Raw genomic sequence first — 72,089 nt, 5'->3', positions numbered from 1 at the left:
ACCATTCCTGGTAGTTATGCAGTTTGGCTGTCTGGAGCCTGGAGAGCTTGATGCGTTTCCAGGGACGTAATAACAAGGGTTTCAGACACATCTTGATGAGATGTTATTGCTCGGGTCATGTCTCTAGCCTGTTGCTGTGTTATGAGAACTACCGCCTTCACCGCTGACAGTTGTGCAATTTCCTTCTGCCTTCTAAAGTTGTTTCCAAGGAATTCCTTTCTTCTGGTAACTGGTAGTGACTTTCCAGGCAACAGTCCTGGTGCTGGTGCCTGTTTCATCTCCTTTTTTATTTTAACGTTAATGACATGATAAAAACAGTCAGACCACGTCTTCCTTTTTCCTTCCAGAACTTTAATATATGAGGTCATCTTTGAATTTAACAGCATGCATACTTGTTAGAAGCAACTGAAAACCAAGAAGAGTCATTTATTGCTCAGTTCTTCCCAAAGGAAAGAAGAAATAGCTGTGGGCTGGAGAAAAAAGATGGAAGTAAAGGCCAGCCCTGCTCTGACCAGGCTGAGAGCAAATCAGTTTGGTAACAGTTTGATTCCCTACATCAAAAAAAAGTTGAAGATTGATCTCCTTAAGAAAGGAGAAAATCTTTCATGTTCACTTGTTCCCCTTATCTCACCCCCCCTCAGATACTTGTGATAGATTTCTTTCAAAAAGAAACAAAGCGTTTGTATTCCTTAAAAGTAGTAATAGTAAATAAAAACTGGAAGCAAAGATAACTTAGGAATACAGGAGCTAGTTGGGAAAAGCAAGGCTTCATCTCCTCTTCCAGTCTCTGGGAGAAGAAAACTGATTTTTCATGTTGCACCCACAAAGACTTTATCCTGAGAGTGGGCATGCCCAGCTGATAGACTGAAAGTGTTTAATCTAATTATTTACTCTAACTGAATCTAATTGTCAGTCACCAGTCTACAGCTGTTAATCAGTCATCAATTTACTGTTTATTGGTTCCTCAGGTTTTGATTAGCTAAACTGATAAATGGTAGTTTCCCTGAGTAGGGTCCTCTCAGGAGGGGAATAGCGGCTCGTACCCGGTGGTCCCCCACCTCCAGATGCCTGGTGGGATGGTGCGGGACGCAGCTGGGAAGGTGCTACTGTCCCAACCTGGATGGAGAGGAGCAGGGACCAGGCGCGAAGGGCCGGAAGAGCAAAGGGATGGGGGAAATATTATGCAGGAGGGCATGGAAATGGGGGGGTGTGGGGGGGTGTGTGTGTCTGTGCCTGTGCCTGGTATGGCTGGGGTGGAGACAGGAGGGTTTCTAAGGCCGGGAGGGACTGAACCGCCCTAACCGAGCCTGCTGCGCACCCGGCACGGCCAGAGCAGGAGCTGCTCCGTCCCTACTCCGCTGCTGCTCCGAGTGCAGTCTGCAGGTGGTGCAATTGCCTCGAGAGACGCATGTCAGGTCGGTTGGGCGATTTTTCTGTGTGGGTTAATCACATTCACGGAAACTTTCACTGAGAGCTGCTGGTTTGATGGCAGAAGAGGTAAAAAGGCTACCCTGATCTTTATTTCATTCTACGTGCTTCCTAACCTCTCGATAAAAGTGGTAAATCCCAGTTCAGAGCGCTGAACGTCAAGCCATTGTTCCTAGAGATGGTGATGCAACTGCTGGTGTTTTCCTTTATCTCATCTCTATTTTAATTAAGGATTTCAGACCCTGCAGCTAGACTTAATCATCAGTACAGACGTTTTGTCTTGTAGATAATGATGAAGTCAATTCAGCCGCAGGGATGCAAGTAAAATAGGCGCACAGATTGATGCAGTATGTTACACAAGCAGCTGAAAGAGGCAAAAATAGCGAAAGAAAAAAATTCATGTCACACAATCTGCTTTCCAAACCTCCTAATCCCCCTGTTTAATGTACTACTATATGACATAAAGTTAATGGATATTTTTTTTCACATTGCTTTGGCGTTTTATAGCTCCTTCTCCAGAATTCCAGGACCGCTTGGGTCTCCTATTATGTTTCACCAGGTATAGCTCTGTGACCACTTGCAGTAAAATTACATTACAAGCATCTATGTCATTAATGGCTACATCAGAGTTGTCTTTCAGTAGCCGAGCAGTTGTTTGGATAGCTCATGAGACATTGCTAAACATCCTAGAGTAAAAGCCTCCTCCCTGACACTTTGAAGTCCATAGGATTTTTGATGTTGACTTTATTAATGGTAGGATGAAGCCTTAATGTTGCCTATGTATGGTATAAGGCTGACCTTTTACTGAATCACTGTGGCTATGAGTGAGTCAATCAGCTGTTTGGTGCATCATCTCCTCTCTGTAAGGTAATTCAAGTAAATGTCATCCCAGGTGCAAGCTGAGGAAATTCCTGAGATAGAAAAGCCACAAGTTCATGGAGTGCAGTTAGCTACCTTTTTTTCAGTCTTCATGCCCCTTCGTATCAATCTTTTCCTATAAGCACTGCTTGTTGTGAAAACACGTTCCCCCATGCTTGTAAAAATCTGAGCAAGTGTTTACTGAAATGAAAATGCGTATTTTAAAAATCTTGTAAAACATGGTAGCAAAATACCATATAGAGTGCAACAAAGTGAAACAATTCTTCCAGCCCCAACAATTGCCTGTTCTTGTAATGCATGGCACTGAGTCACATCACGGGGACCTGTGGGCTAGCAGTCCTCTCTTGTATGTACTATGATCTGCAACGTGGTGGGAGATGCTCTGCTAGGCATCATCCACTCAGTTATTTGGGATAGTAGGTCCTTCCTGAGCCAGAGGTCTGAGTGATGGGTTGAGGTTAGTCTGCCCATCACGTGGACATGGCAGCAGAGGCACCTTTGAGGTCTAAGGATTTATCAGTTCACAGATGGATTACAAGACAGTTGGTCTTTGTGAGCTGCTCTCACAGCAGAAGAGATGGTGGAATTGTTCTGAGTCATAGTCATTAATAAGACAGACTTTGCTTATAATTTAGGTGTAAATTTGCATGATTAGTCCTCATTACTCATGAGAAAACTAATGTGCAGCAATCTTCTCTAGCATTTAGCTTAAAAGCAGGATAGAGAAATAACATAGAAAAGAGTTTCTTTGATGTTCACATGACACTGGCTCCCTAGGATAGAGCAATCTATAAAACCCAAATCTTCTCTCGCCTATATTCGTCTCCTGATGTGACTGGAGAATTGCAGTTTTGTTGTTCTCTGATTCCCTGTGAAATAATATGTTTTACTTTATGTGATAAACAGATTCAAAATCTCAGATATAGCTAGAAAGTTTACTACATGTGATCTTTGGACTCACTTTTGTTTGTCCCTAATATTCTATCTGACATTGGCCTTATTGGCCTATGCATCTGTATATCTACTGTAGTCTTACCATATTAATTATCTTTTTGAATGTAACTGTTCAGAGGAGTGTACCAGCCTTTTGCAAACAGTAGTTAATAGACGTTCATGATGGTTCGCTTTTTTGGTAGCCTTTCATCCAGCACTTCACACACGCATTCAGTGCAGTGAAACAGTCAGCTCAGGCAAGCATTAGGGATAAGAATACTGAAGGCCAAGAATATCAGAAGTGGCTTGAGATTTTTGGACAAGTAGCTGTGTTTGGTGTCCAACATAAGCCACCTGAAGACACCTGATTTTCCAAAGCAGGTGAGATGATACGTGCTTTCTGAAAGTCAGGTCTTTCTAAAAGGTCTCTAACCAGACATCTAAAAAACTGAGTCACTGAAGCTACTTCTGGAAATCCTGACCAGTGTGCTTTGTCTGAAGTCACATAACAAGTTAAAGGCAGGGAAAAATGAGTAACTGACTCTTGCTTTCAACTGACTCGTGGTGTCTCCTTTGCCTACTCATTAGCTTTTTCAATGGCTTTTTTGGGCATCTTGTAATTGCTTACCAAGACATATCATCATTTTCTGCTGGTTGGTCATTAACATTCCTTTTCTGTGCTCCACGAGGAGCAGACCAGTCAATATGGTAGCATGATAATGCTGTTGCAGCAATTAACCTAATTATTTTCTTATATTTCCTCTCTTTATCCTTCTGCTGTGTTTCACATTACCCTTGCACATGAAACTCTGACACAGGAACCATTATTTTTTATTGTACAGCATCTAGAATAATGATGTCTACGTTTATAAATGAAGTTCTTTGGGGCTTACTACACTACTACTAAAGAATTACAGGATTTGCTTGACAGCCATGTTGATTTTTCAATTTAAAGTCAGCTCAGTGCATTGTGAAACAGAGTTCAAGAACCTTAGGCTTTATGCCTTATGTTTGAACATACTGGGGTGGCATAGCTGCTGAAAGTTATTTCCAGTTTTCCGAGTCAAAACTATTAAATCTGTGTATTTTGGTAGGACTGAAGAAGGTCTACTTAGTTTGGAGAAGGACAAAATTTAGCAAATTTTCCCTATACTAAATTGCTATTGCTTTTTGCCTGAGAATACTCTCACATGTCAGAATTGCAAGAGCACTTTGTGTATGAGGCTACGGAGTCGTCTGTGAGATTTATAGTAAAGAACTTTCCAGGCACTGTACGCAACTCTCATCCTTACAATAGACTGGAAGGATGAAGAAGCTGTCTATGTCTAGAACATATTTAATTACAGTAACTCATACAGTTTTCACCGATACATTTAATATTTATGGAACTATCACTTTGTTTTGCTTTGTAATAAACAGAATGTAAAAATTCCCAATACGTTCCCAACTGCTCCAATTCCTGGGCCCAGCTGGAAAGCCATCCCTCCCCACATTTTTCACAACTACTGTCCATGCTCAATGCTGCACTTTGCAGACTCTGTCCTTACTTAAAGCCTGGTTTAATATCCACCACACACAGTAGCTTTTTGTTGTTATTTAATGAAAGTCCTGAGCGAGCAAGTCATAGTCATAAACCTCTCAGGAATTCAGTTTTATTAAACAATTTTCTCGGTCTTAGCAGAATTATATACACACATTAATTAGTCCTTACAACCACCACTTTCAAGAGAGGGACAATGAATGTATTATTGCTCTCACAAGGAAGCAGAGAAGTTAAATCTTATTTAAACCAGACATAATAGCTTCTGGTCTTATTCTTATAGGTATTACAGGTGAAGCTTGTTCATGTGAATGACTGAAGTGCCCATTTGATCTTTTTGCAAAGAAAATGCCTTTGGAAATAATCGTGAGCAAGAATGCTCATGATTTCACGAGCGCATTGACCTGGACCAGTGGGTTAAGTGAGGCACACCAAGCTCACAAGTGCCGGGCACTGAAGCGTTTCATCAGCGTATGTGCTGATGTCACTACAGTGTAAAAATGTGCGATAGGTTCTGTTATTTCCGTTGAGTCCTCATTCAGGTCCAAATTCAGCACAGAAAGATGAACCTGTCTTGTTTTAAGCATGCAGATAGTCTCAATGCTTTATTTTTACTTTTGATTTTTTTTTTTTCTGGTTAAGCTTGAGTGACTGGTTGCTAACTTTGACATCTAGATTTTTTTTAATGTTCTTTACATGTTTCCTGGAACAATTTTATGTCTTTATGGTTTTTTTTAATATCAGAATACCTGCACAAAGGCACGTAGATGGGTTTTTTAAAATTCTTTTCTTAGTTGCTATTTTCCCCTATAATATGAGAATGTGTACTTTGTCAGTATTTCTTCCAATATTCATCTTGCAAACACTTTTTTAATATATTTAGCTCAGTATTGATGTATTTCTTTGCAGGCAGTTTTGTGCTTCTGTCTTCGTGATATCTGAATTAATCTGGATTCACTAATTAAAATGAATTGTCCTCATAACACTCTTCTGAATTCAGGTAGTGTTGTTATCTTTGACCTACAGCTAGGCTCTCTAATCTGGAGATATTAACTGTCAGATGACCATCATTTTGGTTTAATGATTTGGAACATTTTAAAATACGTTTTTTTAACATAAGTGAGCACAGTGTTTTGCATGTTCAAATTCTCTATTTTCTGTAATTGGGATGATTTTATTTCTCCTTTCTGGAATAATTTTCCCCATTCACTAAACATTTTACAATTTTTTCAGCATCTAAGGTAGAGACCCTACTAATTATACTATTATTAACTACCCAGCCCTGGTACATTTCTTCTTACACTAAGGAGGATTATTCACCCAGTGCATTCAATAACACAAGTAAAACCACTATGTTGTCATGCAATTAAATGCTGAATTGTAATGCACTTGCATGCATGCACTTAATGAACTTAATTAATTAAGTTTCATTTCTGTTTCTCAGCTTTGGAGGCCTGGACTTCATAATCTTTGTACTTGTGTAAGCAGTTTAAAAAAATGTAATTATTAAAAAGTATTCTGTCACTCAGATTTTATTCCTAGGTTGTCTCACTGTGAAGTTTATATAGGTGTGTATACCAAATACCACAGAAGAGGCCTTTAATGTTAATGGTAAGAAACATATAGACTCTATATTTTTGGGCTTGTTGCCTGATTTTGGAAGAGTAGATACTCCAGCAGTTGTAGACTCTTCAGACTATTGGAATCTAATGACATTTTTCAGGCCCAGTTCTGAAATTAGTGATGTGACCCATGTTGATGCCAGCCAGATTTCTGCTGGAGATGGCCACAAACTGAAGTCCTTGGTCTTTGCTGCCAAAACCTGTAATTTTAGCACCAACTCTAAACTAGCTTATCAAGTCCTTTCAGACACCATGCGAAGTCTGTTATATCAGCCCTACTTGGGATCTGGGCCTGGCAGGAACCAGTAAGATTAAATTTAGGACTCACTTAAATTGGTTTTTGGATCACAAGGGTGTTTATAATTCAGGATGGGACAAAAAACATGTCCTGGAGTTAAATTTGCCACCCAGACTGACAATCTGAACCAGGTTTGGGTCTAGGAATGGCTGAGGGTGGCTGGGTCTGCTGGAAGAGAGCTAGGCTTAAAGTTTAGGTGATGGAAGATGGCACAGGCAAGAAAGGTCAATGAATTTTATTTAGTTCTGGATCTGTCAAAGGTTGCAAGGTTTGATCACGGTTGTGGCGTCTTTGGTTTTTATGAAGCTGGAAGGGCCCACTGTGTTAAAGTTAAGGAAGGATTTGCACTGGTGTTGCATCCATGCTTCTCTTAGCATCAGCCCTAAATTTAGCAGAGGCTTCTTCTCAGTCCAGTGCTGATCTTTCTTCATCAGCCCCTGCTGGCCTAAACTTTTTCCCAACAAAAATCTTAGAATTAATCTTAACATCTAAATTTCTGCAAGATGAAGACCTAAAATTAGATAGGGATGTCATATGGAACAGGCCACAACATAACCTTAGTAAAGCCTTCTGCATCCACCCTTAACCATACATCATAGCTCTTGTCCATCTGAACCTTAAACCCTCATCTTATCCGAACTGCGACTCTTGCCAGCCCAACTCTTGATCTAGTTATGTGGCTGAAGTCATGGTCTTAAGCTAAGAAGCATTATACAGAGCCAGCACAACTCTAGAGATTTTATTTGCTTGCATTCAGTAATACCGCTTCAAGGCCCAGCTAGATAAATCAAGGTATTTATATCGTACATTGTTGCTCCCTAGGAACTGAGCTCTCCCTGAACATAAGGGAATGTGAGGACACAGAGCCAGCAAGCTCAGGGAGTCCTGTACCAGGTTTAGCTGTTACCCAGAATATACAGATAGCAGGAGGTTTCCATTATGGCAGCAGCTGGTGAAACTCCAGCTGAGAGCCTTTATAGATGAAAAATTCAAAATGAAGAGCTTTAGAAACAGTGGGTCCTATTTCCACTGCCAGAAAAAGTGCTGTTTAATGTGCAAAGACAGGGTTTATTTTTGTGTGTGACACACGTGGACACTTTGGTAGACAGCTCAGATGTGCTTTTTCAAGATAGCACTAATTTTGAGCTGACAATAGGAGGTCTCATTAGAAAATTAGTAAAGTTGCATCATTTTTTTCAAAAGTGAAATGTTCCGTCTGGTAATCCATATAATTCATCAAGAAACATGGCTAAAAATTTTAAAAATATATTGAATAACCAGTTCTCATACTTCCTAACTAGAAGTGACATTCACAGGAATTCGTATTTCTTGGGGACCAAAAAATAACATGCAGGATGTTACAGAAAACAAGAGCAGCTTCAAAAGGAAATGCAAACTCTTTGTGTTTGTGTTGGGTTTGCGTGGCAAGGTTTTGGTAGCGGGGGGGCTACAGGGGTGGCTTCTGTGAGGAGCTGCTAGAAGCTTCCCCTGTGTCTGATAGAGCCAATGCCAGCCGGCTCCAAGACAGACCCGCCGCTGGCCAAGGCCAAGCCAATCAGCGCCTCTGTGATAACATATTTAAGAAAGAGAAAAACAGTTAGAGAGCGCTTTTGCAGCCGGAGAGAAGAGTGAGAAGATGTAAGAAACTCTGCAGACACCAAGGTCAGTGCAGAAGGAGGGGGAGGAGGTGCTCCAGGCGCCGGAGCAGAGATCCCCCTGCAGCCCGTGGTGAAGACCATGGTGAAGCAGGCTGTCCCCCTGCAGCCCATGGAGGGAGGATGAGGGGGTGTAGAGATTCCACCTGCAGCCCGTGGAGGACCCCACACTGGAGCAGGTGGAGGCACCTGAAGGAGGCTGTGACCCCGTGGGAAGCCCACGCTGGAGCAAGCTCCTGGCAGGACCTGTGGACCCGTGGAGAGAGGAGCCCACGCCAGAGCAGGTTTGCTGGCAGGACTTGTGACCCCGTGGGGGACCCACGCTGGAGCAGTCTGCTCCTGAAGGTCTGCACCCCGTGGGAGAGACCCATGCTGGAGCAGTTCGTGAAGGACTGTAGCCCGTGGGAGAGACTCACATTGGAGAAGTTCATGAAGAACTGTCTCCCATGAGAGGGACTCCATGCTGGAGCAGGGGAAGGATGAGAAGAGTCCTCCCCCTGAGGATGAAGAAGCGGCAGAAACACCATGTGATGAACTGACTGTAACCCCCATTCCCCGTCCCCCTGTGCCGCTGAGGGGGGAGGAGGTTGAAGCCAGGAGTGAAGTTGAGCCCGGGCAGATGGGAGGGGTGGGGGGAGGTGTTTTGAGATTTGGTTTTATTTCTCATTCCTCTACTCTGTTTTGCTTAGTAATAAATTAGATTAATTCCCTCTCTAAGTTTGGTCTGTTTTGCTCGTGACAATAATTACAGAATGATCTCTCCCTGTCCTTATCTCGACCCATAAGCTTTTCGTTGTACTTTTTTTCCCCTGTCTAATGAAGGAGGGGAGTGACAGAGCGGCTCTGGTGGGCACCTGGCCCTTAGCCAGGGTCAACCCACCAAAGTGTTTCAATAAAATGAAAAAGATAGTGACAGGGATGTGTGGGTTGGTTTTTTTTCTTTTTTTAAAGAGCGAATGAAGACAAAAAACACTCTCAGGATGATAGTGAAACATTGCATTCCCCCAAGAAATCAGTCCTTGTTATCTTGCTGTGAACTTCCCCTGAATCATATTTCACATACAACCAAAGACACTGGAAAAAACCCAACTCTTTTTCTACTACCAGCATGTGGTATAAGACCAGAAGCAATGAGCTGTTTCTGAAGTATCTCCTTACCTGATCTCTGGTGGATCGGAAGAGCTATCATGGGATTCTCCTTTCTGAGGTGCTTAGCTAACACCTCTTGCCAATAGGAGATGCTTCCCCCATGGATACGGAGGACAGCAGATTGCCCCTGCATTTCAGGTGTGCTGGGAGATCGTAAAGCAAGGTCCTGTCGGTGCCTCCCAATGCAATATTGCACTAAGCACAGCTCAGATGGATCAGGTTCTTTAGCTTGCTCTTTTGTGGCAGTTTAGGAAAAGAAGCATTAGATAAAATGACAAAAACATGTAGTTTAGATTAAACACAATTTGGAATGCTGGGGAGAACTGCTGAGGAATCCAACTCATTGAGATGAATGGGATATGCAATGGCCAAAGACATTTTCAAGTTGTCACAAGGGAAGGAATAATTTAAACTATTATTTTATGCCATTAATTCCTATAGTCATTGTCATCACTTACTAATTAACTCCAGATGTAACCCTAGGTTGACAATGGAAAATGCTATCTCAGTGTGGAGCACCAGCCAGAGAAATTACCTAAATCCTTGGATGCATAAAAAAAGTTGAAAAATACAGTGCCACAGTCAAGGGAGTGGCTTCAGCTGGCATGTTCTTTGTAGTTTTACTCATTTATAAAGAATTCAAGATATAAAGCAGGCAATGGAAATGATTAGTCACAAGGGATGGTGTGCATGGGCAAATAGTGCAGAGCAGGTGACATGCCAAATTATCACAATAATGTGTTCTTAGGTTCATGGGCTCATACCTGCCTCAAGATTTCACTGAGGCCAGCAGCGCACCAGGAGTCAGCGCTCAGAATCTGTAATGCTGAGAATAAATGCCATGATATTAGATGGGGGTCGGTTTTTTCAGAGATACACAAATACTTCAGTGCATGAAAGAAGTATCCAGCAATGGAAATGTTACTTATGGTGAAGTTATTTTTTAGTTTTCCATCTGAATGATTTGTTGCACTTTCATCAGCAGTATCTAACGCTGAGCACTGCTAGAGATCTTAGTGGAAAATTCATATTATCTCGTCAGGACATTCCCATATAACTAAATGTATAACTCCTTTGATTTATTATTGAAATGAATAAACTGTCCACTTGCATACCTATTTCCAGGACAGGACCTAACTGTTGTAAAGCACCATCCTGTTATTTGCAATGTCAAACAAGTAGTCAACAGCTAACATGCATGACTGAACTTCCTCATATTAACGCTACTAACCAAGAGCTGGGCTTCTGCTTTATGTGTCTCACTAATCTTCACAGAAAATAGTCTTGGATGACAAGAGGTGTAGGTGGAGTGAGTGATATGAGGAAGGGATGTAGACAGTTTTGTGTACAAAACATTCCCCCTACGCAAATGGTACTCTGGGGGTGGTTGCTAGTTTTAGTCTCAAATTTAAAAGCCACAGGCCAAAAATAAAAGGCTGTTGCTACAAATAATAGAAGTCATGCCAACAGGTCAAATCTGGGCTCTTGCTTTTTTTTTTTTTTTTTTTTGAACAGTGGATGTGCGTGGGCTGTGATGATGATTTGAGCGAGTCACTTTTGAGAATGAAGAACAATATAGGAAACAAATTAAAAATTCTTTAGGTGATGATCATTTCCTTTTTTATAATAACAATCGAATGGAACATATTAGTAAAGCTCACATACTGTACACCTACATTTTATATTTTTTAGAGAGTATGTTGGGTGTTTAATCCAAGATGCCCTAAGAGGATCTAGTGTTTCTTTTGACTTCATTACTTGTTTAAAAATGTGGTTTAGCATGGCACGTATTTTTATGCAGCAAGGACTATTTATGACTGAAAATTAGTGCACAGTAAATTGAGGAGTTAAATGATAATCTGCTCTTTACCCCATGTTCATTCCCCATGAGGACACTTCTACCCTTACACAGAGAGTGAAGTAGCCAGTTCTCTCTGAACTTGTCCTTGCTTACTCCACCATCGTTTCTATGTGTTTAAGTCCCTCCAAAAGTACTAAATGTCTCATTTGTATGTGAAGATGTTAGATGAGGCTCTGTTTGGCCTCACGCTGTGTAACCTTGGGGGCTTAGTCTAAGATCAATTTAGGCACCTTCAAAGCTACTGGGGCTTCAGAGGGAAATTTCACTGAGTGGAACATTTACTGTTAGCTGTGAACAGTGAACTAAACAAACCCCAAACCTGACCCGCAAAGCAGCTTCAATACCATTTTTTTTATACTCTAGCTTGCATTGAACCACTAATTTTATGTTTCTGTTGATTCCTACCAGGAAATGAAAGCCCTGTCAGAGTAACAGCTCAGCAAAGGCTTGTGTTTCCCAGCAGAGCCCCGTTCAGCGCAGGGACAGCTGGCACCTCCCGGGTCCAGCAAAGCCGCTATGTCGCAGTGTCTTCCTCCCTTCTGCCCCCATCTTTCTCTCCCGGTATGACCCACCCCATGCACAGCAGATGTTCCTGCCCCTGCACCATGATGCCGTGCTGCTCCGCAGCCCTTGGCAGGGATCTTTTTGGCCTGGGGATTTTTTTGCACTTGCCTAAGTGAGCTCTGGCTGTACTGCTCCTGGCAGGAGGCTGACTTTCCTGTTGTGGGGGTGAGCGGCTGACTGCTGCTGCCAGCCCTGCCCCTAAAGCCTGCTGAACCCCTCAGCCTCGATTTCCCACTCTCAGTCCCATTGCGTATACGTGCATATGGCTGTAGGTTTATGTTTGTGTAGTCTTCCACCTACATCTGTGTGTGTGTGTGTTCTTATATTGCTATATTGTCTGCATGCAGGCACACATCTACTAGGTGTGGATTGGAATGGTAGGAAAACCCAGCTTCTCTCCTTCAAATCCAAGGAGAAGGTGGAGAGAAGTGGAAATTCTGTGCTAAGACAATCATAGAATGGTTTGGGTTGGAAGGGACCTTTAAAGATCATCTAGTCCAACCCAAATGCCTGGTGTCTGAGCTGAAGGTAGGTTACAAAGATCTTATCACAGGACTTCCCATTTTTAAGACTTACGTGTTTTTTCTGGAAAGCAGTTCAAGGCCACCAAACAATTAGGGATTGTTACTGGCCTCAACTGGAACTGAAACAGCAGTAAGACTAAAAGGTGCTGGTCTGAGTCTCTGGTTCTAAGCGTTCTTGTCTAGAGAAAAATGAGCTGGGAGGAAAGAGGGTTAAAATAAACTTGAATTAATGAGAGAAGAATATAATTTAGATTCTGTTGACTCTCAAGAACTGTTCTGATGTTTGTTTTGTTTGGCCTTTCTATCTGCATCATGATATGAAACCCTATCGCTTGAATTTCAGTGATTTGCCTTTGAAACCAGATAGTGTTTCAATTCTCCGAAGACTGAAGGCTGAACTCCTACCTCAGCTGGGATGGTGGAAATGCGGAAGAACTCCACTGAACTCAGTCTCAGTTGCTCTAAATAATTTTAGGTACATCTTTAGCTAGGCTTTCCTGTCACTCTCTATGTGAGGGGGGTTTATGTTGTTTGTTTGTGGGGTTTTTTCCTTTTGCAATTTTTTTTTCCAATGATAGCAGCGCCTTCTGAAAAGCATTGGACTGACACTCTGGACGTCAAAGCCTCTGCCAACAGAGCACATACTGAAATACTGCCCAGCCAATGTTCTTGAAGCATAACCTGAAGGAATAATTTGTTAAGAGATGAGGATAATTCAGTCTCTAAAGCCACTCAAGCCCTGGCCCTAAGCAGCTAGACCAAAGTTCAGTTTGTCTCCAGACTCCTTCACCTTTCTTTTTTGGTTTTTCCCTCTGTTGAAAGCATTTCCCAATGTCTTGTTCTTTTAGATAATTTGACAATAGACAATTTCCCCTATCTTGGGATAGTAATTCTAGTTATTTCAGGAAAGGTTGCTGTTCATTCAGTCTGGTTGCTTTGAACACCCAACCTGTGGCTCTTAAATCCTGTAAATGATAGGACATTTCATACCTGGTCACCAGGTGGGCTAGTCATGCTTGGTCACCAACATTTAGTCCTGAATTATTTTCTCCCACAGCTTTTCCTCACACTTTTATTCAGGTTTTCTTTCTTTTGATTTCCAAGGGGTCTTGGTTTGCAGGTTACAGCTCCTACGGGCTTTGAGCTGACTGCGTCAGCTCAAAGATCTGAAGATGGCCTCAGCACGCTGCTGGTGTCAGCAGATAGCACACACAGGTCAGGGCAGCAGCTCTCTGCCATGGGAGCTCATTTCACTAACAGCTACAGTGGACACAAAAGGTAGCAGTGATAGAAATATTTCTTGGTTTCTGTCAAGGCAGGTGCTTCCATGCAGGGGACATGCACTTTTCTTGGTATAGCAGCTATGGTATCTCCAGTCTTACTAGAAAACACGGATTTACAACTGCTTATCTCAAAGGTGAGGGAATGTCCTGGCCTCAGTGTATCTTATTTTGTGCTATTTTCAACAGACAGCAAGCTTTGAAAAGCTCCAAGTACTGAACCATTTCTTCTTGATAGAAATATCTCGTTGTGCTTTATCTGCGAGGTTATCTTCTGGGTGAAATCAGAGACCCCTGCATGCAGAGGGTTCTTGCAAAATCCCTCAAAAACAGATTTTGGGGATTGGTTCCCTCTAATGCTTATTGTTGCAGAACAGCAGCTTACCGTCTCACTAAAAAAAGCCAATAATTAGCATGTACTTTAATTCTGTTTATATATTTGTATCATTTCTTAAGTTACACGTATGCATAAAATCTAAGTTTCAGTGGATGAAGTTAATTCATAAACCTCAGGCAAGTAGAGGTACAGAATTACTTATGGACGCGGCGGTGCGTAGTGCAGGGCAAGGGATAAGAGTGGGAAGTCTTTAACTGTTCTGCTGAAAGAGGTGGGTTTAGCCCCAGTTCCACTCCCTTCCCTGCGTGTCCTGCCACCAGGTGTGGAAACCTGACTTCACACTGTCACGGCTGCTGGCAGGAGATGGCACCTCTCTGCCAAAGTCACGCTCGCACCCCCAGCGCAACGCTACTGACAGGCACTTTTTTTTTCAGAGATAAATTGCATGGGAAGGGAGTTCCTGTAAGTGTCTGGGGAAGAGACCGATTGTAACAGATAACCGTTGTTTGTGGTCTCTCCAAGGAATGTATCCTCCAACGTGAAATGTAAAGGACAGCAGAGTTCCCAACCATGGGGGTCAAGGAATATGCACAAGCAATTAAGTGGATACGGGAAGACATTTTTGTTGTTGATTAAGCATTTTTTTCTGTTTTTTTCACAAATATTTTATCAATTTTTTTATTTTCTTGTCTGGCTTGAATGTCGTAAGTATATATTTTTACTTCCTGTTTCTCTATATCTCTTTGGAGAAAAGGGTGGTTTCAAAGTAGCTGCCTGATCTTAATTTTCTGTCTAAAGAGCCTTTACACTGGAACACTCCAAGCAAGTTCTCAGCTTTTCTTATGCTGGTCTGAAATTCCCTGAGGGTAAGAAAATATTGTCTACAGGAACTGCACAGGCCAGTTTGAAAGCTGGTGCTGCAGAGGTCAGCAGAAGCAGCAGCATCTCCCAGTGCCTAATGGCAATGAGGAAGCTCTCTGGCATGTGGCAAGGTGAGGAGAAACATCACCTGAACCTCAGGTGTCCCCGTGAAGAAGTTTGCAGCTTTCAAGGACAGTCTGTGTGATGTTGCAAGTTTGGAAATCTCAGGAAGGATTTGCCAAGGTCAGCCTGAGGCAAAGGATTGTCCGATGCCAGACTGTAGGGAGACATTTTCAGTGGCAGGCTCAGCACCCCTCTGATGGTGAGCGGGAGCAAAGGAGAAGTTCACGGCTCTGGGAGTGCATGAACTGCTCACGTTAGCCAACAGGTGTGTGTCCTGAATTACACTTGGCCTTGGGCACTGCGGTCAGTATTACTGGGACACAATTTCTTCCATGTAGGATATAAATCCGATGGCCGCCTCTGAAATCAGACACCTAGCAGCTTTCATTCCAATATTATCTTTTCCAGTAGTGGTGGTGGCAGTGTTCCCAGTGACACTGTGGGAAATCCAGGTTCAAATCTGGTTTTTTGTGTTTGGCATGATGCAAACCCCTGCTGTATAGCTGCTCATGAGAGGAGACGCTGGGAAGAGGAACTGGCCACCTGGACTCCAGTTTCTGCCCATGGGATTCTCCACGCACTTCACCGTATGACGCTGTGTGTAAAATGCGCCATCCTCCTGCAGCAGGAACCCAAGCCTCCATGCTGTATTCCCCCCAATACAAGGGTTTATCTTCGTAATCACTCTGTACCTTATGGAGACTTGATGTGCAGCAGTAAATCTGTGCCTTTGCGGCACAACAGATTTGCAAGCAGCACTATCAGAGCTGGCTCTGAGAGCAAGCTGAGTAACAAACCACATGAAGAGTTGTAGAGCTGTGTGCCGGCTGATTTAGCCTGTCTATTAGCTGGACTAATTAGCCCAGATGGAAAGCAATACTAATGCAGTCACTCTGCTTCTGCTTTCTGAGCCAGTTTGTTCAGGGCCAGCTCTGATATTTCTACACAGTAGAGCATTGTCTGTGTAAATATATTCTCCATGCCGCAAATCAAATCACTTTGTAACACCCTTAGTGACTGCATATGCCGTTGCTGACTCGTATCTTTATATGTCCTGGGGACCCCTTGTATGGGATCTACAAGTGAAAAAGGCACCATTTCCCCCACATTATTTACTGGTACAGTTTGTGTTTCCTACCCCAGATGATCTAGATCACATCTAATTTTTAATGACTTTTAATATGAAAATTCCTTAATGCTGCTGTGAAATTACTTCTATTTTGCAACATCAGCATATTTTATTCATTATTTCTAGGGTAGCTGTCAGTGTTGGCAAGCATATATTCCAGTGAAGATTAAACAGTCTACACAGCAGTGTACAAAGCAGACTAAGAAGTACACTAAAAGACAGATATTTCTAAGTGGGTCATCTTCACATGGATATAAAACATAGAGGGAAGAAAATGAAATACTGTTCGTTAAAGCTATGATCAATTATGTAAGGGTTGAACAAGGATAGCTGCTTACTAATACTTTTCCTTCTTTTGACTTCTAGCTGTCCTTTAAAAACATAAACTACAATTTAGAAAGAGATTATGGAGCACTGGAGTGAAAATGGATAGGAAAGTCTCGGGAAAAGAATAAAGTATACCAAATTGTCCTGAAATCTATACAAAAAACTGTAATAAATGTCAGTGAACTCGAAACCTAAAGGAGTGCGGGTGGAGAAACTGAATCTGTACCACAGTCGTCAAAGAAGAGGCACCAGATGTCCCTCTGCCATCAGGGAGAAAGGATGCCTTTGCAGAAAATTGGGGATGTGTCCTTTTGGCCATTTACTTGCCAAGGGTGCGGTACCCTCCCAGACGTGAGGATGCTGTAGGACTGTGCCGACCAGCAGAGTGTTCACCAGATGGAAGCATTAGAGTCAGCTACGGCGGTGAAAAGGACACGCAGGTGCCAAAGCCTTGTTTCCATGACACCTAATCTGGCTTAGAGAAATCTCTAGGAATTTGTAGAAAATTGCCTGAGAGGTGATAATGAATTTAGATTTAGACAAGGAAATTCTCCAAGAAATTTCTCAAAGCCTCAGGTGCCACACGCAGCATAACAAATATTGGAGGGCAGATAAGAAAACATGTTCTAGGGAAGTTACTCTGAGTTTTCAATCATAGCTGTAATTCTGTGCAAATGTTTGTGTAGATGTCAGCCCTCAGTTGGGAAGGTGGGTAAGCAATAACTTGTATTTGTTTAAATGATAATTGGTGCTAGCAAAGAGTGGAGCATATTTTGTACTTACCTGAGGCAACCTTACCAGAAAGGCAACTGGTCTTAATCTTCTGATTTCAACAGAAGGAAAATTTGCTTCCTTAGCTAGTTTGTTCCACTCTGTCCATATTAGTGCTCCATACCATTAATATGAATATCTTGGGCTCAGCTTTATTTAAGACTCCCATCTTTGTGTCATCTGCAGATTTATCCACGGTAATGTTCTTTTTAATTCCATGTCAACGATGGAAATATTCAGTAGTGTTAGTCCAGCATAAAACCCTGCTAGAAACACACCATTTGATGATGATCCCCACTGAGGACATGCTGAAATCTTTCAGCCAGTTCTGAATCTGGGCACTGTTTAGTTTATTGGTATTTTATAATGCCATATTTGTATCAGGATGTCAAGGTTTAAACGCTGAATACATACGTATGCTTTCATTTAATTCTTTATCTGTTTTCCATTATTTTACCTGAAACTGGCAAACCTAAATCCCTTCTTGCACAGATCTCCACCACAATGTGTTTGCTTGGTTTTAATGTTGCCGCAGCAGTTGCACTCTTCCAGTCTTTTGGAATTTCACTCTAGTTGCATTTGATATTGTTAATGCCATAATATATCAAGAAATATCGGTAGGCCAGAGGTACTCCATAGCCTGCTTTTTTACAATTCCTGGGTGCAAATAACATGGGCTGGTTGATGTTACAGTATTTATCCCAAGAGATGCATTTTACCATCATCTGACTTATTTGCTAATTTGACTGCAGTTCATCATCTTCATGTGATGTGGATACATCATATCCCTTCCTCCAAATGTAAACTAAAACCCTGATGTACTTCTGCTTTTTCTGAATCATTATTGACAGTTCTATCATTTCCTTTGAGTAATAGGACTTCTACGACAGCCAGGGCTTATTTTCTTCCTAATGCATGTATAAAATTTCTTCTTGCTATCTTAATTTCACTCCCAACTGCTTCATAACTTTAGTCTCTTTTAACAGTTTTCTACCATACTCTAGCAGTTGCCCACTCCAAGGCAACCTGTTATGAAAACCTGTCTCTGGTGGGCTATAAAACAATCCTCTTATGAACATGCTTCCTGGAGAAAAGGCCGCTCACACATAGCAGGACCTGAGTCACCTGCAACCCAGAAGACATAAAGCCTTGGTAATTGTTTGCTGAGACCATCCATACCTGTATGTAGGGTTTTAGCTGTGGGGAACAAACATTTCTATGACAAGCAGTGCCCATTTGAGCTCAAGGAATTTAGTATGTTATGTATTCATCTGAGTGAGCTGCCTGTGGGTGCTGCTGGGTATACTGACTGATCCCATGATAAGCTTAAGATGTCTTCAGTGAGGAAGTAACCAAGCCTTTGATGTTCCAGAAAGCCTTGAGGTCAGGGTGTGATTTTTCATGAACCTGCCAGACGCTGAGAACATGACCTTCACCTCAGTGTCTCTGACTACTGCGGCAGTGGAGGATGCAGTGAAGGGCCCATTTGCACAAGCCACAGAGATTAAAAAAAAAAAAAAGAGAGGAAATGGCTAACACATCGCACCTTCAGCACAGTAGCAGAACCTAGGCTTGATGTGGTTCTCGTAAACTGACTATATTGATTTGTAGTAGAGGGGAAAGGAGAGAGAGCGCAGAGACATATGGAACTTCCATAAGTCAGAGCAACTAACGTCATCTGCCTGGACTTGTACAAAGCATTTGACACTGTTCCACATGACATCCTTGTCTCTAAATTGGAGAGACATGGATTTGACAGATGGACCACTCAGTGGTCACACTCAGACGTTGTGGTCAATGGAAACCTCATGGAGTTCAACAAGGCCAAGTGCAAGGTCCTGCACATGGGTCGGGACAATCCCAAGCACAGCTACAGGCTGGGCAGAGAATGGATTGAAAGCAGCCCTCAGGAGAAGGACTCAGGGGTGTTGGTGGATGAGAAGCTCAACATGAGCCAGCAAGGTGTACTTGCAGCCCAGAAAGGCGTCCTGGCCTGCATCAAAAGAAGTGTGGCCAGCAGGTCAAAGGAGGTGATTCTGCCCCTCTATTCCGCTCTCGTGAGACCCCACCTGGAGTACTGCGTCCAGCTCTGGGGTCCCCAGTACAAGACAGACATGGAGCTGTTGGAGTGAGTTCAGAGGAGGGCCACAAAGATGATCGGAGGGCATGGAGCACTCTGGAGGCTCCAGGGAGACCTTACAGCAGCCTTCCAGTACCTAAAGGGGCCTACAGGAAAGCTGGAGAGGGACTGTTTACAAGGGCATGGAGTGACAGGACAAGGGGTAATGGCCTTAAGCTGAAGAAGGGGAGATTTAGATTAGGTATTAGGAAGAAATTCTTTACTATGAGGGTGGTGAGGCACTGGCACAGGTTGCCCAGAGAAGCTGTGGATGCCCCATCCCTGGGAGTGTTCAAGGCCAGGTTGGATGGGGCTTTGGGCAACCTGGTCTAGTGAAGGGTGTCCCTGCCCATGGCAGGGGTGTTGGAACTGGATGATCTTGAAGGTCCCTTCCATCCCAAATCGTTCTAGGATTCTATGATTCTGGTTGCCTAAATGTGAGCACCAATTGCCATTTGAGGCTGTAGGGCCATGTCTCCAGCTGCAGCTCCAAGGACATGGGTATCTCGTAGCTCCTATGTCACACCTGGCAGCTCCGTGTGAAAGTTCAGGATACCTTAAGGCACCTCCAATGGCAAAAAAATGCAAATGTTTGGCATCTGAATTAAGCCCATTGAGTGAGAGTCAGATTAATACACCTTAATTGAGGTAGCTAAGTGGAGGTATCTTATTTGCAAATAAAGCTTCCTTCATAACCAGTGGAAATCTAGTGAATGGACTCTAGTAATTAGATGAAGAATAGGGGGATACATTTGGATAAGCTCAGTAGCTCTTCAGAAATACCGACTAGGGATAGGTCGCTATTGCCTCAACAGGGGCACGTCGTGGCTTGTTAGATGCCTGGGGTATCTCCCCTGGCTGCTGCTCCTGGGGTGCAGGCCCTGTGTCATAGCTACCCTCCCTGTGCAAATGTCATAGATACTGTAGAGCATCTTAAATAACATTAGCCATTTATGCGTGGGCAACAGGAAAGCTATAATCAAGCCCTAGAATTCCCCTGGCTGCAAGGGAACATTACCCAGCTAGCTGACATATAGATGTTTAAATTTCTGTGTCTTAGTCTGGAGCTGAATCTCACTTGCTGTGTTTGATACAGGACTCACATAGATTAAAATAATTGTTATTTATAAGCCTAATGTTGTGCTTAGTTTGGCTCAAAATATCATATCTAGATTGCACGTCAAAATGTAGCTACTGTAGGGAATACTTTGTGGGGTTTATTTTTTTAACCTATTGTCCTGGTTTTGGCTGAGATAGATAGAGTTAATTTTCTTTGTAGTAGCTGGTATAGTGTCATGGTTTGGATTAAGTATGAGAATATTGTGGACAACGTGCCGATGTGTTTAGTTGTTGCTAGGTAGTTGTAGTGCCTACACTAAGTCAGGGACTTTTCAGCTTCCCAGGCCGTGCCAGGTACACAAGAAGCTGGGAGAGCACAGCCAGGACAGCTGACCCAGGCTGGCCAGAGGGATGTTCCATACCATAGCACGTCATGCTCTGTATAGAACTGGGGAAGCTAGCTGGGAGGTGGGATTGCTGCTCAGAAACAGGCTGGGCATCGGATATTTTTTTTCCTTTTGCATGTTGTCAGTAATTGCATTTGTACATCACTTGTTTTTTGTTTGGGGTTTTTTTGTTGTTTGTGGGGTTTTTTGGGTTTTTTGGGTTTCTTTTACTATTAGTTACTATTACTATTCTCTCCCTTTGTTATCCTACTAAACTATCTTTATCTCAACCCACAAGTTTTTTTTTTTCCATTCTCCTCTCCATCCCCTTGGGGGAGTGGTGAGCAAGTGGCTGCGTGGTGCTGAGTTACCTGCTGGGGTTAAACCCCAACAGGATATGTCATAGGCTCCAATGCTCTATTTGTAGAAGCAGAATTTACCAGCAGTTTTCTGTCCTTCACGCCACTGAGACCTGCAGTTTCTCAAGTATTTATGCACAGTAGTGAGGACAGGGAGGGGAGAGTATTAGCATACCTAGCAGTGTACACCTATGGCATGAAGCGAAGGAGGCACGTTAAAATTATGTGAGGAAGAAGCTGCAAGGCTATATGATTGGCCCTTATAATATAAATAACAGCTTCTGTCACCTCAGTTTTGCTGTCCTTTATTCCTAACACAAAGTGATGTTTTGCGATAAAAGAGGATATTGCAAAGACTTTTCCAGGCACCAGTCTGTTCGCAGCAGAGACAGAGTCTTTCCACTTCTGCAGACAAATCAGTTCTGATCAAGGCAAAATTCTTACCACTTTCCTGGAGGGAAAAATCACTGGAAATGTTTTGTGGCATCAGTGAGTTTTGTGGGAGCAGAAACAGAGGAGAAATGCCTCTTGTTTCTGAGTCATTCCATATGTCACCAGATAACTCTGCCCTGACGCACTGGAGAAGATTTAGCATTGAATGGGGATGTCAGAAGTTAATGAATAATTACTTGGATACATTATATCTTTCAGGAGAAGATTTAAAATTGCATTACAAACAGTAAGAAAATAAGCTTCATAACACTTGGTGATGTAAAGCAAGGTGAAGGAAAATTCATTTCATACTGAAAATATGTGGTTGGAAAAATAAGCAAGCTCCCTTATCATTGTACCAAGAACAGAAATAATAATAATGATATTTTAAAAAATCAACTATGGAGAAACAAAATGAGCACTGACTGTTTACAAATTAGTTTGAGAGTTTGAACAGCTCAAACCCTTCAGATTTTTGGCAGTAGGAATGAAACCTTGCAGGCAATGACAATTTTATTCTGCACTGAAACTTTTGTTACCTTGTTTCACCGGCAGTTTGGTAGCCTACATGTTTTCTAAAAGTTTTCCTATAGACTTTCAGTTGTTCAAGTAACTGTATGTTTTGTGGCTACCATTTTTTCTTACCATTATTGTTATCTGTTCTCAATATGCAGACAAATATTATAATAGAGATGACTGATAGGCTTCAAAGACCAGACTGGCGTAATTCCTCCTATATTCTTACTTCATGTTGCGGTGTTTCACAACCCATGGTCCTAGCATCAGCTCTGTTCTGTAACTCCACAGCATCCCTTGTACTTGTTTATAGTGATCCATCCTATACTGTATCTGTTTCAGCCTTAAGACTGTGTGGGGCATGGATATAATTTATCATTTAAATAACTTTGTCTCTTGTAAAGTGTTATGCTCACTTATGAATAGTAAAATTGTCTTCAAGTGATGAGTCATAGAAAATGCCAACCCATGTCTCTCTTGCTTCTTTATTCCTGGTTCAAGGCTCACATAGTTTCATCAGGACTGTTGTTTGGTGTGTAAACTTGCGTTGAAAACGCTGCATTTCAAATACAGTCTTCAATCTAAAGTGGGCTATCGGGGTTTGTAGTCATCTGTATTGTGTCTGTCACAGAGTATGTGCTCTTCAGAGCTAGACTGCACGGTACCAGACAGCTTCCCCAGGAGACAACACTCCTTTGTTCATTTCTGGCTCTGTTTTTTGCTTATTAGTTGAATTCTTGGCACAATTGCTGGACAGATGTCCACAGCAGTCACAATCGCAAGACTGTTTTGGGGCTTCGGGTTGTTAGGTTTGGTTTCTAAGGAGCGTTCGGCTCCCTTTTTATTGTCTGTGCCCTTCTGAGATATAGCTGTCCCCTCCACCACCTTTCCAAAGGGCGAGGCAATTTTCTACATAATTCTGAGTATAGAACTTTCTCATCCTGATAGTGCTGCTATGTCACAATATTTCAGTTATTGTATCCTGTCCACAGATATTTCTAATTCAAGACTTGAAGCTGTATATGAAAAGGACAAAAAAATAAATCAGAGGTGCACATCTGCACAGCTTTTACTGTTTGTAGTAGCTTCACCTGGATCTTACAGAAAGTCCCAGTAAAATTCATGCTGAACGTAGCAGGCAATGGATTGAGCCTGATGAAAGACAACATGATGGCTCAGGTGTTAAGAACCCATCTGCTGGTACAGTTTATCAGGTGGCTGCAGAAATATCAGCTGAGGCATTCTCACAGTGACAAGAGAACAATTTATATTATATATTTTGAGAGCAGCGATGATAATGTAAGAATACTTGTGCTCGTCATAGGAAAGCTCCATCTAGCCCAGTATTTTATTTCCAACATCTAGAAAGGAGTGAACTTTCTGGAGGAAGAAGTGGTATGTTTTTTTAACAACTGATGATGAGTTTTGCTGCTTTAGGTATGTCCAGGCTCACTTGCAACCCGTCTGAACTCCTGGCATCCACAGCATCCTGAGGCAAGGAGATCTGCAGCCTAATCGCCCAACTACCACCTTTTGTGGTATTTGTCTAGACTGTTTTTGCAATGGGGAAACTAGCACTGCACACAGTTTCCAGGCTGTGAGGCTTGAAGGATTTACGCTGTGGCATAAGGCTGTTCTCCGCTTTGTTCTTGGTTCCTTTCCTAATAATTGCTAATGTTCTGTTTGCTGTTTTACTCTTGCTAAGCATTGAACCAGCTTTTTGGAACTATTACAGCCCAAGCAAGCACTCATTCCTCAGTGGTAATAACCAGCTCAGGACCCATCATTTTATTTGCTAAGTTAGGAAGATTTTTGCAATTATTTGCACTGTGTTGCAGCTTGCTCTGTGGCTCAGGATTATTAAGTCCTTCCTTACAGTCAGCACTTATCTTTACTACCCCAAATAAGTAGATATCAGCACATTTTATCACCTCCCTTCTCACAGTAAGTTTTGCATTACAGTACTTTTATCATATCGTGTATGACTATGTTGAGCAGCTTTATTTCCATGCCAGTTCCCAAGGAAGGAAGCTGCCTTCCCTCACGGTGAAAATTCTGTTTAACTCCTGCCTTCTTTTCCCTATCTTTTAGCCTTTTTTTTTTTTTTTTTTTTTTTTTGCCATTGGTGCTCAGCTGCTTGAAAAACCTTTGACAAGTAACTGCACTGAAGGTGTTTTAGAAATCTGTATAGGCTGTATCAGCCAGACCTCCCTTTTCACATGCCTAGTGACTCCTTTAGGGAACCTCACTTGTGAGGTGTAAGTCCTCTTTCCAAGAGCTATGCTGACTCCTCCTTAACATGTTATCTTTATTGACTCTCCTAATTCTTTTATTACACTGTTTATTAATTCACCCTGGTTCAGATACCATCTCTGTAGATCCCTGACTCTCTCTTGGAACCATTAAAAAAAAATCATAAACACATTTATTACTTTTCTCTTTTCAGATAAAATACTGATTTTAAGCAAGAGGTTATGCACCATAGTTTAACCTATATTCACTTAAAACTTTTGAGAGAATACAGTCTTGTTCTGGTGATTATCTCTTTATCATGTGCATTTAAACCATAGCCTTTCCTACTGATCCTTCAATGTGTCACTGATCTCCAATAACTCTTCCATAAAGAAAGGGTCTTGCATGGAAATTTCCCTAACTCTTTTCGAGCAGACATTTATTCAGCTTTTCTGTAATGCTCTGCTATGATCTTATCTTCTCTGAGGCTACCTTTAAACGTTAATCACATATTGACTCTACTGATTCTCTGGTTTTCTTCCTGCTTGTGATACATTTGGAAAAGGATTTACTGTTGGTTTTTATACTTTTCTGCAAATTGCTCTTGAACAACAGTTCTAGCTTATTTTATTGTGCTTTTAAGCTTTTTTTTATTTTTTTATTTTCTTCATTTGGATATCCATCAGTTTTAAAGGATGCTGTATTCATCCTTGCAGGATGAATAAGCAATAAAAACCCTACAGTTTTGCTCAGTTCAAAAGGACGATTACAGTGAGGATTCTTGCCAGAAAGAAGCTCAAAGCTCCTCAAAGTTAAGAGGTAAATAGTCTTCATGCTGTTTAACAAGGATTTAAAGATAACTATGGGATAAACAGAACAAACATAGCCTACATATGAAGAAAGATTTGAGGAGGGGCATAAGGATGTCAGCACAAAGGGCAGTCAGTGACTCAGGTTGTTAGGGAGCAAAGCTGGAAACTGCTCTGGTTTCCCTAGCGATACTTGCCACCCACACCAGCAACTTCAGCTCTCTCCACCAGGCAGACGTAGGCAAGAGCTCCACACTTCCTCACACTAGAAGGGTTTTGACGCTGCTGCCGCCTTCCACTCTGGGCTGTTCCCTCCTTTCGTTGTGCCTAAAATCAGCCCCGCTCCCAAGAGATGCCTGCTTCCCCATTCTTCTAATGATGATTTCGTACCTAAATCTTCCTAAGTGATAATGAAACCATTAGCCACCAAGTTTTCTAGTGTTCATACCTACAAAAGCATGTCTGGAGCTGACCAGCTCTGAAAGATTTTATTCCTGTGTAGGATTTTATGTCTTGCCCTTCACTCTTTTTGGTATGAGCCATCATAAAAAACACTGTAGTTATGTGAGTAGTAATTTCCTGCTGGAAACTTCACAACCATGTAAGTTATATCACTTTGACAAGATGAAAATAATTTTACTCACTAGTAGCAGACTGGAATTGTTCTGATGATTTCCGTTACCGTGCAGTTTGCTGTAAGAGACTGGAAAGAGTAGGAGGAGATCACAGTGTGGTGCACTCAAATCACGAATCGTATGTTGGAGGTTTAGCAGCGTGTTATTTGGGATTCTCTGCCCCTGCAGCTACGGTTAGATTTCATTTACTCAGTTTCAAAAGCAAAAAAAAAGAGCACTTTGTCTGGAGACAAGTTTCACTGTCACTATAAATTTGGAGTTTACTGTCACTCATGTGCTTAGTGTGAAACTGATTACTGCATTCTGGATTGTAAGGAAATATTCCTTTGGCATACAATGGAAACTGATGTTTCTCACCTATCTTGTCAGAACACAGGTTAGCAGATGAGGTCACGTGGGAAAACTTCACCCTTTCTGCTAATAACAGCAGGCAAGTTAAGGAAAATGTACTCTTCTAATCTCAATAATGGCCTTCGCCTCACTTAAGTATAATCATGCAGGCTGAAAATCCCAGCTTTCCAGAGTGTGGCTATTTCCTCTGAAGACCAGCTGCGTGACTGATTACTTTCTTGGAATTTTTATGAATCACTGTTTTTCAAATGCTTTTCATGTTTTTCCTAGATATTGCATGCAACTGCAAAACATGTTAATCACATGTCATATTTGCCATGACAGAACTCAGTAATGCAGAGGCCAAACCAAAATTATAGCTGCTTCCACACAAACACACAGAAAACCAGGCAGAAAAGATTGTTGTCTTCTGTAGTGAAGAATGATACAATTTGATTGCAAATGCAGTGCAGCAAAAAAGAAAGGGAATAATCTCTGTTGCCAGCAACAGTAATGACCACAGACAGATCACTTTCCTCTTGTCCTCCGCATCAGCAAGACTGTAATATTGAAGACAAGGAGGGAAGTATTAGCTGTCAGCCAAATACGTTGGAGAAGTATTAGTGAGTTTATTTCCTTAAAGCTTCAGCCGGAAAGCGTGACAGAAATAGGCAAAATGCCTTCACGAACCCTTGCTTTTTCTGGCATACTTCCTCCATCCATAATGAATTGTTCTGTCTCTGCAGGGATGCAGTTGGGCCCTGGAATGGGTTATGTAACTTAAATTAATTGCAGTATTTGTCAGCATTAAAAAACAACAACATAAAAAGCCAAAACAGAGGCTTTGTTTTTACCAAAGGCTTGGTAAGAGTCCGATAAACACAACAGAGAATGCCATTAATGAAAACATTTGGTCTTTTTTAGATCTCTGTCGTTGGAATTCAAATATTTTTCACGTTTCTCTGGCACTTCTAACAAAGATAAGTACCCTTTTTGCACCTAAATATATTGTTGGTTTAATGTGTGCCCTTTGGAGAGAACAATCAGAATTCTGGTACCTCTCGGAGCAAATGTTATTACTGATGTGTACTGCGGTGCTATGGAGTGGCCCCCGTCAGGGCCCCTTGTGATAGCGTCTCTGGGGCCTGCCTCCTGTGCTTCCAGTCTGCATTCTGGGATAGCAACTCAAAGGCAGCAAGCAGAATCAAACACGGCCATGATTCTGGGATAGAACAATAGATTGAGAAATACCTGAGCATATTTAAACCATTAGCTGTGTTGCATATTTAAATAGGTAACCCAGGCCTGAATCCCATAGTCAGAAATCTTGCTAGTATCTCAGTACCGGCTCTTAATCTGGTACTTCTCTATTTTTGTAGTTATACAATTCTCTGATGCTTTTCAAGCAGAATACAAGTTCCTGAAATTTGACACAAATGCTTTTGTTCCTTGGGACTGAGCATGTTTTAGCACATGTTTTACAGGGTAATTGTTAGAATTACAAATAAACAAAACTAAAAACTAAGCAACCCTCCCACCCCACTCTTACCCCCACCCCAGGTTTGCGTTTTGGATGACGCTCAGTTTGGTGCAGACAGCTTACACTGGGCTCTTCACAGCTTCTGTGCCACGTAGCTGCATGAAAAACGAGGAAAGAAACTTTTACAGGGCGGCTGGAGCTCAAAGTGTGTAGTGAGCCATCACAAGTGGGAAATCCAGTATAAGCAGGGATTCTGCAAGAAACAGAAAGAAAGACTGACCAGCAAAGGTAAATCATGTCTTGAGATCAGGAAATGAGACTTGCCAAAAGCCCAGCTAAATTAGAAATGCAAAGACATTTATAATAGACCAAGGGTTTGCAGGCACATTAAATAAATAATTAAAAAAAAAAAAAGAGAACAAGGAAAGAGGAAGCAGGGCCACAATGCAGCGAGGAACAGCATCTTTCTCAGAATTCTGGGTGAGATGGCTAATGAAATCACAAATAAATACTTTGATAAGTCTGTTAGGTTGGTATCTTGTCCAGCTTAAAAGCACATACTATTTTTCATAATGAGGCTTATGCAAATTATGTATTTAAGAAGAATGGAGGTGAAAGCAGCATCACAGCCTTAGTCCCTTCAGTCTGATTTGTTAAATGCAAATTTGAAGAAAAAAAAAATAATTAAGGATGTAGAGGTAAATGGGATCCCCAAAGTAGACCATACCAGACTAGTATGACCATTATCTTTGCTAAGAGCATGGATTTTTTAGATGAAGGTAATGTTACACTTACTGATAAAATGAAGTTGGAATGTTTCCTCACTACAGAAGATTATTGCAATTCAAAATAACTGGGTGGCTTCAATGAGTAGAATAATGCAAGTTCAACAGTGCATAATACAGTCGTGAGTTGGTAAAAGCTTTAGATACAAGTAACAAGTTCATCAGTTTGAGACAACTGAGAAAGAGCAAGCTCATAAAATAACTATGATTTCCTGACGTTACACAAATGTGATCCTAAAAGGTCCTGGGCACAGTGTTTCCAGGAGGAATAAGCAAGTGTTTGAATCCTCTCAGCTGGATCACTGCGTGCAATTTAGGTCACACAGAAAGCTTAGCTTGTACAAAAGGAAAACTCAGCTCAGGAGTGAGATGGAGACGGACCTGTTACCCTGTAATACAGTTTGTTTAAAGGCTTGTCAGTTGAGCCTTCACTTTGGGGGTGGGTAACCTTTTCCTTGCTAAGAACCAAATATGCCTTTCCAACACATTTGGCAGACTGCACGTTAACGTGCTTTGCTATCCAGTAATAACACACAGGCTAATTTTTAATCATGGGCTGTACCCTATAAAATGAAGTCACAGGGCATATTCAGCCAACAAAACAAAGGTTTCCCCACACCTGCTTCAGCTTAATGCTGCCAGTGCACTAATCTGTCTTCTCTGGAGACTGAAAGTTCTGGGTTTAGTCAGGCAGGAAAATAAACGCTGTAATTTCCACCAGCAAAGTCAGGATGTTCTGACACAGAAGTCGCACTGAAATCAGTGGCAGTGCTACACACAAACAGCTCTCCTGCTTGCAGTCTTCGTAAGGTATTTGTGTTACGTAGCCTGCCCACAGTTGTACGCAGCTGGCGGTCAGCAGGCCACGGTAAAGACTGCTCCTGGTTGCAACTGAGATATATATGGTGGGAAAGTTTAAGAAACTTCATTTTCCTTAGGCCCTGTCAGCACAATTACTCCCTTGTACTCAGAAATACTCTTTTTCATTAGATAGAGACTCCTTCAAATCCAATAGTAGGTGTTAACAGTGCTGTGTTTATGTTCTAAATCAATCAAAGCTCATCACTAAACCACATTTCCTAACCAGCTTTTGCTAGTCTCTGTTGTACTTAACACTCAGGGCTTCATTTCACAGACCAAGCACGCTCTCTGTATTGAGACGAGGGATTCTCTTTGCTACTTCATATTATAAATTTCTGTGAGTGACAAAGAAAAATACTAATAAATGGCATTCACAGGAAATATCACACCACCTTATTTTCTGACCACAGAAACTATTCTCATGCTATTGTAAAGGTTAGAGGCTGTAAAACTGAAGTATTAGATGACTAATCACCAAAGGAATCTGCTGCTTTTTATTCAAATGAATCCACAGAATTATGCAAAGATCAATGTTTTAGGAATATTGCTTTATTAAGTGCTCTTTTCCAGTTACCTTCTTGTTACAAAAGTAAACGGAGTTAAAACTGACCACTTTGTACCTCTCACAGTGGAAATACTACTTTGTGTATCATTTTTACAAGACAAAAAATGCATTCTAAATTGCTGAACATTTTTAAATAGCTTTTTGATAGATTTTTTCATATTTTGCTTCTGTGTATTTTTAAATGTCACTTTGTTTTTTCAATTTTCTGCTCATCTGATTTAAAAACCCCACACCACTATTTTACTTTTTTCAGTTAGAGAAAGAAATCTGGGAAGTAAGAAAAGGCAAATGGAGAAACAAACAAAAGCCCAAGAGAATCCAAAATACTGAATGAAATAAAAGCATATCTTAAATTAACATTTAACATGTGAGAATGAACATCTTATCATAAGTCACCTTTTATAACACTTAGAAATACCTTTGCAACCACGCAATGTCTCTTGGGGGGTACAGGTAAGCTTCAGAGTAAGGGGGTCTAGCTACCATGGATACGGGGAAAACCCGGATAAAATGAGAGTTGAATGCAGAGGCAACCCAGCATCCCTGTGCAGCCAGCATGGCTGGCAGGGCCCTAGGCTGTTGCTGTTTCAGGCCCCGGCTAACTGCAGTGCTCCCGGTACCAGAAGCAGGGCCCTGAGCACCCCAGCTGCCTCACGCAGAACCAGCCTGTGCCCACCTGAGCCAGGCTGCAGCTTAGCGCTGCACCATCCCCAGACCTGAGCTGGGCATCCCGGCAGCAGGGCCACGCTGCTGCAGTCCGGCCAGACCCGAATCGGTGCCTCCATCTAGTTCCCCGTGGGGACAGGGCACTCAGAAATCATCTTCACCAGTTGCAGGTATGTTACAACCTGCTTTCTCCCTACCCCTGATGCCTTCCAGGTCAAAGGACCTGTGGCAGACCCTGGTGTCAGATAAAAACTCGATCCTGCCAAGTCACGTCCTCCGGGGCTGCGACTTTTACCCCTGCGTTTGAAAGCCGTGAGACAGCGACCGCCGCTAACAGGGGTCATGAGACCACCGAGAGAGTTTTCAGCACGCACAGCCCTAAAAGGGCCGAGCGGTGGCTACAGCTTTTAAACTGGACCCTGGCAGGGCAAGGCAGCTCCCTCAGGCACAAACGGCCGCTGTTTCGGCACAGTTGTATAGCCCAGCCCACTCCCTGCCCAGCCCTCCCCTTGGCGGCCTCCGCCCCACGCCAGGCCCAGCAGGGACTGCGCGGCCCCGGCTGCCAGCAGCCCGCACCGGCGGCTGTAGGGCGGGTGAGGGAGGCGGGACCGTCCCGGCAGGTGAAGGAAGGGGCGGGCGCTGGGCGCGGCGGCCGCTGCGGGGCCGGGCTGTGGAGCGGGGATGAGCGGCCGGCGTGGCGGCTGCCGCTCGCGGAGCTGAGCTGAGCAGTGGCTGAGGTAAGCGCCCTCTCGTCTCCTCACGGCGCCCTCCTGACAGGATCGGGGGGGTGAGCGGAGGCGTTCCCGTTCCCCCCAACCACCCCGCAAGCGACCTGCCGGCTCCCTCACACGGCCCCCGCGCGCTCCTTTCCCCTCTCGCCCGTGGGGGGGAGTGGGGGCGTGAAGGACCCTCGCACGTGTCCGCGTCCCCCTTCCCCGCTGCCGCAGCGCGGTGCCGAGGGGCGCCGGGAAGCGCCTCGGGTGAGTCATCGGGAGAAACGCCGCCGCCGCCCCGCGGGAGAGCCCTCTTGCCCGGCGTGAGGGCTGCGGCCTCGTGGGGAAAGGCGAGGGGTCGGGCGGCCCCCGGGAGCCGCCAGTTTCCCTCGCTGGGCTTCTGGAACCGTCCCCGGTCTCGGTCGGTGTCCCTCGGCAGCCACGCGTCTCTGGGAATGTGGGTAATTGTCACCGCGGCTCTGGGGAAGGTGCCATTCCCACTGCTGTGAGAGGAGCAGGGGAAAGACGACGTGTGGTGTCTCTCCGTCCCACGTGTTGACACCTTCAGTTCGGTGCCGCTTTGGTTACCTGCAGGTGTAAGGTGGGATGGAGTGAGTTTGGCAGCGTGAGTCCGCCCGCGTGAGAAGGAGAGGCTCTCAGGGGGAAAAAAGTGTAGGTGCTTTCCTTCAGGAAGATATGAAAGAGCTGTAGTGTTTCCCCACCTATACTGAGCTGCAGCTTTGGTGTTGAGTTGTGAGCATCAGCAGTAATTTCCTAGCATGTTTTCAGTGATAATATAAATGTATGTTAAAGGATGAGGTAAGACTTTTTATAGATGAAATATAGAGCACAAATATATTTTTGACAGCGTTTTCTGTAGTTTTATCACCGTCTTCAAGCCCCTTCAATCTTGGAAGTCTCTTCATCCTTATCTAGGTCATGCTGTCACCTCTGTCTAGTTCGAAGTTCCTGTTCATCTGCAGATGCTCTGTGCAAACTGTGTATGTACCTCTCGTATCAATAGAGGACAAGGACACCTGGCATGTGTTTGTTTAACTTGTCAGCTTTTATCCCACAAGTGCCCAGTGCAAATTGTTGGCAACTTAAGCGTACTGATACCCAGAATGAGTTGAGAAGGTGGATAAATGTTTCCCCTCCTACCATTCTGTCTGCTAAGACCTCTTTTCTGTGGGTCTTGATGCTAGCAAAGAACAGGTCAGTAGTGGGACTGAACCAGCCTTGTACCTTGTCTAACTTCATCATTACAGATGGTGTGATGTCGCTAAGTGGATGTCAAAGAGCTTCTCCTGCTGGTATATGCGCTCTGGCTGGCCTGTGGACAGGCAGGACTTCAGTTTCCTGTGTGAAATTAGTTGTATTAAACTGGTATCATTCCTACTGTGAAAAGCAAATTTCCACTTTCACTCTTCGTCTTGGTGTTAGTGTCTTAGGGGTTATTAAACAAATTTGGATCTGAATAATTATACACCTCTTCTGTTTATTTGTAGTTGTAATTGTACAGGAAATGTAGAGCTGGAGTCTCTGCAGTTTATTTCATTCACGTACCTCTTTCATGCTACAGACAAAAGTAGAATTAACTTGCTGTTTTTCTTTTAGGCATAACACATGTTTCTTTCCCTTCCTGTTACTGTATTTTGGAGACATCTTGCTGTTGCAAGAGAGCTGATTAATAGATACCCTTTGCCAATATTCCATTACTGAGGAGTCAGTACTGGGTCAGCTTAGCAGTGGGTTAAATGCTGTTTCCTGTTTGTAATTCTTTTGTTTTAAAATCTCCCAGCTCTCCATGAACTTCTTCACAAAGGTTGACAAACTTCATGCTAAAATGTCCAGAAAATAAAGAGGTTTTTTTGACATTATAAAGGAGGGAGATATAGACACACCAATTCTGGAAAAGGCTTAAAACTTTCAAACCAGTAAGAATGAATACACCAAGATAATTTCCTGCAGGCATCTCGGGTGGGGCTGTCAGAGTGACAATTCCTGTGTTTGAGGCCAATCTGATCAGTTGACAGTGAATCTGAAAGCTTCCATAGGCAGATGAAGCCCCTGTGCTTCTAAGACCAGACTTTCAATCTAATTTTGTTGTTAGAAAACTTAGTTATAACAACCAAAAAAACTGGGGGCGTGAAAAGTTTCCTCCTTCAATTTTTTTATTTAAGTGGACATGGAGCAGTCTCTGACAGAAAACCAAACATGAAAGCCAATTTGGTGATTAATACTAAGTAATACTAATGGAAATGCATTAGGAACTTCACAACACTAAAACACAAACATGGATGACCAAAAGGCACATACATATTTTTCATTTTACCTGTAGGAAAAGTGCCTTTGACACTCAAACCCTGGTGGTTACATAGTTTGCTCTTCACCCCACAGATTGTTAGTACATTTATTGCTATGCATTACAATACAGTAAGACTGCAGTGACAGAGGAGTGTGAGTTTTAACTTGACGACAGTAACTTAGTGGTGGTATATCTCCCAGTCTGTTTGACATGAGATGTTAGACAATGGGTAACTTGTGCTTTCGTCAGATTATCCAGCAGTTTCATAAGTTGTTTGGAATGTGCAGCCCTGCGAGTATTGTGTCAATTAATTGTTGCTGGCTTAAGCACTGATCTTAAAAGTACTTGCAGATGTAAGTAACCCTATTATTTGTAAAACTTTAGTTTGTATTACTGTAGGATTGGGATTTTGGCTTATAACATCTATCAGACCTTCCAGGAAAGTTCATACAAGCTCAGACTCTCAGCAGAATTGATGGATAGCTCTGTAAACAACGGTGAGGACTCATAACAGTTACCAGGGGACTTCCAGAGTATTTCAGTTTTGTTTGGATTTGAAAGTGTTGGATGATACAATGATTCTTCCATAATACGTTTTGTCTTCTGATGGGGATTTCTGAGGGAGGAGAGAAAATAACCTCCTTGATGGCCACTCCTTTCTTGTGTAGCTAAGCATTCTTCTGCCTTTTTTTTTTTTTTTAAGGTAAGCTTATTCCAGGAAGGTATTTCCTGATGACATTGCTTCACATTTGCTTTTGAACCTGTGCTGTAGTGGAACAAACAGTATCTGGAAAGGAGCTGGGAGTCTGGAAATCAGAGGGACAGGCTCAAAGGTAGTCTGCATTTCTGTAAATACAATACTGAATGGAATGTGCATTTTTTTTATACTATTATTACATATACATATCTCACTGTCTTTTCCTCTAATATTTACTGACAGTTGCTAACTCTCTTGTTAATCAACACCTTCTACTCATCTTATGCTAGAATGTCTAGACAAGTTATGCCTTTTGCAATGTGTTGAGGAAAGAATTGAAGGCACTGAAGTTTTGATCAGTATAACTACACTGGGTATTGTTGTAAACTTTAAGGAATTATTTATCATGCTGTATATTGCAAGCATATGTATCGTCAGATTGCTTGCTTAAGATAGATGACTAGACTAGCATATAACAGAATTCTCAGTACACCATGCTTTTTAAGAGCAATATGCTGTCTCCACAGTATTTCTCCAAGATCTGTTTGAAGATTTTTGAAGGTTTTTTCTATCTTGCTTCTTCTCCATGAGCTCCTATGTTGAATTTCTTATTTCTTTGTTAAAAAGAAAGGGGCTTGAAGAGTCCACATTTCATTTAACACATGCAGGAATCTGAAAACTATTTTTCCTGAGCTAAGGGATGAATTTTAAATAGGGCAGTAGTTAGGGGAGAATGCAGAGATGTGACTTCCTGTGGAAACAAAGCTAAATGTTGTTCTCCCCCTATACCAGCAACTGAAATAATCTATTTTACTTGTGTGCCAGCTCGTTTCCAGTAATGACCAAGTTCTTATCTCTTCCAAGGTGGTGTTACTGCAGTGGTTATGCATATCTGAATATCTTTGGCAGCAAGATATTTAAAGATGATGTACAGTGCAGAGAAGGAATTACAATCATTCAGAAATCAGACATAAATATTGCCAAAGTCTTCAGCTCCTGCGAACTCTGTTTTTAGAACCCAAGAAGAGAATAGCTTGTATGACTATTGCATCTTCCTGCTGCAGTCACAGGCTGTTTTAACTAGACTAATTCAGGGACACCTAAGCTGTAGCTAGGGCTCTCCATAAAGTAGTTCTGGCAAATCTTAGCGTCATGGAAAGTGGACATTCTGGATCCGTCTCCTAAAATGGTTGTAAGGAGCTGAGCTAGATAGCTGGTGTGAAATAAGCAAATCTTTGGCTAACTTTAGGAATAGCTGCTTGCTGAATTTTGTTGCTGGATTAATCTTCATAGCTGTGGTTGCCCAGAGGCAGGGAAAGTAGACCTTTACCTGTACCTTTTCCAGAAAGATAAGACTGTAGGAAAGTAAAACTCCAAGAAGGCAAGAGAACTCCTGGTTTAATCCTCTTTCTGTTTGAAAATTCTCACTGTTAACTGATTATGGTTAAAGCGTCCTGAATTTTTATTTTATTTGTGCTAAGTTACAACATTGACAAACTGTACATCATTAATCACTTATGGTCAGGATCACTTCTGTTCTAATGGAACAGTAGGTACATTTGAATCATTAGGTCTGTTCTGTCTTCCAGGGAATGCATATGTCTTTAATCCCTCCCCATGCTTTTCTAGTAGTAGTTTGTCAAAGAAGGAACTTCCCAATTCAAGCTAGTTCTGTATCCTTAAATTTTTAAGATAACCACTTTTGTCATAGTTAAATGCAGCCACCCTACTGTAACTTATAAAAACCTGAGATTTTTTTTTTTTTTGGTCATTGTAGACCATTTCCTTGGATATGTTAGGGCAGGAAGACAGCAGGTTTGGTTCTGTTCTTTGTAGTATGATGGGCTCTAGTTTATGTAGGCAGTGATACTGTACATTGTAGTGTATGAGCACTTAGGCATGACTGGTGATTCCTGCTAATTCCAAATGGATTTAGGTGCCTATGGAGACTTTTACAGCATGGAAATGGCTTTCACTCTCTCACAGAACATTTAGAAAACTAATACATGCACATAGATTTCAGGTCACTTTACAAAAACTTTACAGTGGTCCATGTAAACAGATTATGATTGTTGTTGCTTGATGTAGCAGACATTGCAACTGAATTTTATTTACATGTACAACATCATTGCCTCTTGACACATGCGTGCACAAAGGACTTGTGTATATCACTGTAAAACACTTCATTGATATTCTTGATTGTTTCATTGCAGGGAATATATTACAACCCCAAAGAGGAAAGTTACTGTACACATTTAACCAAGGCTTTTATTTTATTATCCCTTCAGCTTTACCATAAATGAGAGCACTAGGAGAAACTCGCATTTATGCCTTTAATCATGAACTCACCTGTAAGGGCTCTTCAAACAGGAAATCTTTCATTCCAGATGGCTTTCTCAAAATATGAAAATGGAATTTTCATTGGAACTGATATGGGAGCAACAACTGAGCAAAGCATCAGCCTTAAAAGTTGTTTTTTTTTTTAAAATCTGGTGGCCATGCTGAGTATTATGTAACTTTCTGTGAGCACCAAAACCCCAAAGCTTTAGAATTCTCTTCTTTTTGGCACCATTATGCGAAGGTCATGAATGAGGTCCCTAAGAAAGAGGAGTTGTATATATTTTAAGCAAGCATTTATTATTCACTTTTTCAGGGTGCATGTACTGTATGTTTTGAGCCTTTCCACCAATTGGAAGGATAACATGCCATTTTAAAAACCCAGAAACTAAAATCCTTCAGCATAGTAGCTGGAGCCTCAAAAGAAGCAAGACTCAAATTTAGTAGTACATTCACTAATATTTAAGGATGTCTTTCCAAGGCTGTGAACACTTTTGCAGAGTTGACAGTTCATCAAATTATTTCAGCTCTCAGAGTTTGAATTCAGTTATGAATTTCTGTACAGATGGAGCATCATTTTGCCCGGTAAAGGAGGTAACTTTTACAGACCGGAGCAGCTGCCTTCTGTCACACGGGTGTAGTCATTCTTTCTTTAGCATATTTACCTTCTTTTGTTTGTTCACCTTCTATGCCCCTTTCCCCTATCTAACTGTATCGCTGTCTTTTTCTCTTTTCAGCATACCTATGAGACTGGTAACAGTCTGTGGCTTGAGTCTTCAGGCAGAGATGGTTTTTTTCTTTTTCTCCTTTCTTTGTCAAAATCAATGGTGTGAACAGAAAGACTGGAGGTGGATCAGCTATTTATCTTAGCAGTTATTTTTAACTGTGCTGTGCAGCAATACCACAATATGCCTTTTGCATATACGGAGCAGTATTGCAGTGATGCTAGAATTCAGGCACTGTATTAGTTTCAGTATAGTTTCAGTGAGTTTAAAATAAGAAACCCCACACTGACTGACTAGTGCTTCTAGACAGTAGCTGCTCACACCTAGAGCAGAGGAGGATCAGAAATTTACTAAAGGACCTTGTTCTTAGCATTGGCTATTTGTCTTTCATGTTACAGTTCACCTCCTGTTTTACAGCTAATTTGTAAATTACCAGCACCTTGACTTAACACTGGTTACCAAATTCCAATTAAATGATTGGTTCTAACTTGCTGTAGAAAAACAGCCTGCATTTAGGAGTTGGAATTATTTTCCTCATTCTTGCTTCTGGCAGTACTTGGCAAGAAAAGGCTGGGAGAGTCCAATGGCACCAGTGTGCGTGTCTCGAACTGTTGCTACCTCTGAGATCTTTGTCTAAGTGTTGAATAGAGGCGGAGATGATCGGAAGCATGCTGCAAGACTCATCATGAAAGGTGATTTACGCATAACAGAGACATGACTAAAAGCAAAAGATTTCTCAGGAGTTTGAAGTGTATCCAAATAAACAAGGAGAGAGAGAATAGTGGAAGGAAGTAGGAAGATTTAGGGTTCCTAGGCTTAGTACTTGTGTGGTTAAAAAAATATAAATAAAACATACTGAATGATGGAAATGTAGTCTGCATGTGTGGGTTGTCTCTCTATTAGGACAAGAATGTGAATTTAGATTGGGCTTCAGTGACCTGAATCCATTGTTACTGAGTGTAAATGTACTTTTTCATTGTTCAAGATAGCCAACCTGGAACTGCTAGCTGAACTGCATCTTTTGGTGTTATTCTCCTTCAACAGATGGAAATAAGGTCAGGTCTAGTTTAGCTGGCAATCTTCCTATTTAGATGAACCATGAACTTGTGCTGTGCAATTTAATTATTAATCCTTAAACAAAAGCAAGACTTAATTCTAAATGTTCTTGAGATGACTTCAAATAACTCCAGCTTCATCTTGTATTAGCGTTGAGTTTTTCATTTAAAGATAAGCAAAATAAAAACCAAGAACCCTTGGAGGAGGGAAATCTTGCTTAACACATCAGTTTCCACTTCAATGTTCAGTTCATTTCCAGAGAAGTAAGCTTCCTACTCTCCAGCAGAGCTTTACTTTGCTGAAATCAGTTGCTGAGATGTCTTTACCTTTATTTATGCAGCACTTCAGGGCAGCATGTCAGATCCTGAAACAGATTCTAGTAAGTTTAAAAGCATGTGTTACTCATTTTCATTTTTTCATGTAATAGCTGTTTAGTAACAAAAAAGGAAGAAAAGAGACGGAAGTAGATAATGTTGTGAATACCTCAGTCTTCTCTGGTGAAATATGGCTTGTAAGATGAGAAAAAAAAAAGTGGTTTGGTAGGAAGCTTTGTTTCCTTGTTCTATTTTTAACTTCAGCTGCTGTAATGATAGACATTAATCATCATTCTGGAAACAGTCCTTTTTATAAATATTTGCATAGTTTCCTATTAAATAAATGGTAGTCTGTTGAGGTGGGGAAAAACCCCTCACTTTGAGTTTCAAAGTCTCATGAACTATGATTTTTGGGATTATACCCTGTTGAACCTGCAATTTCCTTTCAATGTATGCATGTAAATCTTATTCCAAGTTAAAATTTCTTTGAAATAGTCCTTCATCTCATGTTTTATTAGCTCTCATATTGTTTTACAAGACTTGCTGTACTTTTTAAAATTCTGATATGAGTGAGGGACAATCTCTGTTGGTGTATTTGTAAAACTTGTTAAAACTCTTTTCTAAAGTTTTGGTTTAAATGCCACATCCTTACAAATTTCACCTCGAAGTCTACCTAGTTCTCCTTAATTTCAGCAGAAGTTACTTGCATCCATCTAAGTGCTGAGGTTGGCATTCAAGCCAGAATGTGGTTAACCTTAAGAGCTAGTTCCTACAACCAAGCAGCAGAGGCTTAAATTATTAGTCTCTAATCTTGTGACAACTCTACTAAAAAGAGTAAATCATTACCTTGATGTTGCTTAACAGTAATTCTGTTACAACATGTCACATAATTGTCTGTTTCTCGTAGACCAGGCTGGAACTTGTTAGACACTCTGAAGAGACCAAGTTCAATATATTACAATTGGAAGACAGTTACTTCCTCAGGTGAGAGCATCTCTTATCTCAGAGCGCTGTGGTATGATCTTATTGCAGAGATGGCATAGGCTGTTACTGAGTGTTGTTCTTTCATTACATGCACTCTTAAACATTTTACACAAATCTAGCAATTGCACTTTTTTGACCAAGGCTATGTACTGAAGTCAGCTTCTGGTTTTTCTTTATACTAATAAAACTGTACACTTTAGATACATAGGCTTGTGTAAGAGCTAGTCTTCCTTTTTGTTGTTTTCTGTACCTTCCTGTATTCCTGGAAGGATTAGCATTTTTTTCTGCTTTATGTCCTGATAATAATGTAGAGAGAAATCTAGCACAAAGAAACCTAGACTATGAGTGTACAGGTCTTATTGACAGATGAAAGGCTTACAATGAGCTAATTCAAGACTGATCTGATCTGTAAACTTGACTAATCAAAATGAGGCACTTTGAGGTATGTTTGGGCAAAAGTGACCTGACTTACACAGCATCTGCAGCTGTTAATCGCATTTGGTCAGTCAGGCTTAAACATTCAAGCTTTCCGCTGTAATTTTTTCAGTCAGTTAATCAGACTCCACTGTCATGCCAGGTAGGTATGTTTCCAAAGCACTGTGCAGTTTTAAGTGAGTGGAGTGGGACTTGTGTATACAGACTTTTGTGTGGAGAAATATGCTTTCCGTTGTCAAAGTGGGCGTACCACCTGTAGGACCGTGGGATAATCAATCCTGTGTAGTCTCTGTGGTTTGGTATCTAGGAAAAGGTACTTACCTTTGATTTTTAACTGGAGACTTGCATTAGGACTGTAAATAGGTAAATATGCTCAACAGAACACTAACTAGAAAGAGTTTTCTGAGAAGACAAAATACTCATTGCAGCAGGGGCAAATGCGTCCTGCTGTAAGATTAGTAGTTCTCTTCCCTGGACATAGAAAACTACCTTGAAGAATACCGATGGGATTATATGCAACAGAATTGTGATCCTGGATTTAGGAGAACCCAAACAAATAAGATGATGATGAATAGTCTGGCCCAAATTTATTCTAGTCCCACCATCAATAAGCTTGTGTGGGTACTCTTACTCAGAAGTAAATTAAGGATGGCTGACTGGAATTCCATGACTGGAATTATGCTAGCTAAATACTTGATGTGTGACTGTGTGGTGGGGGAGGGAGGGAAATTTGGAAGGGAAAGAGGAATATTTTAAATGTACTTTTAATATTTAAATTAGGAGAACAGAGTTAGATAACCTAACTGTTCTCTAGCCACTTAGAGGAAACTATTCTATTGAGTGCACCCTCAGTAAGTTCGCAGATGACACCAAGTTGGGCAGGAGTGTTGATCTGCTGGAGGGCAGGAGGGCTCTACAGAGGGATCTTGTCAGGCTGGATCGATGGGCCAAGGCCAATTATATAAGATTCAACAAGGCTCAGTGCCTGATCCTGCACTTGGGTCACAACAACCCTAAGCAATGCTACAGGCTTGGGGAAGAGTGGCTGGAAAGCTGCCCGGCAGAAAAGGACCTAGGGGTGTTGGTCAACAGCCGGCTGAATATGAGCCAGCAGTGTGCCCAGGTGGCCAAGAAGACCAACAGCATCCTGGCCTGGATCAGAAATAGTGTGGCCAGCAGGAGTAGGGGAATGATCTTCCCCCTGTACTCAGTGCTAGTGAGGCCACACCTCCAGTACTGTGTTCAGTTTTGGGCCCCTCACTACAAGAAGGACATTGAGGTGCTGGAGTGTGTCCAAAGAAAGGCAACAAAGCTGGTGAAGGGTCTGGAGCACAGGTGTTATGAGGAGCAGCTGAGGGAACTGGGGTTGTTTAGCCTGGAGAAAAGGAGGCTGAGGGGAGACCTTCTCACTCTCTACAACTACCTGAAAGGAGGTTGTAACCAGGTGGGTGTTGGTCTCTTCTCCCAAGTAACAAGTGGTAGGACAAGAAGAAATGGCCTCAGGTTATGTCAGGGGAGGTTTAGATTATTATTTATATTTAGATTATTATTAGGAAAAATTTCTTCACCGAAAGGGTTGTCAATCATTGGAACAGGCTGCCCAGGGAAGTGGTTGAGTCACCATCCCTGGAGGTCTTTAAAAAGATGTGTAGATGTGGTGCTTAGGGACATGATTTGGTGGTGAACTTGGCAGTGCTAGGTTAACAGTTGGACTCAGTCATCTTAAAGGTCTTTTCCAACCAAAATGATTCTGTGATTCTGTTTGTGGGAAGCTGTTATGGGAAGAAGTCGCAGTGAAATTCTTTTTTCCCCTCTGAACGCAAAGCCTCAGTGAGTCATTTCTCCCCTCTTCTTTCCCCTTCCCTCTCCCTGCCCTGGCCCTTATTTCTGTCCCTGGGCAAATATCGCAGCTGTTGTGAAGATGATTGTAATTCGGAAAGCCACTGATTTGAGTGTCTGAAGAGGCAAACTGAAGCATTGTCAGAGGAATGCGTGAATTTGCTGAATCTCACCTCTTTTGCTGTGAGGTGCAGATAACCTTTCTAATAATGATGGAAACAATGGTGATAAGAGGGAATACTGTAGTTCCCAATGTACACAGTACTAAATGATATCAAAGTGATTAAGTCTGGAAACTATCTGTCATATTGGCACTTTGCCTGCTGCGCCTCTGCTGCCAGACTGTTTCTCCACAGCTGCATGGCATCCCTACTCCTGCACTGGATAGCAGTTGTGTTTCTCCTCCTCTCTGCTGCCTGGCAGCTCTTCTGCTTAACTGAGCTGGCTGATGCTGTGGCTCATTGTCCCTAGAGGAATGGGAGGACTGCCAGGGGTAGAAGGGTATCTTGGTAGAAGAGAAGGGTCTCACAGTGTTGCTGATGCCACTTGTGCACTTGCAGCTTGCTCCCCAGCAAAATTGGGTTGGCAGGTGGCAAGGGATTAGTGACAAATCTGTTAATTACTAAAGATGTACTAACCTCTGATCTAATGGGCTGCAACAGTATTGTGCTGCTTAATAATTAGTGGGTAGTAGGCAGCTCACTGCTGGGCTGTTGAACTGGGAGCTAGGTCTCTTTGTCCAGAGTTGGAGATCTTACTCCAAGGAGTGTGGCACTTGGTTGATGGGCTTTGTTTACTGAGAGAGTGCCAAGCAGAAGGGATTTGCAGCAGTGTCTTTGCTATGAAATGTGGCAAGTGGAAGTCTTTTTGCTTGAAACTCTCTTCTTTTGCCAACTTTATACAATTCCTTTCTGTCCTGGAGTGTTCTTTTCCATTTTAGATAGCAAGGAGTAAACAAATGAGATGAATGGATTTATGCTTATGCCATTTCTACCATTTTGGCCAATGTGTTAAGTCTGCCATGTGTTACTCATTCCCTGTCATTTTTGTAGCCCTAAGGAGATGACGAAAAGTGCGTGGTCTGGTGGTCTGGTAGGATTTTACTCTAAATGTGTTTGCTAGTGTGTGTTAATTGAGAAGGTGTGTGGAAGAAATGCACCTTGCACGTGAATTGGGAGTTGTGAAGTGTCATTCGTGCCTTTCTATGGAAATAGAAGTTGTGAGAAAGCTCTGTCTCCCACACAGTCTTTACCAGTCGCAGCAATGATGTTGGCCAGTCTTCCTTTTTTTTTTTCTTTTTTTTTAGTTTCTTGCTGTTGAGTTTTTAAGTTTTTGACCAGCTCACAGGTAAAGACAAAATATTAACTTGGCCTGATATTCAGGCATGAGTCCACGTAAAAAGCAAATACAAACCTGATCTATTCCTAATAATCCTGTACTAAGAAGAAGATAAACTATATCACCATTCACTAGTTAACTGTTGTGTCCTAAGGTCTGATGGTTTTATGTTGCGTATTTTGGCAACATCACCTAGAAAAAGAAGAGGGAGCTGGTAGTAGAACGAAAATCATTGAGGATAGTGTTCTGTAGAACAGCCAAAATATCAAAAGGAATGGTGAGTCTTGGAGAGTAGATTCCTTGTGACTTCTAACTGAACAGTTACATCTCTAACAAAGTGGAATGAAAAATGATAAAGAAAAAATATGTAGCGTTCCAAACGAGCAAAAAATTAAAGTTTTAAGACTTCAAGGTTTACAGTTGTCCTAGTTTCAGCTGGGATACAGTTAATTTTCTTCATAGTAGCTAGTATGGAGCTATGTTTTGGATTTGTGCTGAACAGTGTTGATGATATAGAGATTATTTTGTTATCGCTGAGCAGTGCTTACACAGAGCCAAAGGCTTTTCTGCTTCTCGCACCGCCCTACCAGCAGGATGACTGGGGATGCACAAGAAGTTGGGAGGGGACACAGACAGGACAACTGACCCCAACTGATCAAAGGGATATTCCATACCATATGATGTCATGCTCAGCTTGGGGAAGATGAAGGAAGGGGGAGTGGTGGTGTTTGGAGTGATGGTGTTTGTCTTCCCAAGTCACCGTTACACATGATGGAGCCCTGCTTTCCTGGAGATGGCTGAACACCTGCCTGCCCATGGGAAGTGGTGGATTAATTGCTTGTCTTGCTTTGTTTGCATGTGTGGCTTTTGCTTTACCTATTAAACCATCTTTATCTCAGCCCATGAGTTTTCTCACTTTCACTCTTTGATTCTCTCCCCCCATCCTGACAGGGGGGAGTGAGTGAGCAGCAGTGTGGGACTTAGCTGATGGCTGGGGTAAAACCACAACAACAGTACGTAGCAAGCACTCTTTCAAGATCAATTGTGTATACTTTAGTCTTAATACTTTCTAGCATTCTCTCCATCCTTTCTGACTTAAGGCTTATTTTTTCACATTCAGTTAAACTGTATTGCAGTCCTTGCATGCATTATTTTTGATTGTGCCATGCCAGCTGCTGGTTCTCTGGTAGACTGCACAGGAGAGGAAGTGGCACTGGAGCAATGAAAGTGAAGTGCAATGGTTTTGTTCTTACTTTCCTACGGCTCATTTCCAAAAAAAAAAAAAAAATTATAGTTGTAATAACAGTTAGTAATGTCTTATCTAGACTTAAAAGGTAAACAAGTCTTTTTATGTCTTGTGAACAATTTGAATTAGTTGTTTTTAAAATAGGTCAACTGAAGATTATTGAATCTGCAAGTTAATGCTTTTGCTACTCTTTTTTTTTTTCTTGTGGAGAGAATCCATGCAAGAGATCTTTGGAAGGGGAACAACTACTTCTCTGATATCTTAATATTTGTTCTTGCTTAGATGCAAATTAAAATGGATGTACTTGTTTGTACAGTTAGAAAAATTTAACACCATGTTATAGCTGGCATAATTTAACCACCATCTGTTATGGTTCTTCCAAGAAACCAAAATAGCAATAAATTAAAGATTAGCATATGTATATAAACCTGCACAGATACAGATGGAATATAACCTGAATAATGGGAGGTGGAAAGAGTCTACAGTTTTACTTGAAACAAGCTATTTTCCAGAATGTGCCTTTGATAACCATAATGATGCTTTTATTTCTCTGGTATGAGAAGACTTTTGAACAATCAAACTGCTTCTTGTAATTTTTGTTTTCTTAAACTGATTCTTTGGAGCAAAAATTCTACTTAATCTATCAGTGGTGTATCTCCATTGGTTTATCATGTAAACTGTATGTGCTTTTGTGATTGTATCAACATCTTTGCTAACCTGTGATGTGCTAAATTTAGAAATATTTTATACAATTCTAGAGACAATTTTTTTTTCAAGTATGTAATGAGATAATTTAAGTTTGAACCATTGGGGTTGTTAGGTTTTGATGCACTGGAGATGTACATGACAGAAATTGAAAATGAACTCCATTATAACCCAGAAATGTTTTTCATTAAAAATAATGGCTTACTCGTTAACATTAAATGACTAGAATGTGTGAAAGATTGTCTGATATTTTTTGGAGGAAGGGGAGGCTTTTTGGACAGAGTGCACTTCTGACACCTTCTAGCACGTCTCTCAGCTTTAGAGTTCTTTTTTGTGGCTGTAGATACAAACATGTTTCTAATGCATGTCTATGCTTTCAGGTAGTTAATAAGTGCAGGGTTTTTTAGAGGATGTTAAATGTATCAGTCTGTATGGTTTTAAATGCTATATAAAAAGTCACAAATACCATTGAATAGTTAAAAAGTGTGTAGAAACAGCAGTTTTTCCTTGTAGTTCAGCTTCTGTAGATCTCTTATTTTGTGGTGCCAGTAACACACACAGCTGAGTCAATGCATCTGTGATACATATGATCTGTCGTTTGGTTTGGGTCTGCGCAAACTGTTGTTGTATTTACTGTATGAAGATGTCAGGTTTGATTAGTTAGGTTGAAACAGGACTAATTCCATTGACCCAAATTCCTCAATTTCCTTTGTGCAGCTCTCCATTGTGTACAAGTGACTTGTATTTAGAATGCCTTAAGAATATCTAGGATGTGTATAGCAGGAAGATAATCTATAAATATTGTAAAAGCTTCTTCTGGAAGTGGTGTTTGCTCCATATGTAAGAGTAAACTTGAATTTTATGGAGTACGAAAAATGAAAGAATCCTATACAGGCTTCCTGGAGATAATGGCTGTTATTTCTAGGCAGTGCACAAAGCATAAGCTTTTGAAGGTCATAAAGAAGAATGCCCTTATATCATAACCAGCTCATGTCTGTAAGGAGTCTGACTATACTGTTCTGAAAGAGTTTTTAAAAAAAACAACATTGCATTTGTGCAGTGTTCTTTCTTAAAAGTATTCCTCGTAGTTTATCTTGCTAAGAAGATTAGTAGGGTTGTTGGAGTTTATAACATACACCATTTCTTTAAGAACTGTATAGATATGATTTTTTTAATGTATATATATTTATTTATAGTGTATGTATTAAATAAAAGTTAGCTTTGGAGGTGAAAAGTCAATCAGGCCAGGAGTCAGCCAAATGTTCTTTGGACCAGCTTTGAGGTGACCATAAGAATGGAAAAAACAGACAATGTTATTAGATGTTTCAGAAAGAGAACTTGCTTCTTTCCAAATCCTAAGGTAGGATAGGTTAATGTGATGGCAGGAAGCATCTTCAAATTAAAATGGGCAGGAGGGAGGGAAATAATCTAACTGGACTATAAGACTGTATATATAAAAAAAAATTCCAGGCTTCTGCTAGGTTCAAACTTTGGCTGGAATAAGTCCTTAGGTCTTAATTTATAAAAGAAGACTTGATGGGAAGGAAATGGAAATATCTTTTAAAGTGAATGTTCCCATTTACAGACTTTTTTTTGAGCACTTGATGGGACAATAGGATTGTCTGTATGGAGTTAGATCTGAGGAGTTCTTATGGAAGAGTGTAAGAACTGGACAAAGATATAGAATATTCTTCCAGCGTAAGAATTTGCAGCTCAGGGACTTGCTGGTGTCATTTTAAGTGCCAAAGACTGAGATCTTGGAATCTGAGATGGATTTCTGTATTCCCAGCTTCTCAGTCACTGTGCACTAGGCTAGATGCATTACAGATTTTTTCTTTTGCTTAGTTGTTTTGGGATTTTTCCCTCCTCTGAAATATTAATGATCACAACTCTAGGAAGGGTTTTTACATGTGTAGTACCAACAAATCCATTCCCATTATCTTTAGTTTTCTGAAGTCTTTTTCCCAGTGTGAAAGCCTTTGTAAAGGTTATGTCTTGACTTTCAAGACAGGTCAGAAAAGGAGATGATTTGAAGAAAAGAGTTAAGTGACATCAAGATCAGATGCAAAGCAAGGATCTAGAACTTGTATTTTAGCTCCTTGGCTTTAACCTATCATACTGTGAGGTGTTTGTTTCACTAATAGTATGTTGTGGGCTTTCTGTGAAATCTTTCTGCAGACTTTGGCACTATGCCAATAATATATTTTATTAGGCAAACTGTAATCTGTGTTATGAACAACAACATTGTTATTTCATGTCCTATGAAGTATTCCATATGTATGTCTTCTGTACTTGAAAATAGACCTGCATGAACTCACTTTTTGAATGCAACTCTACAGCTTTGGAGGCGTAGGTCGATGTTGGGCTAACCCTTGCTGTTGGAGTTCATTTAAACAGGATTTAAAGGGGAATAATTTTTTTCCTTTTGGTCATATTTCTGAAGCAAGTAGTGGTTTCCATAAAAGAAATTATATTATAAAATGGCATTGTCCAACTTGTCTTGTAGAAGAAACCCATTGCATTTGATTATACATTTTTAGGGTTACATGACATGGAATGACTGTTCCCTCTCATGTCTTCCAAATTAAAATTGTTTACTGCAGTCTTTCTGGCGCAGCCTTGCAGTACATTTGTTTTAATTTTAAAATCTTGACCTAAAATTCCAACTACATGTGATCTGGTGGTTACAATTAAATTCAGGTTTTGTAGAAGTAAGCATGAGCTTGCAGAAATTCTTCTTTTCAGTACATGATAAAAGAAAAAGAAAAAAAGAGGGAAATACTACATCTTTTTTTAAGTGATGAAATATATGGTAGCCTTAAATCCTGGTTATTGTCATCCATGCTGCTCCCTGTTTCAGTGTTTCGAGTGGTTGGAAGTGGGAGTGGCAAAATGCTTACGCCTTACAACATCCTTTAGAGAAGTCCCTATCGTGATTTAAAAGGGAACAGTCGTTGGAATCTGAATAAAGAAACTGTTTCTGGTGCACCTACTTGCTTGTAAGAGGTTTTGAGCAACAAGGAGCTTCAAAACTGTTGGAGATGGGGACCGCTCATTAGCAATACAGCCCAGTTGGGCCTTCTAATTCTATAAATTACATTTTCATGCTTATTAGTTTATTTTGAGATTCTGGTTCCTAGTCAGAGTTTCCAAGTATGAGAAGAGCAAACTCTGAGATGCTTCACTGCATCGCTACTTAAAAGCCAGCACCATCTACTGTGTTGTACAGCACTACAGTATAGAACGAGTCTTTGCAGTTATGCTTTGTCTTTAAATTGTATCACATAGTCTCTTTACAAGCAAAATAAAAATAGGAAATGTTTATCTCGTTTTGTTTTCCCAGGGTCTGACAGAAGTTGAACTTCCTCTCTGGTGCTGGCTGCAGCCGTTTGCCTGCAGAGGTATATTTCCTTCAATAGAAGGTTAGTGCAGTCCACCAGAAGAGACATGCAAGCTTGAAGGGCTCATGGATGACATCACCAAATGCTTCCTCTATACCAGGGCTTGCTGAATTTCTTTAGTATTCCATTAGTAGCTTCTTATTGGGGTCAGCAATAGAGTTTATAAATTTACTCATTGCAGGTTTTTTTACTGATAGATGTTCAAAAGGATTTTCTCCATAAGCTTGATGTGTTTTTGTTGTTTTTTACATATCCTGCTGCAGGAATGTTTTTAAATTGCTTATACTTAGTACTTCTGTTGACTTGCATGTACACTCACATGAAATACTCTCCTTAACTGGCAGTAGTAGTCTTGGATATAAGTTTTGGTAGTCTTGTACAAGCACAGTGTACAATGAACTGATAGATGTTGTATGTGTTGCCAAAGTGCTTCAATATCAGAAGTGGTAGAAAATGGTGAACACAAGTATAGGCCTCTCAGGTGGGTTTTTTGCCTTTCTTTTCCTTTGGACTCTTGATGTTCTTTAAATTGATTTAAGTAAAATTCTAAGAAAACAGAAAAAAATATTTCCTAACAACAGGCTTAACTGTATATGGCAAGACGTCTGCTGGTTAAATGTACCAATCAGATATGCTTTATAATCAGTAATGGATATTTGACTCCCTCTTGTCAATTCCTAAAAGCCTTTATTTAGATGTTGCTTTTACTAAAGTTTAGTGGTTTACCAGCTTAAATGCTTAAAGGTGTTTTGACATGTAAGCAGAAATTTTGTGGCCCAAGAGTGCCTCCTGAATTATCAACTATGAGTACATTAGTGATAAATTGTTTGCAGTACATCACAAACCAGCCTAGCAGTAAAATTGTTTCAACTGTAATATCTTAAATTTAAAAACTTCTGCCAAGGAAATAAATAATTTGTGGAAACTCCCACTTTAAGTGTCTTCGTGTATTTGGGGAAACTCCCTTTGCAGCTGTCCGCAGCACAACTGCGGGAATAGGACTTTGGCAATCATGTTTGTACTGCTGCTCAGTTACGTGATTTTTTTTAAAGTATGGTCTAGTTTAAATTGTTCTACAAGTACCGATGAAAGATATCAGTTAATCATAGCATTTACAGTCCTTTTTACAAGAATGTATATACGTAACAGTTAAAAGGAACAAAGAACCTGTCCATCTGGTTTGAATAGTAAATGAGAATCGAAGACTTGCCTTGATGATGTATCTTTGAATTTATTCTAAAGAAACATGATAAGCAGCAAAAATTTTTAAGAACTTGCCTTCTATTTTAAGTGTTTCTTATACCAAGTGTTTGTTACTGGTGCGATTGGTCTGGCATAGACTTGACATCCAGCTAACTTGCTGAGTGAATGCTCCTATGCAGTTTTGAGGGGCCTTTCAATTCAGTGGAAATCCCTTAAACTTAACTCAAAAAGCTAGTCATAATAAAATTGCCAGCAGAAAATTATGCTAAGATAGCTGTACTGTTGATTTGAATTCAACCCTTATTTATATCAGTATGAAGTCTTAAGTTATTTTTCAAGGCTAGCTGATGCAAAGGAATCTGTTAAATGATAATGTTCTTATATTGAGAGTTTGCAGAAGGTTCTTCTCTTCCAGCTGCACAGTGTAATTTTGTTTTTTACAAGCTATGTGTATACCGCGGTTGTACTTTTGGTGTACAGATGTTTGAGCAGTATATGACATTAACCATATCCCAAAAACAAAGTCAGTATATCATCTTCTAGGACTTGTGCCAAGCTGTTTGGTGAAACAACTAAGAAAAGTTACAACTTTGTTTTAAAATTGATGTGCTCTTTCTCCTAAGTACGGCTTATTTATTGCACACCACTGCTGGCTGGCTTTTTTGAAGTTCCAAGCCAACAATATGTCCATAGATGTTCAGAGCTTAAAAGCAGTGGGGTATAAATAAAAACTCAGAAGCTTTTTGACCTGAAGTGTTTCTCACTTTTCGATTGAATATATATTATCAAGGCTTCAGCTACTTTTTAAAATATGTATAAGTAAATATATTATTAAGGCTTCTTCAGCTCTTCCTAAGTAAGCTGAATGAGGGAGTGATAATCCAGAGGAGGGCCACAAAGCTGGAGCACCTCTCCTGTGAGGACAGGCTGAGAGAGTTGGGGTTGTTCAGCCTGGAGAAAAGGCGGCTCCGGGGAGATCTAATTGCGGCTTACCAGTACCTGAAGGGGCCTACAGGAAAGATGGTGAGGGACTGTTTGTCAGGGAGTGGAGTGACAGGACAAGGGGGAATGGGTTCAAGCTGAAGGAGGGTCGATTTAGATTAGAAGTTAGGAAGAAGTTCTTCACTGTTAGAGTGGTGAGGCACTGGCACAGGTTGCCCAGAGAGGTTGTGGATGCCCCATCCCTGGAAGTCTTTAAGACCAGGTTGGATGGGGCTTTGGGCAACGTGGTCTAGTGGAGGGTGTCCCTGCCCATGGCAGGGGGGTTGAAACTAGATGATCTTTAAGGTCCCTTCCAACCCAAACCACTCTATGATTCAATGATAGTTGAAGTTTAAAGAATAGGAATTCTTTCACATCCGAAGGATTTTTGGAAGTTCTGGCCTAATTTCTCCCCTTTGTTGCTGTTTTGTTTGGGTTTTTTATTGTTATTATTGTTGTGCTGGAGGTCACCCAGCAGAAGTAATTCTGATGCATGGTTATTCATATTTTTCACAGGACTGCCTTACCTAGCAGATGAAGGATTCAGGCAAGTAATTTACACTTGTTCTTCTACAATCTGCAGTTGTGGAGTATACAGTTGACAGATATATCATCTCTCAGCATAGTGGATGTGTTTCCACTATGATCTAGAAACTTGGGATTAAACTAGTTTGGTAGAATTAATAAAATAATAGAACTCAGAATAATCTACTCCTGATTCAAGCTCATTAAAGTCAGTAAAACATTAACAGAATGTGGCCTTTAATGCCTTACTATACTGTAGGCTTTTATGGAAATATATAATATATGAACTCTTATATTTCTGACTGGAATGTGACTACTGAGCTGACTACTTGCTGCAGCTGAAGGAAAGTAGTTTCTATGGTTGGGGTTTTTTTGTCGCTTTGTTAATTTTTCTGCCTCACCTCTTGCTGTGCTCTTCTCATACTGCTTTTATTTACAGTCCATTCTTGCAGTTTCCTGTAAATTGGTCAGCAAGAGGAAGCTCTGTTGCTGCAGAGACAAGTCAACCCGTCATCTAGACTAGTGAAATTATACTGGCAAGGACAGCATAGTGCCAGATGTATGTTTTATTGCTTTTGCTTTCCATTGACTAAAGATAAATAGGACTGCTTTTGACTAGGAGCAAGAACTGTTTCTAACCATGGCAGGTATGATTGGCTGACTTCCTCAGACAGTGGCCCTGCTGGAACTAAATCCAAATGAAATTCTCCCTAGGTTACCTTGGTGCAAAGCTGTTCTCACCACTGATTTTGTGGAGATAAATGAAAATTAGTGGTCTGAAAACCATATACTAGAGTTATTTGCAAAACTGAATTTTGCATTGTGAAGAAGGATAAATTAAATATTCTTTCACTTCCCTGACAGACATGTTAATTAAATCCATAAAGATTTCTTGTCTCTTCAGACTCTTTATTTGCAATTTTGAAATACCACCCTTCTGATTAATGTTTGGTCTAGAAAGTTAAGCTGAATTTTTCATTCATCCAAACCTGTGAAACATGTAAATTTTTTTTATATGTTCCTCTGTGGAACACCAGCTTGTGTGTGTGCATTTATGAAATGGCTTCTGTTCTAACTCTGTGACCATCTTGACAGTGTTGGAAATCACCAGAAAAATCAAAAGAGGATCTTGGAACTTGAAATAAAAAATTTTGTATTTCTGAGTGCTTAAGTGAAGAATGGGAGAGAACAGCATCAGAAAGGTTAGAATGGAAAAGCAGTACTTCAGGAACATGTGTCAGATAAGTAAGACCTAATTAGAATGAGACTCTGGAGGCCAAAGAGCATGGTACTATAGTTGCAGAGTTTGGAGGGGAAAACCAAGACTTAGGAGTGTCAGACCAGAAAGAGGAAAGAACCACTGAGTATTTTAATTCTTTTTTCCCCCCACTGTTACATGTACTCAACTGCTGTCATTTTGATTGTAGCTTTTTTTACTGAGGTAGAGATAAAGGTTGCAAAGATGGTAATGCAAACTTAGAGTATGCTTAGAAAGCAGAGAACTAGGGGAGGAAAGATTGCTTTAAAGCATTGTGTATTAATGCTTAAAGTCTAAATTGGTAACTGATATTGTAGCAGATACAGCAAGTGAATTTAATTCATAAACTGCTGAGGTGTACTCCTCTTTACGTCTTTTCTGTGTGAAAAATCTGTTAAGCCACTGACCCAACTGGGTATTGATTTTTATTAAATAGCATCAGGATTTTGTGTTGATATGCTGATCCTTTAGGTAACAACAGGTGTGTGATATTTATGGTTTGCTTCCCCTGCCTATATAGCCTGGCTATGGAAGGAGTGTGAATGGGCGCCCTATGGTGAAGACTGAGAATTGCTTTTCTAGCCAATACAGCCATGTCCACTATCTGAAATGTTATTTTCTTCTGCGCTTTGACTGTTGGGTAGTTTACAAAAAGAAAAGACATTATAAAGAAACTTCTTCCCTGTATTTTGGAGTACAGATTTGTGTCAATTTCAAAAAAAATATGTGAAGTAAGATTTACTTGGCATATTCATGTTTTGTCCATTATTCTGAAACTTGCTAGTTGTTATTGTCTTATTTGAACTTTCTAGCCTAGGGTGTTGGTTAATTCTGGACAAAGTCAGTGAAACACTTGAATCCTTTTAAGAGCTGTATATGAAAACAAGTGTAAAACAATGGCATTTGTTCATCATCAGCTGGTGATACTTGTCCTGTAGAATTGTTGCCCTTTCACTGTGAGCCTCTTGGATTTGAATTTTATTGCCTTTTGTGGTTTGTGTAGCATCAAACATACAGGCAAGACTTGCTCTAAAGCAGGTATATGCTGCATGATCTTTCAAAATGGCTAGTTTTAATTTCTTGGGTTGAGAAGGGAAGGACAAACGCCAGCTACAGGAGAGAAAAGAGAGATTAAATACTTACCATAGTTCTGTGGTGCAGTGCCAGTACCTGAAGCTCTTCAGAAGCACAGGCAGCATTTCTGAGCTGTGCCTCTGCTGGTGTGAGAGCCTGAGTACACTGTAAGAAAAAAAAAAGGGCTACTTTCTTTTTCTTCCAAGGGAAAGTAGATGATTGAAAGGTGAGTAGGAAACAAGTGAGCACTGGAAAATCCCCTCTGCTTTCTGGCTCACCAACTGACAGAGGTCGGAGGTATGCAGGGTTTGATTTATAACCTCTCTGGGAAGTTGGGAAATCTGACAAAGATAGTGCTGCCCACTAACATTGGGGGAAACAGGAAGTAACAAAGGAAACAAGTCATTGCCTAGGCGTCCCTTTTGGCCGCAGTGCAATGCAGATGCACAAGCAGTTGGGGCAGGGTTTCTTTTCCTTTCGTGCGTTGAGCATACAGCAGCTACCGCAGTCACTTTCAACTGTAAATTACACAAAACGAGGAGAAGTGCAGAGATGTTCCTGTCATGCCTGAGAGGGGTCATAAGTTATTAATGGCTTTGTCATCACAAAGGAATCAATCGTTTGGTGAATCTATCAGCAGAAAAACTATGTGTCGATCAGGCACGGTCACCAGGTTAGTGCATGTTTGTGCTTGTATTTCTGTTGTCTTTTCTCTTTTAGGTAGAGAGCAGACTAATACTAAGAGTAGGATATTGTACCTGGGGTAAAATACTTTTAGCTCATGCAGAAAATTCAAGGGTAAAGAACTGAAGGGGGAAGAGATGAGGCGAGTGTTGGTTGGTAACATTTGCTACAAAAGAAAAGCAAGTTGAAGCAAGTTAAACTGAGTAAACTTACTTAGAACAGTGTATCTCAGTTGGGCTTAGTTCTCTGTTCTCTTTGTCCTGTAAGATTTATTTGACTGCACACAGTTTGTACTGTGCTATTAATCCTTCTGAGACACTATTGTGAAAGGGGCTGTTAGTAGTATTAAGAAATGGAATGTGTAACCAAAAAAGTAGGAGAGATATGGAAGAGTATTTTAGAAATACTGGAAAATGGTTAATAAAGGGAAGAGACCTGAAAATTTTGCAGAAAGAAGTTTTAAGAAAAGATGGTAAATGTTTAGATGGTTGAATCGGAGAACTAGTTTTTGTTCAGAATTGCTGAGAGCACATTGGGGAAGCTTTTATTTTACAGTTTTGCTGTACGTAATGCTGTTTACTTCTGGTTAAGCCTTTTGTAGAGACTGAAACTTCAGTCTCCCTCTGCATTATGAGAGGAACACATTCATTTCTGTAAGTTATATGTTATATATGTAATGTTATATATTCAGAAGGAAACTAGCATCTTGCTTTACTAGGTTTTACTTTCAAAATAGAATTTAAAGACTAGAAGTTATGAGATTATGGAGTTTAAAAAGTTCTCAGGCATACTTGGTGTAGAGGTTCTTGTAACAAATTCAGATTCAAATTCAGATTCATTTTTGTACTGCATCTTTGGAGGCTGGTTCTTATTTGTTTTCAGCATGACTAAACTGGGCTCAAGAACAGACCATAAATATTATTATTACAAGTGAGAACTTTTAATACAGCTTTTGGCAGCTGTAGTTTCAGAGATGAGGGTAATGTGTTTTTACGCCTATATACTGGAAGATGTGGACATGATCACATCTACCACATGTTCTGCTGAAGTTAAGCAGGAACTGAGTTTTTATGGCTCTTCCAGGATGCAATCCTTAGTTGAATCAGCTTGTATTTACTTTAATTGGGCTGAATGCCAATAGCTCTTAACGCCAAAAGGGGTAAGTGTTCTTCTGTAATGTAATCCAGATTTTTAATGTGGCAGAACTTCATTTTTACTCATGGAGGGACTTCTAGCCTGTAAAGTTATGCCCCAGCCTCCTATCTAGCTATTCTACATACGCTGACTAAGTGAATAGGTTAAAATTCCTTCACAGATGTATACATTTGCATACTACACAATAACAGAAGTCTACTCTTCATTTGGAGTTTGAGCTTGGTAACAGTATTGTTATGATTCAGAAGAAACTTCTGTATCAAACTGGCATTATCTAGGTTACACAAGTGTGTAATTTCACATTTTTTCATGCTGTTGTGACTTTCATGGTACTTTAAAATAAAAACCAGCCGATTGTGGTAGTGCTTGAGAAAAGTATCCTCATGTCATAGACTTGGACTGATTTTATTGATACATTAACAATACACTGCAAATTGGCTCAGTTTTCAGTCTGGCAGACCAGTTTATATATATGAAGTAATTACAATAGTAATTGTATAAGCTCTGTCATGCTCCAGAGTGCTAACTGCACTGTTCTGTCTTTCCAAAAGCACTGCTGAATGATGAAGCAAATCCTATAAACTGCTGTTCCACCATTTCTACTACTACACTCTAAGGCCTATCATCTCCCTCATAGACATAGAATTATCATGGGGATCATCTGAGAAATTGTGATGCAAGGCCTTTCACTATCTGCTGCCATCCTCTTCTGGTTCAGAAGGTTCAGTTCAGTGCTGTTCCAGTGGGGGAGAAGGTTGATTCAATAGCCGCTTATAATGGGGTTTGGGCCTTAATTGAAAACTTAATTTAAAAATATGCCTTTAGTCCCTTGGTGAGTGGGAAGAATAGTGTGTAGCTATTACTAGGAGCTTGCACAGAACGATCCATGAGTAACGTCACCTTCTGTTTGTAACGTAGGATCGGCATCAGAAAGAGAGCATGGCTTGGCTCTGATTGCACTTGGTGGGCCCTTTCTGTTAACTTCTCTGTCAGCTCTATGGGAGAGACTCTGCTTGTGCACCTGGGGTGAAAATCCATAGTGGGGTCTCTGACTTGTAGTGCAAGAATGTAACTGCATAAGAAACAACTTGGAAATAGCTCTCTGTTCTTAATGATCACAGAGCTAACAGGCTCTACAGTGACTTCAGTACATGCTATTGATCTGTTTTTCATGTAATGGTTTAAAAAGGAATATCAAGAGTGAAAGGAACCATTTCAGTGAACTAAAGGCAACCATATAGCAGATGCTAAGACCAGAAAAATCTTTAAGAGCATCCATTTTTCCTTCCTCCCACCCCTACAATAAAGATCCTGTGGTTACATTGTTTTGACAGCTTTCTCCTAGCAGCTTGATGCAAAATAGCATCTCATGTCATTCCAGGATTGTTTTGTACTGTCAAGAAAAGAAGAAAATCTGCTTGGGACTAGATTCAAAGTACTTAAATGGATTTTAGAAACCTAACTCAAACATTTCAATTCAGAATGCCAAAGTTCTCCCTATGTGTCTGCAAATGAAAGTGCTTGAGGAGCATACAGATGTGATGGGGAGTGCTATAAGCCACAGTGAGATCCAGAAAATAGGCATAGCAGCCTCTAAATCTATTGAAAAGCGTGGTATATTAGGTGGGCTCTTTAGCTCACATAAAGTATACTTGGTTGTGTGGAGTTCAGCCACATCTCCTTTTGTTCACTTAGCTGGGATGAGGAAGTTCTGAGGTTTAGTCTCTGTTCTCAGGACTGTTTTATAGTGAGTAGTCAAAAGTAAGAAATGATTATGAATAGAGGAAGCAGAACCATCCTTCCCCCTCAGTTAAATCCTGTAGTCATCACACTGTAGAACTGGAATTTTATTTTTTTTCCCCTGCTTGCTCATCTGCTTCCATGATTGATCTTTTTTTTTTTTTTTTTTTTGTCTGCCTGATATTTGGGCTTTTCAGGTGCCCCATCCAGGCATGCTTTAGTGAGTAGTCTAACTAATTTATTCCTGCACAGGCCAACATGACCTAGTCAAATATTTCTGTTTTCTGTATTGACTTAGGGTGGGAAACTCTTGTCCCCAGTGTTTGTCATTGGCTTCTTAGAAATCTCAGCTTACTGGTTGTTTTGGATAACCTCTCTGAGACATTTAACTCTGCCTCTTCTGATGTTTTCAACACAAGTGCATATCACAGGAACAGTTTCACACCAAAGACTGGGTGCTTAAGTCCTTTCTTGTTCCATTCTCTGTAGTAAAAGCACACAGGATTTGAAGACCCATGATAAACTTGAAACCGCTGGATGGCATTGAGACTAATGTTAAAGTTAGATCAAGAAAACTGAGATCAGAGTATATTTGAATAGAAAGGTTCCATTTTTACTTAATCTTTTTTTTAATGTAACTAGAAACAGACTGAAATAACTTAGCCATAGATGAATTTATAATGTTTGAATGTTGATGTGCCTGTTCTTAAAAGAAAAATTTAGCCCAGGACTTGCCTTTGCATTCCTCATTTCAAGGAAATCACTCCTAGCAGTACTGCCGTGTGGTTTGGCGTCAGCAGCCAGCTGGTTCCATTTCCCTCACTTTGACTTTTCTGCAAGATGTGGGAAATAATTTGAAGGTTGTTTTGTGGTTGTTTTTTTCTAGTTTGGGGAGGGGAGAATAACTTCCGTTACTACTTTTTTAATTCTTAAAAGTTTAAAATATCTGTGTGTAGACCCTTCTTGGACCTGTTAACACATTGCTGTTGCTAGAAATTTTACTGTGGGGGAGGAGGAGGAAGGAACAACTCAGTTTGGAAAGATCTCAATCATATAATAAGAACAAGGAGGAAATAGCAGAAGGAAGGATATAGCTGAATACGTTAAAAGTAACTTACATTTTGGTGAGCAGGAAGGTGCTGGAGGAAAATGGGAATCCATGGTGCCTTACAGTGTCGGCTGTGAGAACCTTTCTAGGCCTTGGATCCTATCTTTTCTGCTTGTGCCTGTTTTAGGGTTTAGTCCCTGGTGTTCTAATATTTGTGATGAAGTTCTCTAGGCTGCCTAGAGAATTTAATTGAGTTTAAACTCTCCTGGTAGTAATTGTGAGGAGGGGTGGAAATTACTAACAAATGCATCATGAGCAAAGGGCGAGCAGTTAGATCTAAATCTGAAGCTGATCCACTGAAAAGATCAACTGACTTGTGTTTCTGTTTTTACTAACACATATACAATGGATATATACTGTTGCAATTAATCCCTCAACAAAACTGTATCACTTGCTTACTCTTTTCAGTATGGATACTTCAAGTTGCCATCTTAGGCTGGAGAAACTGGTGCTCGAGAAGGTGTGTTGTGCTGTAGGCTCTTGGATTCCTGTACCGAGCTGCACTATTGACTTCCATTGCGGCCCCTTTTGGGGAAAGAAGCAGCAAACAGGATCCACTAGATTTCAGTCCTCCACTAAAAGCTTTTCGGTTCTAAACAATCATTCCTTTATCAGAATCTAACTAACTGGAACTTCATTAATTTGCCTCTTACCAGCAAAGGTCTCTAGCCCTTCACCTGAGGATAACAGACCATTTTATGTCTAGGTCAAACTTCCCATTCAGTTCATACATGATTTCTTTTCTCTGTTACACAGTAGGATTTTTAGCCTAGTTTGGTTGCCAGTTGAAAGAAAGATATCATAGTGATATATCAGACAGAAAAACTACTACTAAGAAACTAATTTTTTGGCTAACCTGTTTAAGATGATAGCAGAAAGAGTGGTAACTGCAAAGCTGCTTGATAGAGCATGGTGTTAATAACTGATATATAAATTAAACAGCAGTCTGCAGCAATATGAGATAAACTTCATTTGCACAGGATGCTGTCACATATAACATCCTGTATGGGATTATATGCTAATGCTTTCATTCAGAATAAAACGTGTAAATATAAGGAGTAAGTAGTATTGGATATTGCAGTTACTAAAATATGACTATTGATTCCCTCATTATACAGAAAATTATATTGTATACACGTGTGTAGCAGGGAACTTTGGAGAAGAAACTGATTTTCTTTCTAGTCACCTACCTGATTAAGTCTCACAGTGTTATCTGAGGCATTTTTAAAACATAAATACTTAACATTTACTAAGCACTCTTCCATTGTTTCAACAACTGTCAATCACTTTTGAGAGCTGTATAAAAATAAATCGGGACTTTTTGCAACCATGTTTTTTATATATTACAAACTTCCTGGAATCTATGAACACTTGTCTGTGCTACATACTTGACTGCTGAACCGTGTTAGTTGTTTGGAAAACTTGTTTAAGGAAACAAGCTTTGTTTCTCGGTACTTATTTCTTAAAGTAAAATCTAAGTTTTAAACTGTTTTTAATTATTCTACATTGCAGAACGATGGCCTTGCAGGAGCAGGTCTGGCCAGTCCCAATGAAGGCAATTGGAGCACAAAACCTTTTGACAATGCCTGGAGGAGTGACCAAATCAGGGTATCTTCATAAAAAAGGAGGCACCCAGCTGCAGATCTTGAAGTGTAAGTTGAATGAGTTATTACCTAATGTTTTAAATTAAATGTTTTAAATGCTTGCCTTTGAGGCCATTAACACATTTCATGTTAGCAGACTGTTTAATGAAGCTGTTCTTCCACTTACTTTTATCAGTAATAGATTACAATTTTATTGGAATATATGTATGAAAGACCTATACTGAAAGAATTTCCTTTAATTGTTTTGGAACTGTAAATCTTATGTGATAAATGTTGTGGTTGATTTTCTTTTACTTGGTTAAATCTCTTGTCTAGTCCTTCACAAGTAAGATGTTAAAAACAGGAACAGATTCCCGGGATATGTATCAATTTCAAATATTCTTTTCTGAAATAAATTAGTACTCAGCTTTTTTTCCAGTTGGTTATTCTGTACTGTAAAAATATCCCCATCTACTACTGCTGTTGTGAAATGGAAACATTCTCACTGCCAACATTAGGCTGTACTTAAAAACAGTAATTGCTTCTGGAGTCAGAATCGATTTAAATAGAGAAAACAACATTTGGAGTTTATTTATATGCTCTTCATTTGCTATTTCTTTATAACTAAACTATATTTATATAGTTAAGAACAAAGATTGCTACCTTTGATAAAGGAATGAATATTGGCCCCTTTAAAAAAAGAAAAGAAAATGTTTTATTGGCAGCTTTATGTACTTGAGGTGAAAGAAGAGAGGGAGATACTATCGTGGTTTTGGGATGGACATAAATATGTATTTGTAGTCTGTGGCTGCCTTTCTCCCATTTTGTTTTAGGTTGCATTCTTACAGTAGCTTATTCCTCCAGTACAGGAGCACAGGTGGAGGTCAGACCTGCAGTCTCATAGGCTGCTTTTCAAGTTATCAGATCAGCTGCCCCTCAAATGAGGGAAGCAAATACTACCCTTACTCCAGAAACTCTGTGAATGGAAAGCTTTACAATATGGCTGCTCATCAACAAGCTGTCACTTAACTAGTTTGTGCTTTTTTGTAATGATTAATAAAATTACTAACAATAATTCTACCCAAGTTAAGAGGTTTTAGTTAATGTACTGCCTTTGGATTTATATTCTGCTCACTTTTTTCTTTATCTTTTCAGGGCCGTTGAGATTTGTGATTATCCATGAGGGATGTATTTACTATTTTAAGAGCAGCACATCTGCATCTCCACAGGGTGCATTTTCTTTGAATGGTTACAACAGGTGAGTGCCAAAGAACTTATTTAACACCCAAGCTCCTTTTACTTAATGTAGAGGGCTAGGGCTTTCCTTTCCAACTAAGTTAAACTCAACTACATCTGTTGTTTGGGTTAAGCACTGTTCTCTGATTCCAAGAGATGTATTCCTTTCAGATTGTATATATGACATTTCCTGTGCTTTGCAAGTGTATAGCCTTCATCTTTCGTAATTTAATCAGTAAAGCTGTTAAAACTGCAATGGGCTTACTTTTGTTACTGACTTAATGGAGACTTTGCACATGCAGATACATGTGGGTTCTTTCACACAAACAATCTTTGTTCTCTAGTGATTTCAATGATCCTCACAAAACCAGAAGGGAATCAGAAAGGAATTTTTATGGAGTTACTGATTCATTAACACTAATTAGCGTTAAAATTGAATCAACTACAAGAGTGAAAAATGAGAGAATGCATTTGCAAAATGTCTGGCTCATTTTGCTACACATTATAAATCTTAATATTTGCTTTTTAAGTCGAAGACAAAAATAATGACTTTTAAGTTAACTAGCACTATCAGAATCTGACTGAGTGCAGCTACATACAAGGCCTACTAATAGAAGTCCAACCTAACTTTGGGAAATTGCTGTTGTAATTGATGAGAATTTGGAGAAATACCACATTATTGATCCTAACCACTGCAATTTTATTGTATTTGTAAACATGTATGTTATTCTTGTACTGCATAATGTTCTCAGACTTTTGGAATAAGGAAATATCTGTTGTTAGAACATGAGAGCTTCCTAACTGACCACAACAATGCTGTATTTTATAGGAATGCTTACAACAGGCCCTACTGAAAAGTTTGTCCCCATCTTTCTTATAAGCCCCCTTTAAGTATTGAAAGGCCAAAACAATGTCATCTTGATTAGGTACCTAACCAAATGTCTCTGACAATCTTTTCTTCCTATGTTTACAAACCACCTTCCCTAAATATTAAGGACTTATGGAAATACTGTATAAGAATGACAGTAAAAACTTTAATCAGATTTCTCTGTGGCTCATGCTGAATAAATCTTAAAATTACTTTTAGATTACCCACAGTCTTAGGGTTTTAGTCTCCCTATTTGTTCCAAAGCCTCATAGTGAGCATTTACAACCAAATTTTTGTGTGTAAGGAATTTCCTCATTTGAGACTCCTTTGGGGGGAAAAAATAAAACGAAACAAACATATCGAATGCATTTTGTGAAAGAGGCTGAGTTATGCTTGTTATAAACATTTCTTGCACATTATTATTTTAAAAAGGAAAAGTGGCAAAATTAATTTAACTTTTAATATTAGTTCTCATTTATTTTCATGGACTGCTTGTGTTTTGATTTCTTCTCTGTACCCTTCTGAAATAAGGACCACAGGCACCCTAAATCCTTCTTGCCATGGTGTGAAGCTTGTGAATTAATGCAATTCATTAAAACTCTTATACAGGTGAAAGCCACATTTTTAAGTGGCTTCTGGTTTAACTAGTGCTTTTTCTCCTGTCAGCACTCTCACGTTGTCCTTTCTACCACTTTAATGGAGAAGTATAACAAATGCACATATGGGGATTTTGGTGGCGTTTTCCTGGGCTTGGGGGTTATTTTTGGTAAGGCAAAACTGACCAATAAAACTGCTTTCTGTCAGAGCTTTATGACTTGCAGAGCAGAATTAACTTAGAGAATAAGTTTTTCATGTATTGGTTGTTCTGTTTCTCAGGGTTATGCGGGCAGCTGAAGAGACAACATCAAGCAATGTGTTTCCTTTCAAGTTAGTTCACATTAGTAAGAAGCACAGAACATGGTTTTTTTCAGCTTCTTCTGAAGATGAAAGAAAGGTAACTTTCTTCTTCTTTTGCAGTATAATTTTCCTTGAAGCAGAAAGTGAATCTTGTACTTCCCTAAAATCTAAATGAACTGGACACGCAGCTGTCACTGAAATTTATATACCTAGTTCTTTGGGTTCCTCTGAAAATCATGATTTAAAGATGAGTGTGTTGAATGTTGTATTTTTATTCTTATTTAGAACTGGATGCTATCCCTGAGGAGGGAAATTGATCACTACCATGAGAAGAAAGAAACAATAACAGAATTCAGGTATCAACCATTAATAATTATTTGTTTTTTATCTCTTTTGCACTAGCTCTTGACAATGGTGTTCTAGGATCTTTGCACCTACAAGTAATTTACTGTTACATAAAAACAGGTGCAGTAAGGTAAGAATCAAAGGCCTTCCTAGCACATAGTTTAAAGAATATGAAGACAAAAATAAATCTTTTTACTAAGAGAACTTTAAACGTCAGCTTTGTGTAAAACAAATAAAAACTTTAAAATGACAGTAGCAACGTATCTGGCTGTTAATTAGGAAATAGGAGTAGATTGCTTCTGCTTTTCCAGTGCTGCAGTCCTGCTACCAGACATGTTTACTGTCCCAAGACCCACAGCACAGTGATGAAGAAGGTACTCTGTCTTTTCTTTTGCAGTGACTCTGGTTCTGATGCAGACAGTTTCTACGGCTCAGTAGAACGTCCCATTGATATCAAGTATTCTCAGCATTCAGCAGATAATGAAGGTGACAAATTTAGACTTTTAGATTTAGAATTTTAAATAAGATTTATTTGCTTATTTATTTCTTTAGGATTCTGCAGGAACTATTCCCATAGCTTAAGCGAAGCGATCTAATTTGCAACTGTAAATTCTTGTTTTTACAAGATGTGTAGTTGTAATTTTAAATCAGAAGCAGATATTCTGTGCCATAAACCATAAGTAAAAATAAATGGTAACTCAAGAAATTCAGTTCTTTCAAGGAAATATCCAACACCCTAATAAATAATATTTAAAATTTATATTATGACTACATGTTGGAGAGTGTGTAGATCTAGCAAAAAGATAAAACTTTTGAGTATGTCCATAGGTCCTAGTGTGGAAATACAAAGTGGTCTTTATTATGGCAATTGAATATTATTGACAATAATTGAATATAATTATAATAATAAGATATTAGTCACTTAAAAGTATGTTCTGAAAACATGCAGAGACAATGTAGTAAAACACTGTGGAGCTAGTTACCTCCTATCTAGACTGTAAAATTAATTCACCTGTCCTGCAAAACAAGCAGTCACCTGCACTGGCATGTTGTTGCATCTGTGTTTAGTCTGTTTAGTATGAAACAGAATTGATCATCCCTCCAGTTCAGGAAGATCTTATGTTAGGCATAGGATGGGCCTATGTGAAACACACAGGATAACATTCTTCAATGACTCTCAAACTGAGTAACTATTTAAAGTAAGGCTCTGAAAATCTCATTCTCAGCATAGCCTTTTTTAATCAAAGTTTGATATCTGTTCACTGCTCTAGTTGTTTCACAGTAAACAGTCCTGGCTAAGTTTATTTTTTAATTAGAAATGAGAACATTACAGAAAGCCTGTCAGATAGGCCTTTACAGCATATTTCAGCAACTGACTTCCTAGTCAAGAAATGTGTTAGTAAAATCCAACATGAGATGCCTCGCCTCAAGGTTCAACATAGTTCCTTTACTAGGCGTTTTCCTATCTGCCCTTTCAGATTGCTAAGGATTAGAGCAAGTACTCTCATTTCCTGTAAGGAAATTCCTGACTATTTTTCCTGAGTAGGACAAAAAGGCAGGAGTGAGTCTTTTCAGGAAATCCGGTTCAATTACTGCAAAGCAGAGAAAAACAGACTCATCAGCATTTCATGTAGGATTGTAGTTTAGTACTTCTGTGTATGAATTATGTTAGGAGGCCTAGCAGGAGTTTAAATTAGGAAAATTAGAAGAGCTAACTAATTTTTATCAGATACTCTCTGGGAAAATACTGCATATTGCCTTGGCTCCTATCATAGTTAATGATGAGAAATTATTGCCTAGAAGTAGCATGTTTTTCATGTCTTGGTTATTCTGACTTACAGTTAAAGGCAACATTGAAACCATTTAAGCCACTTTTTGTGATCCTTTTTCTGTTCTTGTTGTTGCCAGAGCACGGAAAATTAATTGTTTTGTAGATCGCTAGGCTTGCTTAGGCTTAAAAAATCATCAATGTTTCTGTGTTAGGATTAGGTTTTGGGAATTATTTTTTCCAACTGGTTTTGCCAGTGCATCCATTTGGTTGTATGTCTGCAACTGATTTGAATTTTTCTCAGGAAGGCTGTAACACTAGAAAGTATCACCAGAAAGTAAATTTTAACTTGAAAGATGGAAAAAAATTAATGTGCAGTGTAGTTCATCTCCCACTGTTGTAAGTGATGGCTTTCTTAATTTACATCAAAATTTAAAGAAACACCTATTGTAAATAGCAAAGAGGTGGACCAAAATTTAAATTTTTTTTCCACCTCTTTTAAAAAGAAATTAACTCAAAAATATTTGTTTGTTAAAAAGCAATAAATACTCAATACTCTTTCTTGGTTCCAGGCGTACTTATCAGAGTCTGACACACTGATTATTTTATTTTTTTTATGTTTTGGGTTTTTTTTTTATCTGCAGATTACGACCAGGAAGAGGATGATGAGTCTTACTTGCAGCCAGATACTTCTGACATAGTGAAAGATGGTATGTGATTTCTTTCATTCCCTTCACAAAAGGCCCCATGAACAGCCACCAGTGAAGGCAATGTTCATGTAGAATGCCAGATTATTATTTTCGCTTGGTCATATCTTAAGCATTGCAGGTGGTAAAATAACTGAAATAATGCACAGGTATCTAATTTTGAGAGGTATTTAGGGTCAAAAGTTCCTAGTAACAGCAGTAACAATTTACAGTGTGTTACATGCCTCTAAGGGCATGTTTTCTTGCAGACCTCCTGCCCTGGAAGGACCTATATCTGGTCATCAGTCTGGAGGAGGGGTAATGCTTTTAATGTAGTCTCTTTTTCTTTATTTTTAGCCAAGGGAAAACTCTGCAAAGTCATCATAAGCCATGCCTGAATAAAAATTGCAGGAGTTTACTACACTTAACATTCAGAATTGTGCTGAAAGTTAAATGCTTATTCAGTATTTTGGGTACTATCAGATCAGATGCCAAAGAAATAACTTGATTCACGTGGAAAATAAATCTGAAAAGTTTTGTTTCTTGACGTACTGTGTTTCCCCTCAGTGTGTCATGTGTTTTGGATGTTTTCTTTCTGTAGATATGGTCCTGCCCCCAGCCTACCCGCCTCCACCAGTTCCTCATGTCAGAAAAACTGCCTATTCAGAATCAAGGGCAAATTCCTTTGCTGGAAAATCTACTGTCCCAGTACCACCACCGCCTCCTAAAAGAAGCTTACCTGATATCAAACTAGAGGAGATCTTAAACGTGAGAGAACATCAGTTACAGTGTCGAGCTGAACCTAATGTAAAGATTCAATCCTCAAGCCGTAGACTAAGTGAACAGCTGCCCCCTGTGCCCCCTCTGCCTCTTTTCAAAAAGCCTCAGTGTGTCAAAGAATCTTGCTCGCTGCTTCCAGAGCCTCTGCCTCTAGCTCAAGTTCTTGCTACTTCAGAAGGATGCGAGAAGCTAAAAACCTTAAACCTTTCACCGCGAACTCCTCCTCCACTACCAAGCAGTAAACCCAAGCTGTCACAGTTAACTGAAAAGCCAGTAGAGCCCAGAGTGCCAAGAGAACATGGCAAACCTGGACTGTTTGTGCCACCAGTGCTCCCAAAGCCACCTGTGCCAAGCCACCAGCCCCCTGGAATCAAGCCTAGACCAGAGAAGTCTTCATGTCCCCAGTTACAGTAAGTACGAAAATACAACGCACTATTATGTTTTTCCATTGTGGATTAGTTAACTCATTGGCAGACATATTTCTGAGATTCACATTGACATCTGTTGCTCTTCCCTGCACCATACCTCTCTTCCTCAGTGTTGTGCTTTTTTGCCTCTGTATTTGTTGTTTGAAAATTTTGCAATGAGTTTAGCTTCTGAAATAGTTCAGAAAGAAATAGTAGATAAACAACACTTTTTTTTAAAAAACAACAAACCCAACACCAAAATTTTATAGTTCATTTGTTTTCAGGTCCGTCTTAAAGACCTAGAAGCCTTTGATCACAGTGAATAAGAAGCCTTTATGTCAGAACCTCAGTGAACTGCAAAAAACAATTTTAGGTTTCTGTGGAGATAGGAAGTGTTTCATTTTATATTAAGATCAGCTTTAGTAAGGGATGTTGAACTAGTTATGGTGGTGAGTCAGATGAAAATATTTTTGTCCATTGGATCATTTAGCAGCTCTGAAGAACTTTGAAGAACTCTGAAGAATTGGTTTATTTAACCAATAAACACTTTAAGGACAGTCCAAGAAAGACATATATACTGGAGTGAGTCCAGTGGAAGGCCACCAAGGTGTTTGGGCTGTAGCACATGATATGTGAGAAAAGGCCGAGAGAACTGGATTCGTTCAACCTTTAGGAAGGCTAATGGGAGATCACTGCTGTCTACAACTACTTAATGGGTGGGTATGGAGAAGACAGAGCAACACCTGAGAGGCCTGTAGTGATAGGATAAGAGGCCACAGGCAGAAGTCACAACCTGGGATATTACAGCTAGGTATTAGGAAAAACTTGTCACCATGTGGATGGTGAAACAACAGAACAAGTTGCTGCGGAAAGGTTATGGAATCTCCATCCTTGGAGATAGTAAAAACTTGACAGGACACTGCTTCCTGAGCTACTTGATCTAGTTGGACCTGCTTTGTGCAGGAGCTTGGACTAAATGATCTCCAGAGGTCCTTTCCAATCTAAATTAAGCTGTGATTTGGGGACTAAACTGAAACTTGCTCTTCAGTTCTAGTTTTATTATCCCTTCAGTGTTTTGTGTATGTTTGTTCTATTTTCCTGAGGAGATGTCCTTCAGTTTTTGTTCTGTTTCTGCCAGGAGATCACCACCAGATGGACAGAGTTTTAGAAGCTTCTCATTTGAAAAACCAGCAGTACCTTCCAAGCCAAACCAACCTGATGATGATTCTGATGATGACTATGAAAAAGTAAGATCAAGCAAATGATCCATTCTCAAAAAGTATTTTTCTTGCTTACGTATGCTTTTGGGAACATTTTAAATGCATATTTCAGGAAAAAAAAATCTTTCTGAAAACACAGCACTATGTGATTATTTTTTTTTTTAATTATTATTTATTTATTTTGGAGCTTTAAAGAATGCCTTGATAAATTCTGGCCTTTAATATTGGATGTAGTAGAGGAAGAAGCATAAAGTAAAAATTAAATCACCATTAATAATTTCAGATACTGATGGCTGTAGCTTATTTGCATAATAAGTCACTAGCATTTTGAGTTGTCATTGACTTACACAGTGATTTATTTTCTTCTTTTTTTTTTTTTTTAAAGGTTGGGCTGCCTGCTTCAATATTTCTTAATACCTCCGAATCCTTTGAAGTTGAAAGGTAGAGTGTTACTTTAAAATAGTTGAAGTCCTACAAAAACCTGCACTGAATAGTAGTCCAAAGATCATTTTGATAGGTACCATTTGTGTTTAAAAACAAAACGAAAGTATTTAAATTCCTTTAATATGGAAATTGCTTTTCAAGGGAGTTAGTTCAGTGCTCCTGTATCAATTGAAAATGAATACTACTTGCAAAGTGATTTTACTCCATCTGGAGAAGGTTGTTCTGCCAGGATGCTAGATGGGACGGAAAGCCAGATTTTCTGTGCTGTGTTGCTGGTTCAGATGCTAGAACAGTGAAATTCTTTTAGCTATGATGTACTATGAATTAATACAACCAAAGCAGAGATTCATCATAAGAATTTTAAGAATCGAGTCATTTTACTTGTCTGTTTTGGAAAATGCTAACATATGTAACTGCTGTATTCTTTTTAGGACATTTAAAGCTAGTAGCCCACGAGGACAACCACAAAATGGATTGTACTGTATTAGGAACTCATCCACTAAGCCTGGAAAGGTAACTTGCAATTGCTGAATCTACACCCCAAAACCCTTTTCGATTCAGAGATACTGTATCTTCAATATATAATAAGAATTTAGATGTGCTTTTTCCTTAAAGCAAGTAAATCTGAGACAATCACTATCATAACTTCAGTGATTTTTGTGGGTGTTTTAGACTGGATTGTAACTAATTCATTAATGATACATTGACTTAGAAGAGCTTATTAGCATAGACTGAATATGTTGCATTTTTCTTCTTAAAGGTATTGGTTGTATGGGACGAATCTGCAGAAAAAGTGAGAAACTACAGAATCTTTGAAAAGGTCAGTAGCTGCTCTGTGTGTGCATGTATGCCTGTATGAATTTCATGTATATATATGTGTATAAAGTGTGCCTGTGTATAGGTATGTATCAGAACTAACAAGTTAAAGTCTAAACTTCTTCCTATTCCTAAAAGTAAAAATAAGCTGATTTAAAAATATCTAGTCTAGGATGGAAGTTTGTGTACTCAGGTCTGTGCTTCTGATTTGGCATATCGTGCGAAGGACAAACTAGGTGTAAATGTTCACATTTAAATTTCAGCTCCAGGCAAATCCTAAAGGGAGGAATATTAAATTCCTGACTTTAATTTGGACTTATTTGTGTAGGTGACTAGTTTGCAAAGTAGTAGCTTGTTTGAAAGAACTGATGATGTGGGTTTTTTTAAATGTTGAGTTGGAAAAATTACAGTCAATGATTACATATGGTTTTGTTCTACAACAGGATTGCAAGTTTTACCTGGATTCAGGCATCATGTTTTTGAACGTGGGAAGTTTGGTTGAATACTACAGCACTCATGTCTTACCTAGTCACGACAGTCTGATTCTTCGGTATCCTTATGGTTACTCTAAACCAAGGTGACATGACTGGCGTAATTCACTGACGCACAGGACAAGTGGGTTCCCTGCTGCCCTTGAATTAAATGTGGACTCCTGCCACTGTTGGACATCCCATTGTTTGCACACAGAAGCTGAGTCTGTTTCAAACATTTATTCTCATATTAATTGTATATAGACTCCATTTAATGAACTCTTGGTAAAACCTTACAATCCAGATCAGTGGATTTTATGGTCTTTTCTTTTAAAAAGATCTGAGCTGATCATGCTGTGAAAGCTGTCGATGATACCTACACCTTCTATAAAACTGCTGCTATTACTAATAATCTCCTTGGAATGTGGAAGATGGACACGAACAAAGAAGTGGTCTGAATACAACCAATACAGAAAAGGGAAACTTGTGGAAGTATATCAGAATTCACTTGTAACTGGGAATACTAATACTCTGACTTGAAGGCATTACCCCTTAAGTCAGCACTGGTGCTCAACTGAGAGGTGTTGTATTACTTGTATAGTTGACATGTAAATAATGAAGACGTATCTGCAAATAATTTGGTTTACTATAGGTAAAGATGATCAGGAAATGTGGCTTTTTTTAAGCCACCTCATACGTAGATGTAACTTCTGATTACAATGTCTGCAGTAATCAATATCAGGGTACTATCCAACTGATACAGTTGTGGCATCCCGCATTACTTAATGACTTGTACTGCACATTGGTGTGGAATAATATTGACTTTCATGGGAGCCCTGTTCCTTAGCTCTGAACTGGAAGGGTAGGTGCCACTACTATTTTAAGGGGCATGAGAAAAGAGCAAGGACTACTTAACATTAAGGGGAAAGGGAGGGACTCTTTTAAATACCCAAAATTCTGACTAGTGTTTTTTTTCTCACATTGCCATCATCAAAGGTTCTTCAAAACAAAACACACACACCCCCCACACACACCCCCACCCCCCTGAAACCGGGAGCGTGATGCTAGTATCGCTCTGTAAGTCTTTGCAGTCGGTCTCTTAGGATCAGTTTGTCAGCCCACTGCCATCTGTTCTGTTCTAGGGCAAAACATACTGCCCTAGTCTACTTTTTGTAGTTCAGCAAGAATTTTCCCATTATTAAAATCGCTACTCAGTATGTTAAAAACAGATTTTATTTTGCATACAACTACAATCAGCACTATCAGTGATAGCCATTAGCAGGGTGCTTGTAATATTTGTTCCCTAATATTTTGGGGACATGTATCCTAACACCAAGGGCTTGATTCTATTCCTAAATTTTAGTAAAGAAGAGAAATTTATTTTAATGAGCTGTTCAGTAACTTTGTTGATTCAAAAGTACTGTTATAATGGTCTCATATATCTAACAATGTTTACAAGACTTGTAATAAAAAAAAAATAAATCCTATCACTCTCCTGAAACAGGAGAAGGGATCTAGTTTCATTCAGTCTGAATCTGTATCCATAACTTAATTTTTTCTGTTACCTTTTCAAAGTTTATACATGTCAGTTTTAGTCTTGTTACAGTTAGATGGTCACAACTTTAAAAACATAAACAAAACCGTTTACAGAAAAATAATTTTCTGTTTATGAAAACAGTAAATATTAGGACCATACCAAGGAATTAAGGCAAGAAACTCTGCCTCTTACCATTTTCAAGAGACACAGATGTACACAATATCAGTCTTTTGATCTCTATTCCCACTGCATATAAGTAAAGAATATGCAATAGTTAAATTTCAGATTCTGTTGAATATTGGATATTCTAAGTTTCTAATTCCTTTTATTTTAAATGAGTATCCCTGTGGTTCACTACCCTGATATGAGCCACTCTGTAAAGAAGACTCAGTAACAAAGCATTTAAAAAAGATTTTTGGATATAGATATATGTATATTGGGGCAAGTTCTAGTTTCTTGCAGTATTTACATATACTGTTTACAGAGTAAATTTTTCTCTATCTGGGAATAATTGACTCCATTGTGTCACGACAGTCATACTTGCAGTATGCTATCTTTGGGGCCCTATTCAGATATTTAATTTTAATGTTTTTTGCAACCATATACTCTTAAGATTTTTAAACTGCAAAAATACTTGTGTAATCCAATACATATAAAACATAACGCTCTCTTTACCTGTGTAATACAAGAT

General features: G+C 40.0%; 1 protein-coding gene and 1 long non-coding RNA gene across 6 annotated transcripts; one reads left to right on the top strand and one right to left on the bottom strand.

Moving 5' to 3' along the window:
- Positions 1–26,515: 26,515 nt before the first annotated feature.
- LOC142601576 (uncharacterized) lies at positions 26,516–30,568 on the bottom strand. Its single transcript, XR_012835094.1, has 4 exons — positions 30,268–30,568; positions 27,714–27,891; positions 27,217–27,380; positions 26,516–26,919 (listed from the first exon to the last, which is right to left on the bottom strand). It is a non-coding gene; the product is annotated as an uncharacterized LOC142601576 (long non-coding RNA).
- Positions 30,569–31,071: 503 nt separating this feature from the next.
- On the top strand, positions 31,072–71,343 carry SH3BP2 (SH3 domain binding protein 2). 5 transcript variants are annotated; one of them, XM_075752606.1, is made up of 14 exons: positions 31,072–31,252; positions 48,556–48,634; positions 59,854–59,993; positions 61,080–61,182; positions 62,905–63,022; positions 63,211–63,281; positions 63,668–63,756; positions 65,683–65,748; positions 66,326–66,914; positions 68,050–68,158; positions 68,517–68,572; positions 69,007–69,088; positions 69,336–69,395; positions 69,835–71,343. In XM_075752606.1, the coding sequence occupies exons 3-14, from the start codon at positions 59,858–59,860 to the stop codon at positions 69,970–69,972; spliced, it is 1,617 nt and encodes a 538-aa protein (XP_075608721.1). In that variant the 5' UTR covers positions 31,072–31,252; positions 48,556–48,634; positions 59,854–59,857; the 3' UTR covers positions 69,973–71,343. The 5 variants fall into 5 exon arrangements, with proteins under 5 accessions (XP_075608721.1, XP_075608719.1, XP_075608720.1 ...); XM_075752605.1 differs by lacking the exon at positions 31,072–31,252 and adding an exon at positions 51,314–51,344; XM_075752604.1 differs by lacking the exon at positions 48,556–48,634.
- Positions 71,344–72,089: the final 746 nt, after the last annotated feature.

This window comes from Balearica regulorum, chromosome 4 (assembly GCF_011004875.1).
Source record: "Balearica regulorum gibbericeps isolate bBalReg1 chromosome 4, bBalReg1.pri, whole genome shotgun sequence".
NCBI lineage: Eukaryota > Metazoa > Chordata > Aves > Gruiformes > Gruidae > Balearica > Balearica regulorum.
This window is presented reverse-complemented; position numbering and strand designations above follow the sequence as displayed.

Coding starts and splice junctions, on each gene's coding strand:
- SH3BP2 (XM_010308208.2), top strand. CDS start 54,218: ATGCCTGAGAGGGGTCATAAGTTATTAATGGCTTTGTCATCACAAAGG. Junction 63,757..65,682: donor GCATTCAGCAGATAATGAAG/GTGACAAATTTA, acceptor TTTTATCTGCAG/ATTACGACCAGGAAGAGGAT. Junction 69,089..69,335: donor CATCCACTAAGCCTGGAAAG/GTAACTTGCAAT, acceptor TTCTTCTTAAAG/GTATTGGTTGTATGGGACGA.